This window comes from Urocitellus parryii, chromosome 5, assembly GCF_045843805.1.
Source record: "Urocitellus parryii isolate mUroPar1 chromosome 5, mUroPar1.hap1, whole genome shotgun sequence".
NCBI classification, from domain to species: domain Eukaryota; kingdom Metazoa; phylum Chordata; class Mammalia; order Rodentia; family Sciuridae; genus Urocitellus; species Urocitellus parryii.
Window position 1 is genome coordinate 162359479 of NC_135535.1, and position 71327 is coordinate 162430805.

At 47.1% G+C, this 71327-nt stretch overlaps 2 protein-coding genes across 2 annotated transcripts in view; one reads left to right on the forward strand and one right to left on the reverse strand.

Moving 5' to 3' along the window:
• Positions 1-23718: 23718 nt before the first annotated feature.
• Positions 23719-27576, reverse strand: Znf503 (zinc finger protein 503). The gene is made up of 2 exons (XM_026390215.2): positions 26543-27576; positions 23719-25840 (listed from the first exon to the last, which is right to left on the reverse strand). The coding sequence occupies exons 1-2, from the start codon at positions 26843-26845 to the stop codon at positions 24212-24214; spliced, it is 1932 nt and encodes a 643-aa protein (XP_026246000.1). The 5' UTR covers positions 26846-27576; the 3' UTR covers positions 23719-24211.
• Positions 27577-56481: 28905 nt separating this feature from the next.
• Positions 56482-71327, forward strand: part of Lrmda (leucine rich melanocyte differentiation associated) — a 1000424-nt gene continuing 985578 nt past the window's right edge. The window contains exons 1-2 of the mRNA XM_026390217.1: positions 56482-56555; positions 62850-62950. Coding sequence (XP_026246002.1) covers positions 56526-56555; positions 62850-62950 — 131 coding nt within the window. The 5' untranslated portion in view covers positions 56482-56525. The remainder of the gene's footprint in view (positions 56556-62849; positions 62951-71327) is intronic.

Sequence of the window (71327 nt, forward strand, 5' to 3'; positions counted from 1 at the left end):
CACTGCCCCTTTGTGGGATATCTCTGAGAGGTATGTTCTCTCTTGGCTCCCTCCCAGGTTCCCCAGTAAGAGTGAGTTCCAGGTACCCACAGTGTTGACTTACCCCCAAACACTCCTTGTTGTGTGTGGTGGCATGCTCCTGTAATCCCACCTACCTGGGGAGGCTGAGGCAGCAGAATCTCAAGTTCAAGGCCCAGCCTCAGTTACTCATGAGACTCTGTATCAAAAAAAGAAAAATACAGAGAACTGGGATGTAGCTCAGTGGGCTCAATCTCTAGTACTCAAAACAAAACAAAACACAACACCATTCACTCACAACTTTCCCATGTTCATATATAAATGTATGACCAATCCACATCATGTACAACCACAGAAAATAGGAAGTTATACTTCACGTATATAGGATATATCAAAATATGTTCTACTGTCATGCAAAACTAAAAAGAACAAGTAAAAAAAAAATAACAACAACAACAACATCAAACACTGTTTACTGTTTTCCCTCTCTTTCCCGATCACTTCCTCTCTCCTGGGGTCGCCTTGAGAGGCCTACCTGCCCAGATCCTTATTTCGGGGTCTGCTTCTGCCTACCTAAGGCAGAGGTTAGGTGGCCCAACCACTTTGTGTTACCGAACTGAGATAATTGCCAACCTGCTGCCACCCAAAGAGCAAATGGACAGGATGTAATAAGCATCCACTTAGCAAAGCCCACACACAGCCCAGAAAGAATCAGAACATTTGCAACACTAGGAAGAAGTTCTCTCCCCCCAGCTCAGGAAATGATCCTCTCTCTAACCCCCACCCGGAAAATCTTGTAGGTAAGGGCCTCATGATGCGACCTCCCTCTGGCTTCTCTCTCACCAGCCGTCTGTTCCTAATAACCCCACCCACGCACCAGAGCCTCTCTGACTTGATATTGCAGGACGCTGTCACTTGAAATTAATTGCAACTAATTAAAAATGATCCGGTTAGGACAATTGCACAATGGCGCTCCGGAGACCGCTTCATTCCCAGAGGTTTGGTGGCGTTTGCGGCTGCTGCAGCCCCGGTCTGCTGGACGGGGCCATACATCATCGTGTCATTTTACATTGTTATTTCTCTGAAAGCAGCAATTTAAAAGAGTCTCAGATGAACCTTGAGCAACTTCGTGCTAAAAAGAAAAATGTTACTGTCCAAGATCTGAAAAATATAACATATAGGCTCCAAGAAGCCTCTTGACATGAAAAGCAGCCTTAACTTCGTGCCACGATTTGCATATAATATATAATGTTGTAGTAAAAGGGCCCACAAAGCGGGCAGCGGCTGCGGAGCATCGATCCTCAGCCCCTTTGTTCAAACTGGGTCACCTAGTGTTCCTGGTTATTATTTTATCACAGCCATTTCTCATGTGAGGTGACGGGACAGCATCTAACCCTCTGGGTTCTAGAGACTGCCCACCCTTTCCCCTTAGTGGAGACCCAGGGTCCTTCCCGACTCTGATTTGGAAGACATTGCCAGTGCCTCTTGGTCCTGCTAGTTTCCAAACTGATCCCAGTAGCAGGTCTCTGCAAAAATAGATATTTTTTTCAAAAATAATAAAAAAAGTCAAATCTTTAAAATTCAAGGTCCAGGAGAAATAGAAAAGCCTAGATGGATGAGATGAAAGGTGGAAGGGGAAACCCAGAAAGCATATATACAGACCAATCTTATGTAATTACTAAAATTTGGCTCTGGGCTTCCTAGTGGTCAAAGCAAAAAAAAAAAAAGGAAAATAAGAAACATCCTGAATTACCAATGTCACATGATCCTTAAAGTGAAAGCAGACAAACTTTAGATGAAATAAGGCTTTTTTTTTTTCTTCTTGTGGTGTGGCCTTCATGTGGGTCATGCCACAGCCTGTGTCCTCCATGGCAACCATATAGTGATCTAACCTTGAGGGGGGGGTAAAGCTGATTGCATTGGGTACAGTGGCACAGGCCCGTAATCCCAGTGGCTCAGAGGCTGAGGCAGGAGGATTGCAACTTCCAAGCTGACCCAGCAAGTTGGTAAGATCCTGTTTCAGAACAAAAGATGAAAAGGGCTGGGAGGATAGCTCAGTGGTGAAGCACCCCTGAGTTCAATCCCCAAGTAAATAATAAAATAAATAAAAATTTTGCTGTCTCACAGTGAGATATTCAAACTATTTACTAATTTTTAACAGGTCTAGCAATTGCCTTGGCTTTGTCTCTTCCCAACCCTTCAAGTAGGGCAGTTCTGTGCTGAATGTTTCAGGGAGAAGACGGGGCTGAGGGAAGAGGGTAACACGGCAGGTCCTGCAGCAGGTCAGGGGCTGAGGCTAGAATCCAGCCATCTCTGGCCTCTAGGACACAAACTACTTTTGGATTTGACCTCTGGGGTTCTGGACTTTGGCTTATTTTAGTCCTGCTTTGCTCACTCACATGTAGAGACCAAAATCTTGGAAGAGGAAAGGCCACATAGATGTGGAAGTCCACGCCTGACCTCACTTCTTCTGGCCTTAGCTTCCTGCCATGACCCAACTGAGCTTTTTTTTTTTTTTAAAGTTTTTAAAACTTTGTTCTAATTAGTTATACGTGACAGTAGAACGCATTTTGATACATACATAAATGAAGTATGACTTCTCATTCTTCTGGTTGTGCATGATGTAGAATCATACTGGTCCTGCAATCATATATGTACATAGGGTAATAATGTCCAATTCATTCTACTGTCTTTCCTATCCCCCTCTCCCCTCCCCACAGCACCTCTTCACATTCAAAACACTAGAAAAACTAGGGATTGTAGGAATATACCTCAACATTGTAAAAGCTATCTATGCCAAACCCAAGGCCAACAGCATTCTAAGTGGAGAAAAATCGAAAGCATTCCCTCTAAAAACTGGAACAAGACAAGAATGCCTTCTATCACTACTCCTATTCAGCATAGTCCTGGAAACTCTATCCAAAGCAATTAGACAGATGAAAGAAATTAAAGGGATATGAATAGGAAAAGAAGAACTCAAACTATCACTATTTGCCCTCAACATGATTCTATATTTAGAAGATCCAAAAAATTCCACCAGAAAACTTCTAGAACTAATAAAGGAATTCAGGAAAGTAGCAGGACATAACACCAACACACATAAATCGAATGCATTCCTATACATCAGTGATGAATCCACTGAAAGAGAAATTAGGAAAACTATCCCATTCACAATAGCCTCAAAAAAAAAAAAACCCCACAAAAAGAAAAAAAAAACTTGGGAATCAATCTAACAAAAGAGAGAAAGATCTCTACAATGAAAACTACAGAACACTAAAGAAGAAATTGAAGAAGACCTTAGAAGATGGAAAGATCTCCTATGATCTTGGATAGACAGAATTAATATTGTCAAAATGGCCATACTACCAAATGCATTATACAGATTTAATATAATTTTTATTAAAATCACAATGAAGTTCTTCATAGAACTAGAAAAAGCAATTATGAAATTCATGTGGAAAAATAAGACACTCAGAATACACAAAGCAATCCTTAGCAGGAAGAGTGAAGCAGGTGGCATCACTATCCCAGACCTTAAACTATACTACAGAGCCACAGTAACAAAAAAATGGCATGGTACTGGCAGCAAAACAGACATGTAGACCGATGGTACAGAATAGAAGACACAAAGACAAAATAAATACAGTTATCTCACATTAGATAAAGACACTAAAACATTCATTGGAGAAAAGACAGCCACTTCAACAAATGGTGCTGGGAAAACTGGAAATCCATATGTTACAAAATGAAATTAAACCCCTATCTTTCACCATGCACAAAACTCAACTGAAAGTGGATCAAACTTAGGCATTAGAACAGAGACCTGTGCCTAACAAAAGAAAAAGTAAGTAGGCCCAAATCTTCATCATGTCAGCCTAGGATCTGACTTCCTTAACAAGACTCCTAAAGTACAAGAAGTAAAATCAAGACTTAATAAATGGGATGGATTCAAACAGCAAAGGAAACAATCAATAATGTGACAAGAGAGCCTACAGAATGGGAGAAAATCTTTATCACATATAGAGTATTAATCTCCAGGATATATAAAGAACTCAAAAAATTCAACACCAAAAAACCCCAAATAACCCAATCAATAAATGGGCTAAGGAACTGAACAGACATTTCACAGAAGAAATAGAACTGATCAACAAATATATAAAAAAATGTTCAACATCTGCAGCAATTAGAGAAATGTGAGTCAAAACTACTCTAGCCAGGTGCAGTGGCACACCCCTGTAATCCCAGTGGCTCAGGAGGCTGAGGCAGGAGGATCGTGAATTCAAAGCCAGCCTCAGCAAAAGCGAGGTGATAAGCAATTCAGTGAGACCCTGTCTCTAAATAAAATACAAAATAGGGCCGGGAATGTAGCTCAGTTGTCGAGTGTACCTGAGTTCAATCCCTGGTATCAAAAACAACAACAACAAAAATACCCCCAAAACCAAAAGACCCTAAGATTTCATCTCACTTCAGTCAGAATGTCAATTATAAAGAGAAAAGTAACAATAACTGTTGGTGAGGATGTGGGAAAAAATTTACACTCAGACATTGCTGGTGGTGCTGCAAATTGTTACAACTATTATGGAAAGCAGTATGGAGATGCCTCAACAAACTTGCAATGGCACCACCATTTGACCCAGCTATCCCACTCCTTGGCATAAACCCAAAGGACTTAAATCAGCATACTACATTGATGCAGCGACATCAATGTTCATAGCAGCTCAATTCACAATAGCGAAGCTATGGAACCAAGCTAGGTGCCCTTCAACAGATGAATGGATAGAGAAAATGTTTCATATATACACAATGGAACATTACTCAGCCTTAGAGAAGAATAAAATTATGGCATTTGCCTGTAAATGGATGGAGCTGGAGAAAATATTATGCTAAACAAAATAAGCCAGTGCCTCAAAAACTGAAGGCTGAATGTTTTCTCTGAAATGTGGAGGCCGATCCAACTGAGCTTTTTACCCCTGCCTTTCCACTCTCTCCCCTACCCCTCCCTGGCTTAGCTGTTATTATCCTCAAAAACCTGGTTTTCCAAGTGTGGTTCTGAGACCAGCAGCATCAGCATCACTTAGGAACTTGCTAGAAACTCTCAGTCCTCACCCCATACCTACTGAATAAGAAACTCTGGGACGTGGGAGTTGGGCCTAGCAATATGTGTGTGGGTTTTTTTTTTTTTTTTTTGATATTGGAGATTGGATCCAGGGACACTGTGCCACTGAGCTATGTTGCTACATCCCTAGATCTTTTTTTCTTTTCCTTTTTCTATTTTGAGACAGGGTCTCACTAAGTTGCTTAGGACCTCAGTAATTTGGCCTCAAACTTGAAACCCTCCTGCCTTAGCCTCCCAAGTCACTGGGATTAGTTGTACAACACCCCATCTGACAGCAATCTTGTCCTAACAAACACCCAGAAAATTCTGATTCATGCTCAGGTGTGGGAACCACTCCTAAGCCATACTAATTCAGACCAAGCAAAAATCCAGAAAAAGGACTTATTGACTGCCCAGGGTCCCCAACACAGAGGCCACCCCCAGGGTCCTTAGTAAGGATCAAAGAAAAAGCAGGTCAAAACCTTTATAGAGATCTTTATAGCTCAGTGGGTTCCAACTGCTTGAACTTGGTGCCACCTAAACCCTGAAGTTAATTTGCTCTCTGCATCATTTCATTAGTTGGCCTAATCCATAGATGGAATTTTACAAAATGTAGACCTGGACTGGGAAGGTTTTTGGGCTCTGTTGTATCTGTCAATCTGAACTACATAGCAGCAGCAGGAGAGCTGTGTGATGTATCCATGCGGGGTTGGAAGTGTCTGCCCCTTGACCTCAGTCCATTCATTCCTGCCGAGGTGGGTCTTTTCATCCAGGGAAGGTGCCTCAGGTGAGTTCAAGAGCTTGATTCGGGTACACTTTCCCCCAAAATCCATCTGCTTCCTGGATTTCTATCCAGGTTGATGTGGACATGAGTCATGAAGAAATGGTGATCTCAGGGTTACTGCACTGAGCAATTCCAGAAGATGCTATTGTGCAATGCGAGTTCTGCATGGTCACTCCTGGTGGTCCTGGGACTCCCTTCCTCTCTGCTGTCACTTAGAAGGAGGATAGCTGCCTCCTTTCTGCCCTCCTCTGGCTCCACAGATGGATAGGAAGCCCCTCAAATGTGCCCCATCAGAAAAGTACCTAGGATAAGGTGGGTCATGTCTGCCTGCTACCGAGCAACACAGCCCCTGAAGTCTCCAGATTGCATTCCTTGTCACTGTCCTGGCTCACAACTGCTTCTGTGATTCTGGGGGAGGGTGCAGATAATTTGGGCACCTATGCAGTTCCTCTCTCCTTCCCTCCCTCCTTCTGTCCCTCAGCCCAGGCAGCAGTGCCTGCCCTGGCGGAACCTCCATCCACCCTCGTCATTCAGAGGCCTGTCAATATAATGCACGGCCTGTTGAGGGGAAGTGACATTTTGAATAGTGGACACTTTTCCGGGAGCATTCATCCTAGGTCAGCCTCATGATAAATAAATACATTTGGCATTTGAAGTCAGCAGGCAGGACACAGCGACCAGAACCCAAGCGCAGATGCACACTCAGTAGGCCAAGCTGACGAGGTGGAGCTAGGGGGTGTGGGGTGGGGGACCCTGTGTCAGGCTTAGAGGAGACTTTGCTCCCATTCTTCCTGGCAACTCTCAAAAAAACAGGAAGCGGAGAAAGCCTTTATCCCTGATCCACAAGAGGGTCCCTTCTTTCTGTCACCCCTTCTTTTCCTCACCTGTCCCTGTCTCCCCTCCCAAACCCCAGTCCTGATCTTAATTACCCCTAACAGTGCCCTAAACAAAGTATTTATAAGGTTTACTGCGTTTGTCTTCCCGTTCCTATTAATAAAGTCTGGGAATGTAGGGAAGAAATATGGGTGGGTGACAGGATTTTTAATGGTGCCTCACCTTAAATGCATTTTAAAATATGTAAATCAATAAAAAAATTATTTGTAATAGCAGCCTAAGAGTGCTGGTTAGCCTGGCGCGGAGTGAAATGCATGCACAAGCCCTATTACCATACATCCTGGGAGCTGTAGTTAGGATTAATCTGTCAAAGGGGATGGTTTAGTGTTGATGAATATGACATGTGACCATTAACGATGTTGATTTTATCTCCCGAGATTAGCATGATTTACTTCGGATGGATAATAATGTCATTTGCTTGATGCAGTAGATCTGTTTACGAGCTGATTAAATTGTAAGGCCTTGCCTCATTTCATGCTATTTGGTTTACAGCTTCATTACCACAATCACAAAAGCTGGGGAAATGTCCCACATTCCATGTCACAATAAATCACTGCTTCACGTTGCGGGGATGGATTTTAGCAGTTCTGCCCAGCACGGACCATTCTTGGCTCCCCACTAATCTGTGATCCAGAATACATTAGGGGGATCTTCAGGAACACTGGAATGAGAGGGGGGCAGGAATCCTCTTGGATCTTTTAATTGAGATTAAGGAAGTCCTTGAGTAATTAGCTGTAACAAATTACCTTATTATTTAGACAGTGAAGTCACTGTTTTTGTTGCAGGGATGATTATCATAAATACGCAGAAAAGTGGCACTCAAGGAACCAGAGGGAAGGAGAGAAGCAAATTTCATTTTCGCCCGTTATCCTTTGTTCGGGGAGAGGGGCTATGTGAAGGCAAGGGGTGTGGATGTGTGGGGCTCCTCGTGGAGTGGGAAGTGTGTGCCTCATGGCCACAGCACAGCCCCCTTGGCTCTTCTGGGTGGGAAGTGGCTGCTTTGGAGGGAGAAGAGGAGCACCTGGCAAGGGCTGGAGAAGTACCCGAACCACAGACCCACTCCCTCCATGCCAACCTGTGCCCAGACCCACCCAGGTGTGGGCATGCTCCACTGTGCATGGGGGCGAGAGAGGGACCCTATGAGATGGAAAATGTAGGGCCCTTTGCCCTTGGAAGGCTGTGGTGGCAGGTAACACAGACTGTCGATGTTTCCAGAGCACTATGAGGGTTTGAGCCCTTGCCACCTGCCAGGTCCTATTCTCACCACTTACATAACCCTGTGAGGTCGGACCACTGCTCTCATCCCATGTTATGGATGAGAGAATTATGCTGTGTGCAGGGGTGGGGTGGGTGGGGTGGGGAGCCATGAGGTTCCATGCTGGAACATGAATCCTGAGGCCCCAGAGTTCTACACAACACCCACCTGCTGCTGCTGTGGAACCTGCCCTTTGACTCGGGCATAGGAAGGCAGATCTTCAGGATTTGTGCTTCTTGCTCTGGAATCGAAGTTGTGACTCTGGATGGGCCCTGTCTAGGAAGGATTTAGGACCCACAGTGAAGAGGAGCACAGGGACCAGGTCTTAGTGGGAACTTCAGTAAGATTCTGCCATGAGCAGAATCAAGGAGGACACAAGACTTTACTTCCTCAAGGCTGGGCCTTTGGAAATAGAAAGCAACCACTTCAAAGGGTTCTGCTTCTCAGCTCAGTACCTCCTTAGGACACTGAGCGGTCGAAGCGGGGAAAGATGGGAAACATGGCCCTCAGAAAATTCTGCAGGCGGGATATTATTCCAAAGCTCTGTGCGGTTTCACCTCTGCACTTGAGGCTTGGTTTTCAGTGCATATGTCACTCAACTAGAACACAAAACCAAACATTGTCCCCTTACAGCAGAGGCCACTAATACCCTCCAATCTGTTATTTCTCTCTCTTTTTCTTGTCACAGAACCCTGATTTGTAATTGATCTAAATGAAATAAAGACTGTATTTCCCTCTTCTTTAGCTAGGTCAGTTGTATAACCACTTATATCAACTACTTATATCAATAAGATGTAAGTAGATGTATCATGGGTTCTCTTCTTCCTATTGGCTGGAATCTAGATGTGATAGCTGGCACTCAAGCATGCATCATGGGCTACGTGAAAAGTATAGTAGAATAACAAACCAGAAGGACCAGAAGTCTCTGATAACAGGTTCCCCATGCCAGTCCTGGACTGTCTGCCTCTAGATTTCAATTGGGCGGCAGGGGAGGGAGAGAGTTAGCTTTTTAGTTGAGTCTGCCACTTGCCACAGAACCCAATCCTAACAGACAAACTCATCATTCAGCCATAGGTCAAAATGTTGACAGGTGGATCCTCCCTGAAAATATGAAGGAGTCCTGTACCACCCAGGATACCCCTTCCTCTGACCCTGTGTTCTAGGGTTTCATGACATCTCTCCCATGGCAGTGCAGGACAAGTACTCCTCCACCTGACTCCTTGCTGGATCTGTCTTCCCCTGGGCTTCTGAATGCACTGTTCTGCAGTAGAAAGGTCAGCGGTGACTTGCTCAACTTGCTCCTGATGTCAGGATAGTGGGTTGGAAGATTCAGGGCCCACGGTTCTTGTCCTGTGTCCCAGGAGAAAGCTGGGTTTTTACACTTGGGTCCCTGTGATCTTTCTGCAAAAGATTCCTCCACAGCCCAGTGCAGACCTTGCAGCCCCCTGATGCAGCCCACCTGTCTCGGGCTGGGTGAGACCAGAACTCTGTGAGCAGACTCTGCAGGAATCTCTTCTCTAGAGTGCTCAGCTCCATCCCTCTTCCCAGTGTTGGCCACAGGCTCGTCTCCTTCCCCTCTGACCCCAGTTTCTCCCTGCCCCAGTTGCCCGACTTCTGCTGTTTCTGGAATTGTCAGGTCTCCAGGGTCTTCCAGGGCAAAGGTCAGCCCATTCAGATCTGGGCAGGAGCTGCTGACTCTGCAACCCAGACCCCAACATTTTCTGAACTCTGAAAACCACTTAGTCATGTCCTCTCCCAGGCAATCTAGGACACACTTAGCCCCTCATTCAGTTTCCCAATCACTTGGTCACTCAGTCAGCTCCTTGGTCATTAAATCAGCCTCTCATATGCTTGGGTCCTTGGCCAGATGCTCAGCTACATCATCACCCTGCCATTTCATGGGCTCTTCTGCTCATCTGTCAGCTGTTTGTTGAGTATTTACTCTGAACCAGCCCTATGCACAGTGTTGGTGGCAGTAAGGACAAGGAACATGCCAGCTCTGTCCTCTGCCACATGGGCTGCTGGTGTGTCCGTCAGTTATTGACCTGTCAATCTATTGATCTATCACTGGATCCGCATGCCAGCTATTTGATTGATGGCCAGTCCTTTGCCATGGCAGGTACAATGGCTGAACTCTAGGGTGCCTGGTTGTCAGTCCAGGGGAGCTGCCTATGAGCTATAATGGAAACTGGCAGTTCAGGATCACCCTGGTTCCTGTGGGGGCTAGAGAACCCACGGGGCTTCTCCAGAGAGGCCTCAGCTCAGGCCCTCGGAGGCGTGGGGTGGAGGATATGGTCTGCTCCTTATGGTGGGCCTCGTGTCTGAGGACACTGAAGATCTTGTTTCCCAGGCCCCCTTTCTATCACCTCCTGGTGATGGTACAGAAGGATGCACTTACACAGATAATTTCACAAGTGTGAACACAAACTCACAAAGACTCAAAAACTCACAATGAATTCACACACATAGAAATACACACTTGTGGGCTGGGGATGTGTCTCAAGCAGTAGCACGCTTGCTTTGCATGCACGGGGTGCTGGGATTGATCCTCAGCACCACATAAAAAAATAAAAATAAAGATGTTGTGTCCACCAAATACTAAAAAATAAATATTAAAAAAATTTTCTCTCTCTCCCCCTCCCTCCCTCTCTCTCTTAAAAAAAAAAAAGAAATACACACTTGTATACACTCACATGCCAATTCACATAGGCACAAGCACACACCCACCCACACATACACATTGTTATCCAGGCTTGTTCAAAGGTAGGTCTGCCCTCCCATCACAGCCAGGCCCCGAAGGATGCCCCCCTGCCACACTCAAACAAGTGTCTGAGTAATGCTATTACACAAAGTCTCAGTGCTATATGGACATAGCTCCCTGTCACATCCTCACTCCTACCCTCCACCCAGGTAACTACCTGGCCATGCCCCAGATGGGACACAGCCCTTGTAACCCAGCATCCCAATAACACACTGGCTGTGCAGCGTGTGCCCCTTGCCAGAGCCCCACCTTGTTGGTGGCATGCTCAGAGCTTGAAGAACCCCAAGTCCCAGCCCCAGAGCCACATCATCTGAGCCAGTTTCCCTCCGAGGCCTCTTGTTCGCACAGGCTATGGTACCTCTGGCCACCTCCCCATCCCAGTTCTTCTAGGCCTTCACCCCTTTCTCTCCAGTTTGACATATGTCCCTCACACAGATCCTCAAAGGGGACACAAATGTATCTGAGGGAATGTGGAGACCGTCCCATTCCTTGGTGCTGAGACTCTGGCTCTCCTCTCACCTCTCTGCCACCAGCCTGGCTCTCTGGGGATGGAGATAGGCAGGTTGGAGTCTGGAAACATCCTTCAGGCCATGTGGACTCAGGGACCAAGCCAAGGCAGGAGCCCATCCTGGGGACCCAGAGGCTGGTTCAAGCAGAGACCTAGGGGATAGGAACCCAGCTAAAGTGTCATGCCACAGCTGGATGACGGACAAGCAGGAGAGAAACAGGAAGAGAGGTGTAGGGAATACAAAATTAACCCTGGTCACCCTTTTTCTATGTGTTTGGACGAGAAAAGGGATTCTGGCCCAGATCACTAATATATTGCTGTAAGAAAAAGAATCCCAAATTTTGTGGCTTAAAAGCAACATCAACATTTTTTTGAATCAGCTGTTGGGGCAGAACTTGGTAGGGAGGGCTCAGCTGGGGCAGCCTCAATGCAGGGGAGAAATCTACTGAGCCTCATTCACTCACGTGGCTGGCAGTTGAGGCTGCTGTTGGCCAGGACCTCAGCTGGGGCTTTCTGCTGGAACACCCCCACATGGCCTGTTCATGTGGCCTTGGCTTCATCACAGCGTGGCAACGGGGTCCCACGGGTTGGCTTCCCCAGAGGAGGCTGTATCACCTATTATGACTTAGATTTGAAAGTCATATGACATCATTTCTGCTCATCCCAGTCCTGTCCAGATTCCAGGGGAGGGAACATAGATCCCACCTGTCTAGGAAGGAGTGTCAAATTCACAGGATGAGGAGAGTACATGGGATGGGATATATTGGCCCCACCAGAGGATTAGCAAATGCAACCAGCAAAATGACTGTTCTTCATTAGACTTCTCATGAATTTCAGGCTCCAACCTTAGTCCAAATTTCTTCTGTCTTGCTCCACTTGGGGGACATATCATTTATACCCAAGGTTTCTGCTCTTTCTTCTCTGCTTACAATTCACCAATTCACATCCCTGACTCTGACCCAAGGCAGCCATTGGAAACTCAACCTGTTCACAACTCCATCCCCTGCCAAGGCCTGCTCTGCTTCCCTCTGGAGTTTCTTCCACGAACCCAGATGCAGCAGATTCTACTCCACCCCCAAATCCATTCTCCCTTCTCTCTGGCACATGGCCACCCAGCCAGGAGCCACATTTCACTGCCTCCCTTGCAGCTAGGCATGGTCATGCAACTTTGAGCAACTCCTCCTCACTTGTTTGAAAGGGTGCTTCTCATCCTGGGATTGCTTCCTCACCACCCATGGGCTGGGTTCTGTCCATAACTCACCACATGAATGGGTGTGATATACTAGGACAACATCAAGATGGGAACATCAAGATGGGAGGTGCTTGAGTCCCTGAGTGACATCTTGGAGCAGAACAGTCTCACCAGCATGGCAATTACCTGAGAGAGACGCTTACCTGATGTCACTGTGTCTGGGGGCATCTTTGTTAAGTAGTGTAGCCCAGTACCCGAGGCCAAAGACCTTAAAATTCTCTTTGCCTTCCATCTCTCTGCATGGGCTCTCTCTCGTCCAGTGAGGAGGTCCACGGAACAGGGTAGAGGAGAGTGTGGCTGCAGAGTCATGAATCAAGACCTGTGAAGACCAAGCTGGCAGCAGGTCTGGTTTTATTGCAGAGTTACCACCTATATAAACTCAGGCAGTAGCTAAGCAGATGATAGGCAGCCACCAAATCAATTTTTTTTTTTTGCCAACTGTTCTTGTGGCAACCAATCAAGGAGCAGGCCACGGAGCAAGCGCTGTGACTGCAACACAATCTTACGCCCAGGGCTGTGCCTACCCGGTAAGCGATTTGCTGCTCACATGCTTAGCAGGAGGGGAGTGATTTGCCACTCAGGCGCCCTTAGCATATGCCATGAATACAGTACTCCATGTACTTTTCCCCACATCTCTCCACTCCACTCCTGCCCTTCTCCTAGTATACCCTATCCTTTGTTTGTCTTTCCTGCAGGCTCTCCTCTGTCCTGTTCCTCTCTGAACCACCAGACCTCCAAACTGGTCTTTATTTCAAGTCTCTCATTGTCCCACCCTATTGCTCAAAGATCTCTGATGGCTCCCTATTGCTTAACAAAGAACAGGACACCATCTATCCTGCCTCTACACCTTTGTTCTTGCTGGTTTCTCCTCCTGAACCCCCAAACTCCCCATTTTATACACATCAAATGCCAACTCATCCTCCAAGCCCATGCCAAGTGCTGCTTCCTCCCTGCCGACTCCCGCATCTTCTTGTTGGAATGAGTCCTGGGCCCCCATGGATTCTATTTGCCACCGCAGTCTGCCTTAACATAGCAGTTGTTTCCACCAGACTGGAAAGTTATTTGAGGACAGAGACCATGACCTGGTCATCTCCCCACTGCCTCCATGCCTAAGATAGTGCTGTGTATGCAGCAGGTGCCCAATACATGCTGGCAAGTGCACACTCACTTTCCAGGGTAGAAAGCTTTTAATTCCACCTGGGCACCTGTCTTGCCACAGGTGAACAAGTTGTCTTCCTTCTTGACTTGGTGGCTTCCTAAGGGAGGCTACTCTTCACACAACTTCCCTGAGGTCTGGGATGGCAGCAACTGTAACCACGCTATTGACTTTGAGTGCAGAATCTGTGAGTGGAAGTACACCAGTTTTATAGGCAAGGTGTTTGGAATGAAACAGACCCGGCTTTGCATTTCAGCTCTATTAATTATAGGCTGTGTAACTTCAGTCATGTCACTTAACCTTTCTGAGCCTCAGTTTCTCTTTTAAAACATAAGATTAATATAATGCTTATTTTCTAGAGATCTTGCAGAGATTAAAAAATGATGTATAAAAGCATTTTGTATAGTACTTGGTACGAAAAAGTGCTCACTAAACAGTAATAATAATCATAATCCAAATTCTTTTCTGTGGCCCGAGACTAGTGAGAGGACACAGGAAAGCTCCCTCTGGGCCTAGTCCCCTGGAATCCTTACTGTTGGATGGGGGTTTCCCTGTGGACAAAGGTCAGAGAATGTGCAAGGTCACTACTGATTGACCTAAGCATTTTTCTGGGTACTCTCCGGAAGGTGAGGATAGGGGAGTAGGACTTGTTTCTGGAGGGGTGGATGGGAGGGGTGGTTACCTGCTAAACTTTATCTGGCTGACTGGCATCAATAAATAGCTAAGGGCCCAAGGTCAGGAGCACAGAACTGGGCAGGCTACAGAGGCTTCTGGGAAGCCAAGGACTGTCCACAATCAGGTAGGCTGCCAGAATCATCCCACAGTGGTCAGTTTGCTCTAGTGTGAGGAGTCTATGTGGGAGAAGGGGTCCAGGCTTCCAGATGACCAAGCTTGGGTCGAAGGAGATGGCAGGTACTGAGAGCAGTCAGAAGATGATTCCACACAGTGGCTCAAATGAGGACGTTATACTGTCCTTCAATACCCCACAAACCTGGGGGCGCAGCAGACAACAACCAGGTCTTCCTTACTCGCAAGGAGGAGGATCCTGCCAATGCAGGGCCTGTATAGGAGCTGCAGGTTGCTGCTGTCCCAATTAGAAGAGGTGAGCCAGGAAGAGTTGAGCAAATCCCTCTTTGGGAGAAGGGGAACCTTCATTTTGTAGCGTTTGCCAATTGCCATAGTGTAAATACTCCTGGCTTGGTCTCAAGCTACCTCCATAATGTAGCTTGGATGATGAACTTGGAAGAGGTGTGCACAGTGGCTCTTGTGAGCTGATTCCAGCACACTGCTGGATGGCGGATGACACCTGTGTTTGGAGAGAAAGGCAGATGTGTGTGGCCTCAGTATACAGAGAAGTAAAGGCTGGAAATAATTGGCTATGGAGTCTAATATCCTCTAGGAAAAAAAAATAGCACTGCCAGTTATTGACCTTGAACAAGTCATTTCACCTCTTCTATGCCTCATCTATAAAGCTGGGCCAGTGACAATGCACACTTCATGGAGTCCAGTGATGGTGGCGAGAGTTATTTATTACAGTTGATCACATCACGTCTCTGATGCTCAGAATATCCGGAAAGGAAAGCCTGGCATTCCCCAGGGTGTTTCCCTAGGGCATGTTCATATTTACATCACAGGTTTCCCCTCAGGATTGAAGGTCTGAAATCTGAAGGCCCATGAATGATCTGAAATAATTCATCCTATATCTATCTGTGTCCTCATTGTTAGGAAGCGGGGAGGTCCTACCTTTTAAGGTAGAAGTCTCTAAAAAAAGCCTGCAATTTCTGCACCCTTCCCTCAAACTTTCCCCTGCCCCAAGGCCTACGAGCTATTGATGTGGCAGGCATAGAATCCTGACCATGGGAACTGCCCCCAAAGGACTCTGGAGGACAGGGGATGTTTGTAAAGTGTGTGAAAGAAAAATGGCAGAGACCTAGGGAGGCAGAAGCCAACTGAGGGCTCAGGAGATGTCTCTTCCTTATTGAAACCCCAGGCTAGCTGATTCTTCAAGCAACAGGGCAACCAAAAAGTCCATATTCATCAGTGTCCTCTCAAGGGACGGTGGCATCCCTGTCCCTGCTTTCTCCTCAGCCCTTGCAGTTTCCAGGAGTCTCCTCTGTTCTTCTCCACAGGTCTCCCTGCACCTCTCTCTACAGGTGGGATTAGAACTCGCTCACTTGTTGCTGTGATCGATGGTATCATTAGTCTTCTCCTGAGTTGGGTTTTGTTTCTTTTAGGTTTCCGTGGCTATACTACAGTTTTTTAAGGTGAGCTCAGTCCAAGGTTGACTGAACATGGGTCTGCCTCTGTTTCCACTTGGAGGCTGTGTTCAATTTTTTAGTGATAACAGGGAAGGGCTGGCAGGTGGGTTCACCATGCTACTCCCTTTTTACCCAGCCTTTGTTTCTTCTTTTTTTTAAAAAGAAGATCCCTCCTCCCTGGCTTGGTGTTGTGTGTGGGCCAAAATGAACAGGTCTCTACAAAGTTTCTTATGAGAGTAAAAACTACTTTTAATAAATCTCACTCTGCAGCATTGCATTATAAAACAACAGGCTCCTAAAGTTACAGGTGAGCTGCACCAGTCCTGAATGACAACTCCTGAGGGCCTGCCAGTCACCCTGCCTGCTTTATCAGGAAACTACGGTTTAGAGGTAGAAGTGGTTGTGCAGGGTCCCTGTGGGAGGCCAACGCCTGTCCTCACTGTGGTTCTGGGTGACCTCACCCAGAATCCCTGTGTCAGTTTAGGATTGCAGGGGAGTTGGCCAGTGTTCTTTCCAGCTCCCCCTTCTCACCCCTTTAGTTACAGCACTGTCCCTATTAGTGTGCTTGGGCCACCATACAAAATAGCACAGACTGGGCAGCTTAAACAACAAATTTCTCCCATGGTTCTGGGGGTTGGAAATCCAAGATCAAGGAACTGGCTGATTTGGATTCTTCCTCTTCTCAGGAGGCCACATATCCTCTCAAATTAGAGTTCCACCCTCATGGACTCGTTGAACCTTATTTACCTCCCTAAAGCCCCCATCTCCAAATAGTGTCAGACTGGGGAATGGAACTTCAAAAGAGTTGTTGCAGGGAGGTGGGGACACCTCAGGAGTTGTCATTCAGGACTGGTGCAGCTCACCTGTAACTTTAGGAGCCTGTTGTTTTATAATGCAATGCTGCAGAGTGGGATTTATTAAAAGTAGTTTTTACTCTCACAAGAAGCCTTGAATTTATTTGAGATAGCAGTGTGCCCAACTAAACATTATATATCCCAGCTTCTCTTATAACAAAATGTGGCCATGTGACAAATTTCTTTCCAATGAGGGGCAAACGGAAGAGTTGTGTGGATTCTGGAAGGACCCATAGAATGGGAAGGGGTCCATTCACCCCCTTTTGCTCCTCCTCCCTGTCTGGCATTGGGTGATAGTAGCTGAGCTTGAGCAGCCATCTTGACTCAGATGATGTGAACATGAAGCTTCTGGGTTGAGTTGGAAGAGCCAAAGACAGAAGGACCCTGGGTATCTGGTGCCAAAGGGCTTACCCAACCTGGAATGCCCACCTCCAGACTAGGAGAACATTTATTTTCCTTAAGCCAGTGTTTAGGGGTCTTTGTTATCGTCAGCAGATGCAACATGTAACTAATGCATTGAAGCTCAACATTCCAAGTTTCTCTAAGGTCCCTACTATTCTTCTTTTCCTCCTTTCTGTAGAAGCATAATCTCCCCCAAGAGGACTACATTCATTTGCATCTGTCCTCCTTTTGGTTGGTTTTTATTTTATTTCCACTGTTTTCTCCTCTCTCCCTCCCTCCCTCTAACAGTTATTGAACATCTACTGTGTTCCAGGCGCCATGCTAACTGTCAGGACTAGACATAGGTGCAGGAAATGGTCCCTTTACCCCAGTAACTCATCCAGACTTTCTGGGCAATATAAAGTGAGTATGGTGGTGGAAGGGACAGAAACTATGGGAGCAAAGGGAAGGGCATTAAATCCAAGGAAAAGTCGCTGGGGGGCATCCAGAGGGAGCTGACACTTGGCCCAAGATCTAAATTAGGAACTGTGAGTTGAAAAAGAAGATGAAAGGCAAAATCTCAGGCACAGGGTCCAGCATAGTGTTATACTGACATATTACTTCTCTGTGGCCCTCTAATTCCTCACTTGTGAAATGGGGATAGTAATAGTGATATGAGTAAATGGAGTGCACAGAATAGAATGTGTGCAACACATGCTGCTTACTGTTTTAGTGGTGTTGGTGTTGTGTGGTTTGCCCATGTAGTCACAGGCCTGTGTCAGTTTGGGGTTGGAGACAAGCTCAACAGAAGATATAAGTGACTTGTTCCTGGCCACACAACTATGAAGAAGCACCACTCAAAACCAAGTGTCCTTATCCCTCGCCCGTGGCCTTTACACCACTACTTCTGCCTTTGCTTTAAGTGCTGAGGGAGTACAAAGTGAGGGAAAGAGTAGTGTGTGGAGGAGAAAGATCTGGAGGGCTTCCTGGAAGAGGTGAATATTGAGGGATTTTTGTTGTGCAGGGAGAGGAGAGATATTTCAGGGAAGGAGTGTATGATGGGCATGATTGGGCAGGGTGTTGAGGGGTGGGTTGCAGGGCTAGCTGGCTGGCAGATGGCTTGAACTGTGAGGTGAGGCACAAGGTAAAACAGGCAAAGATGGATCAGATCAGAAGATGAACCACGATTACAGGCACCCTAATGGGCCCCAGAGAGTCACAGAAAATTCTTGAGCAAGGGGATTGGTCATAATGAAATGAGACATTGGGGAGAAAAGAAAGAAAATACCTATATTTAAAAGATAGTACGAGATAGGCAGTAGGTTGGGCATTTCAATTTATTATTATTATTTCCAGTGTCAAGGACAACTGGATGCTAGGCAATTGCTCTACCACTGAGATACACAGCCAGCCCTCAAATTTATTATTTCACTGGAGCCTCACAACAACCCCAGTTGGTTGATATCAGTGTTTCCCATTTTATTGAAGAGAAAACTGAGGATTGAACTCAGGGGCACTCAGCCACTGAACCACATTCCCAGCCCTTTTAAATATTTTATTTAGAGACAGGGCATCACTAAGTTTCTGAAGCTGGCTTTGAACTCAGGATCCTCCTGCCTGAGCCTCCGTAGCCACTGGGATTACAGGCGTGCACCACCATGTGCGGCCTCATATGCTTTTAAACTGTTCTCACTCTTGGAATGTCCCTCGCACTTTGAGTGCCCCCCCCCCCCGCCCAGGCACTGCTCTGTGAAATCTTTTCACAGGGCAGATGTCCTTAGGACACATTCTGGTGTCACACTGGGCAGAGAGGGCTCAGTCCCCCTGGGCCTTTTATGTACCCCTGGCACTGGACAGCTGTGTTTGGTCTCTGGTCTAATAGAAATGAGCTCCAATTCCAGTTTTGCTGGAGACTTTGATCAAAATCCTCAACCACACCTAGCCTCAACTTAGATGGGGCAGTGGGTATAAGCCTTAGGCTGGTAACCAGACCAGGCTGGAAGTGACAAATATCTGAAGTAAAAGGATAAGATGCCTGTTTTCATTTCAAAATAATGGGAATGGTGGCAAATTGGAAGGTTAGAGAGGAAATAAGATTACCCATGAGTTGATAATGGTTGAGGTTGGGTGATGGACTTAATGAGGGTCCATTACACTATTCCTTCTACCTCTGTGTGTTTGAAAATCTTCATAACAAAAAATAATAACAGACTACTTAAGAAAAACAACCACCACCACCAACTATGTCCACCACTCCCTTCCCCAGCGGAACCAGATCTCTGATTCCCAGGCAATGTTCTACTTTCACAGAATATTGCCTGGGAATCTGATTCCCAGGCAATGTTCTGTGAAACGGGTCCACAGTCTAGGTGAGAATCCAGCTTATATACTCTACCATACTAGCTATGGGATCTCATGCTGGTGTGTTTCCCCTGTCAAGTCTCAGTTTCTTCTTCTAAAAAATGGGATGAAGACTAATGACGTTATGGAATTATTGTGAAGTTTGTTATTTTATTTATTGATGTGTCTACTGTGCAGTAGTGAAGTTTAAATGGGGTAACACAGGATAATATGGGCTGGAAGTAGTCCATAACCAGTGAGCAGGCCATCAGGGCTTGGCAGTCATTCCAAGCATCATGAGACTGCTAGCCTCAGGGGTGAGCAACCCTAAGCCAATGTGTGTAGCAGAGGCCAGTGCAGAGCCTAGCAGGGGACAGGTCCACCTCCTAGGTGACTTTTATGAGTTTTCCAAAGCACAGGTTTATCACCTAGAAAGGGCATTTTCATCCGCCTTTCTTCATAGATCAAACACAATGCCTGCTTTCTTTCCCCTCCCATTTGTTTGGGACCCTAAGTGTATGCCACACAGACCCAGGTGTGCCTCTGTCTGAGCAGATAGACCACTGCTGTGAATGTGGGTGAATTCGTAACACACTGGCAGCCAGGAGTGAACAGTGTGTTAAAGGCTCTCTGTTTGTGTTGGTAGTGCTTACCTGGGGGTGGGGGGCCCAGCCTTAACAGATTTCAGCAGCTGATCTTTCCCTATCTTTGAGGCACATTTTCCTCATCCATATTTATTCTGAGTCATCCAGCACCAGAACACCCGGGTCACTTGGTGTCGCCACTAGAGAGACAAGCAGGGATAGGGCTGAATGGAGAAAAAAGGCCTGAGCTTGCCATTGGCTTCCAGGACTTAGCCTCAGTTTCTCCGTCAGTGTGGAGTAAAGGAATGTGCCATCCTGCTATGAAATAATCCGTGAATGAAGGACCGAATAGATGCACAGGTGTGTGGAGACCTTTTCAGTATGGCAGACAGTGTAACCTGTGGGAGCCCTGAGGGTGGGGGTGGGCGCTCCACTAGGTGAGGAGGAACCCATTCTCCTGGGCCAACCCTTTAGGGATAGGGACAGAGCAAGAGAAAGCAATGGCAGAGCTGGAGCAGGTGAAGAGGGACGGGGCAGAATGGTTCGCAGTAGTCAAGAAGGAGCGAGGAGCGACAGGGAGAGGACACCACCCGAAAGCCACGCGAAGGTGGAGGCAGCGCGGGGTCCTGGGATGACTACCTAGTAGCAGGCGGGGGTTCCACGTCTCCTTCCCCCTCGGCCTGCTCCGCAGCGCCGCCTGGCGGACGCGCGGCTCTCCGCTCGGGCTCCAGGCGCTGGTTTGCCACGCAGGGGCTCCTGTGGCTTGCAGGAGAAAGGAGCACAGGTCCGCCGGAGGGGGCGACTGGAGGGGAGGACAGTGGGGAAGGGCGTTGATTCCCCCGAGGAGGAGGCTCGAACCTTTACTGGGACACGCAGTACATACTGGCACTCTCCCTTCACTAACTGGCAACAGGGGTGACTTGGCTACGTCCAACACGTCGGGGGAATCCTTTTTGTCCTCAGTCCCCGCTCCTGCAACACTGGGATTTTGCTGCCGTTGCGTAACTTCTCCGGGAAGAAGGTCTCATTAAAAAAAAAAAAAAAAATTTAAGGGTTTTGGTTTTTGTTAATAAAATGCCAGGAGGGGGCACGAAGGCACGAACGTCCCATTCGTCTCCCTGCCGGTCCCAGGCCTGGATCTCAAGGCGGTGGAATTTCTAGGTACTTCCCTGCCCGAGCAGGTCCTGGCGAGCCAGGCGTCTGTGGCCCAGAGATCCCGCCAAAGGCAAAGGACAAAGCTGGCGGGTCACAGTGGCCAGAGTCGCCTGGCTGGTGCTGGTGAGAGGATGAGCAGCGGCTCTCAGGTCCCTAGCCGCAGGCGATGGAGTGTGGAGACTCTGGTCGCACCGTTCGGTGAACATCCCCCTCGCCCCCCTGGTGGTGATAATGGTGGGATGTGTGTGTGGGTGGGAGGGGGGGTGCGGGGCTATCTGTCGGAGGGCTGGGGACGACGACCCGGCCAGTCGGCCAGGACTCTCGAGAGCCAGGCCCAGCCTAGCCTCTCTAGGCCGGACCACAGTGGGAGCCGGGCAGCAGCGTCCCCGGACGCTCAGGGCCAGGGTCCTTCTCAGGCGCCACTTCTCGTTGCCGGGTCTCCAGGCGTCCCTCCGTCAGTTTCTCAGAGGCGCCCGAGACTATCCCCAGAGAAGGGGCGGCGAGGCCTGAGTTTCCACCAACTCGGCTCGGGCAGCGGCCTGGGAGCTCCCGGCGGAGTCCCAGAGGTCGCCTGGGGCTGCTCTGCGTGCAACCCGGGAAAAGGCCTGCAGCCGCGAGGCAGGCGATGGGAGGAGGGTGGAAAATCTCAAAGTCACTAACCCCCGTGCAAATGGCTGCCGGGCCCGGCGGCTGTCGCACCCAGGCTCGAGGTTGAAGGCGCGCTCTCCGCAACCCCCGGAGGCACCGGCGGGAGCTGGGCACCCCGGGAAGCTGAGACTCGAGAAAACTCAAGAACTAGAGGTGCTCGCTCAGCGCCGAAACTTTGGTCCAGGATCCCAAGAAAGGGCTCCTCGGGCCCAGCGCTCCCAAACCGCAGAAGACCAGAGCTTGAGCCCAGGCCTGGGGTGTAGGGAGCGGGCACAGAAGTCGGAACCCCTCCCCCGCCCAGAAGCGATTGGGACAATACGCGGTTCCATCTGCAATTCTGGCAGCTCTGTCCCGGGGTCCAAGTTGGGGAGAAGGGAGCGGCCGCACAGCGGGGATCCGCGCGGGGACCCAGGCTCCCGCCGCGCTTTAGCCCAGAGGAACTCGCCGTCCAGAACCGCACTCGGTGCCCACCCAGTCGCCTGAGAGAGGCGGAGCAGAGACACTCAGGCCCTCACAGGGCCGAATTTAAAGGGACTTCCGGGTCCCTTGCCCCAGCGCGCTCTCCTGCGGCGCGGACCGGGATGGAGTGAGGGCTGTGGAGCAATGCACACGGGAAAAGCAGCGGCGGCGCCGGCCTGCAGCGGGCCGGTACTCCCGCGGCTGGAAGGAGCCCGGGGATGGGCATCGGGATCGGGATCTGGTTGACCCTAGGCCGCCAGAAGAAAAGCAGAGCGGACTCACGTTACTCCCGAGGGACAAGAGGGTTCCGCGCGCTCTTTCTAGGCCCAGGCAACTGGTTCCCCAAGAGCCCCTCGGTCTCCCAGTTTATCCGGGCTGCTTGCCCCGGGCAGGGGATGCTTAGAAAGTGAAGCGAGGGACAGCCGGTGGCCGCAGGTCCTCGAAGCCCTGGCCCGGACGGCGTGTCCTAGCCTGCTCCGCTCTCTGGAAAAAAAAAAAAAAAAAAAAAAAAAAAAAAAAAAACCGAAACCCAAATGCCCAAAAATCTCAAGAGGAGAACTTAACAAAAACAAAAAGGCCTCCCCCCACTCCACCCTTTCACTTTTAACAAGCCAGCTGCTCAGAGAAGATTTAAATAAAAACGAAATGAGCAATAGCGAAGGTCACCAAACTTCCCCCTTTAAGAACATTTTCCTGAAGGCCAACCCCGCGGCTGTCTGGCCCTTCCGAAGCCGGTGCTTCTTGCAGAAAATCACAACAAAGCAATAGGAAATTCGGCCCGGATCCTGGGAAGAGTAGCGGTGAGGCCCCGGGAACCCACAGCAGCCGAAACTGCCCGGCTCTGCTCTTCAACCAAAAAATTAAAAAATGATAAGAAGTAAAACCTTTTAATACATCAAATATACGGAATTTAATCTTTAAAGCGATACATTGTCTATTATTTTAGTACATGACGTAAACCTTGTCCCCTTCTCAGGGGGTGGACTTAAAAATTAAAAATAGTTAAGTGTTCCTTTTAAAGAACAAAATAAGGCAAATGAGGTTTTGGAATAGAATTGTTTTTCCTTTTTTTTTTTTTTTGTTTTCTTCCAGAATACATACAAAAAAATACCCATTCTCTTTTGATGGTATACACCTTAAAAATAATTGCAATTTGAAATTAGAACTGACAAATTGTGACTTGTTTCGTCTTTTTCATTTTTGTAACAAACATGCATGTAAATTTGTGTTTCAGTCAGACATTAAATAAGAACGTACGATACAATCATAGCAATTTTAAAGTAACATTAAAGAGAAGACCTCTAGTTCTGTGGCGGTTTTGTTTTTATTTATAATCTACAAGGGATGGGAGGGTTTGTTTTCCACATTTTTACCCTCAAGTTAAAAAAAAAAAAAGTTTCCCTCCTCCTTTTTACCTACGGAGCTCAAACTAAATAATGCACTTTTGAACCACGGGTCCGCTTGGAGCTAACATAAATAAATACCAGTGTCCACCGATGAAGTCCTCAGATGAACACCTTCTCAATTATTTTTTCCTTCCTTTTTTTTTATAAAAAGTCAAATGATATTTTTTTCAACTTTTATAAAGTTTGGGTGGGGGAGGTGAGAAGTAGGGGAAAGGGGAGTTTCCCACAGGGTCTCGTTCGCTGTTGATGGGTAGATAGGTACATACGGTATATATATATTTTTCCTTCGGTAGCGTGGGTCTTCCCCACTCGCGGGTGTCAACAGCCTCCGCCGGGATCTCGCCCCTCCCTGGGCTCCTCCCCTCCCCCAGTTCCTTTCGCTCGGTAACCCTCCCGGCAGCCCTCACTGATACCCCAGTGCGGAGGCGGTAGTCAGTCTCTGTCCGTAGAGGGCGTAGGGAGAGTAGTAGGGTCCGGTGGCGGCGGGCACCGGCACCGGGGCGCCGGGTGTGGGGAGCGGGCTCTTGGAGTAGGGGTGGTAGCGGCTGCTGAGTCCCAGCGCGTGATGGGGGCTGCGCAGCGCCAGCGTCCCTGGGCTGCCTGGGGCGCCAGACGTGGGGATGTGCATGTGGCAAGCCATGGCTGCCGCCGCGGCGCTGGCCAGAGAGGACGAGCTGGGGTAGCCCGACAGCAGTTTGTCTGTCCCAGGGAAGGCCGTATGGGTCCGCAAGTGGCTCAGCAGCTCTTCGGACGTGGCAAAGCGCTTGTCGCACGGCCCGTTGGCCGACACCCAGTTGCAGATGTGGGGGAGAGGGTCGTTAGGGAGCATGAAGCCATAAGGGTAGAGGGGGTGGCCAGCCAGGGAAGGCGGTGTGGCGCCCGCAGCGGCAGCGGCCGTTAGCGAGGAATGCACGCCGTGCAGTGGGTGCGTGGGGTACACCAGTGGGTATCCGGATTTGAGCGCTGCGGCCGCAGCGGCGGGATCGTGAGCGCAAGAGGCGCTGGCGGCTGCTGCCCCTGCCAGGTGACTGGCGCAGTGGTAACTGAGGCAGTACGGGTCCCGGCACAAACTGGCTGTCATCACAGACGGTGGCGACGCCCCGGCCAAAGGGCTGGAGCCGGCCGGTTTACTGCAGCCCAGAGAGCCGGCCGCTGCCGCAGCCAGCTGTGCCCCCACCAGGCTGCCGGGCTTGGTGGGGTCCAGTGCCACGCCGTGTGGCAGGAACTGGGGAGGGTAGCCGGCGTAGGCCCCGGCCAGGCTGCCTGGGTAGGTCATGCCCGCGGGAGGCAAAGGGAACACTGTCTGGCCTGGCTTGTAGGGAGACACCGGAGCCACCAGCCCAGAGCCCAGCACCGAGGAGGAGGTGGGTGCGCTGGGGCCCGAGCCAGAGCTGGAGCCCGAGGAGCCGCCGCAGTCAGAGCCTAGGGGCTTGCCTCCGGGACCCCCATCCGGGTGTTGGTTGACGTCCACATTAATTCCGCCGCTGCAGCTAATCCGGCCGTGCGCCAGCCCGGTGGGCCCCCCTTCCGCCGAGGCGCCCCCGGCACCCTTGCTGCTGCCGCCACCGCCCGCGTCAGCGTCTTTCTTGTCGTCCTTGCCCTCCGGGCCGCCCCCGGCCGAGGGCAGCATGCCGCCGGGCGAACAGGCCGAGGCGCTGGAGCTGGGGCTGCCTGTCCTGGGCGTGAATGGCTGGCAGGTGGCGCTCGGTACCCGGAATCCAGACTTCTCCGCCGAAACACCCCCGCCGCCGCCCCCGCCGCCGCCGCCTCCGCCGCCACCTCCTGGCTCCTTCTTATCCGAGCCAGGTTTGGAGTACGGCTTGAAGCTCGATTTGTCCTCCACGCCGATGTCGCTCAGCTTCAGGGGGCCAGACTTGGTATCCTTGTCTCCCCCGGCGCCGCCGCCTGCACCACCCGCGCCGCCCCCATTGGAGGCAACCGAAGAGAGTTTGGAAGAGGGCGAGGGGTCCGGCTTCCCGATCTGTGAACATGTTTGCGCCAACAGTGCCAGCGGGCTCTTCTTGGCATCAAGCTGCGGGGTCAGACGGGGGAGGTGGAAGAGGGGTCATAGAAAAAAAGGGGGAAACCCTTTAGATTCCTGGTTTATAATGCCCCTCCGAAACAGCCCGCTAAGAGCATTTCAGACCGGAGACACTCCCTCCACAGACACTGCAAGGATTCTCGCCCTTGGGAAAGGCGGAAGAACCCACTCCAAAACCTCTGTCAAGATCTTTCCCGCAGTCTCTTAGTGCTAACTGATTTGGGGGGGGGGGGGCACCTTACAAAATGTTTTGGTTTTCGGCTTCTAGACCCAGAACTGTAACCACTCCCCACACACATCTCTTAATTCTTCAAAGGGCTTGGGCAGTCGGCGCCTCAGACACTGCATACATACACTAGTTTATGGGCAGCAAGAGGACCAGACTTTCGAACGGTATTCAGGTCCCCGCCCGACTTCGGGGCCGAGTAGGAAGGTGTGTGGGTTGGGATAGAGGTTTTAACTAAAAGGAGAGAAACAAGTTTGGGCCTCCTTGCTCCCTGGTAATCACACCCCGTTCCGCCTCTTTCCTCCTTTGCGCCCTAGTTTTGAGGTGCTGAAGCGCTGTCCTCTCCCTCATCCCAGAGCTGAATCACTCCGACACCCCACCCCCACTCTCAGATCCCCAGAGAAAGAAATCCTGTAGGGAGCAGCGAAGGTAGTGGTCCTAGGTCAACCCTGGGAGAGAGTCCTTACCTCGATGGGGCTGACGGGAGTGGAAGGCAAGGGCTGCAGGTACTCGGGGTGCAAAATGTGGCCAGTCCGTGCCGTCAGCATCTTCAGCACCTTGATGGGCAGGCGGTTGGCCTGGCGCAGGGGGTCAGAGGGGGGCACGGCGTGCACAAAAGGCTTGGTGCTGCCGGCCGGGGACGAGCCTGGGCCGGGGCCGGAGCTATTTCCAGAGAGAGCGCTGGTCCAGGCAGGGTCCGCACTGCCGCCTCCGCCGCCGCCGCTGTGCTTACTGCTTCTTAGGGCAGAAAGCGAGGGCGCTGTGCTCATGACCCACCCGCACGCATGGGAGCAGCGGGGGGAGGGCTCCCGGAGGCGCGGGGCGGGCTCGGGGCTGCGCGCTCGCCCGGGGAGCAGGAGCAGCAGCAGCAGGAGGAGGAGGAGCTGGCGCGGCGGCCTCAGGCGCCCAGTACGCCTTCTTGGCGCCTGGAGCCAGGGGCGAATAATCCTGGGTGGCCCGCAGTGGAACGGTGGCCCGGCCGGAGCAGCCGGCGGGACTGCGGGAGCGCGGAGCTGTTAGCCGCGTCCGCCTCGGGCTGCGCCCTTGGGCTGCGCTCTCGCGGCCCCGAGCCGGCGCTGCGCTCTACGATGTGAGCTGCTGCTTGTCCAGCCGGGGCTCTGGCGAGGAAACTCACTTCAAAAGCAGCTGCACCGAGGGGGAGATTAAAGCCTTTGCCGCCTTCCAATCAAATGGGAGCCCGAGGTGATTGGAGGGTCAAGGGGATGTGACGCGTCCCGCGCCGCCACCGCCGCCGCCGCCAGGACTCTCAAAGCTGGTTTTAATGGGCAGCTCCTTCTTTGCCACCCCCCAGCGAGTCCCCTCCCTCGATTTCGCTCGGAGGACGAGATGGACATTTATTCTACGTTTGCCATCTGCCGCCTCCCTCTTTTTTTTTTTAATCTTGGTCGTTCTTTTCCCAGCTCAAAAAATAAACTGAAACCTTTTGGAGTGTGTGTGTGTAGGTGCGTGTGCTGGCAAACCGCGGGGGCGTCCAGAAGCAGCTCCGCGGCGAGAGTGTGGATCAGCCGGACCGTCAACTCCAGGGGCGTGCAGAGGGCCGGAACACAAATGTTCTTTTTAGTAATTGATATCCCGCGCGGCGCGGCCACCAGGGTAAGGAAAGGTGGAGAGCGGGTTCTGGAGGAAGTCCGCCCGCCCGCTTTGATTTCCTGAGATTCCGCAGCAGAGAAACCAGAAGCTAGAGGGGCAGCGGAGGCGGTGGTGGCTCATCCCGGCGACGTGCGTTGGGCTCTCCGCCCTTCTTGGCCACGTGACACCTGAGGACGCTCAGATTGGGGCAGGAACGGGGGTCACATGTTTCCTCTGTTTCAGTGCCCCCCCCCACATTCTTACTCTCCCCAGCCACCCTCTCTTTTCCTCTTCCCCCCACCCCCGTTCTTTGGGCTTCTCCACCCCTCCATCAATTGTCAATGTGCCTCGACCGCAATCAATCAGTTATTTGTCAGCTCTTGTCAATCCGCCCGTGATTTATGTCAGCTTTTGTTGCTGATTACAAGGCGGGTGCGACTTGAAGGGAAAAAGAGAGAGGGAGAGAGAGACAGAGGAAGGAAGAGACCGAAGGAACCGGAGGAGGGGAAAAGAGGAGCGGCCTCCTGGGATGCGCGGGGGAGGTGGGAGTAAGAAAAAGAATGCAAAGGGGGGGCGGCAGGCGCTCAGTGTCAGGAAAATGCATTGTGAGAGTAAAGTGCGCAGGTGCGCCTAGGGCGCTGAGGGGCGCACAGGCCCGGGATGCGCGCCTTCCCCTATGTGTTGGAGAGACACGTATAGCCTCCACCCTTGGGGTCTTCCGCCCGTTGGGGTCGCGGAGTTAGGGACCGCTCTGGGTATACGGACCCGTAGCGGCGACGTCTAACACGGGAGATTTCCCGCTTCCCCGGATACTCCCTCGGGGGTGTGTAGCGTGCTGTCAGGCTGCCATCCTTGTTCTATGGTGCCCTACCCTAAACTCGGAGACTTCTTTCCAAGAGCTACCCCACCAACGTAACCTTGAGTTCTGGAAGTCAATAGTGGGGCAACACATCCTCAATTCTTTGCCCATCTTGATCGCTGCTAGGATTAAAGGCTGCAGAAAAGAGACCATAACGTGGGTGTTTGGGGAAACAGGTTTCAAGGTTCACTCTTTCCCAGTCCCTAAACCCTCCCCCATTATCCGTCCCGCGCCATCCCCGCAGCCTTGGGAGCTAGGGTTACGGTCGGGCCACTTGCCCGAATTTAATGGAACGCCGAGCCGGGACTGACTTGCGCTTGGAGAGCAGAGGGAAGGAGCGAGAGAGGGAGGGGGCGGCTGCCTGTGGGAACACGGGTTCTTCCAGGGAAGCGGAGCGGGACTGCGGCGTTCCCCTCGATTTACACTGTCAGTCGGGCTGTTTGGAAAGAAGAGGGGAGGCGCTGTGCGTGCCGCTGTGTACCTGGCTCTGGGTGCACTGTGTATATGTAAGCCTGCACCGCTGAGTTCTCAGGGCTTTGGGAGCGTGTGGAGCGAGTTCGAGGGTCACCTCCAGAAACTCGCGGAAACTAGAAGGGGGTGAAAGGAAGACACACCCCTTCCTCGGAAGGACTTGGAAGACTTTGAATCTCCCCTCCCCCACTTTTCCGCCTGACTCTTCTTTTGTTGTCAAGTCCTTTTGATAAATGGTCGGGCTGGGAGCGCTGGGAGCTTGGAGCCCGTCTGTGCCCGCACAAGGGGCGGGGGCCGAGGCTGGAGACCCGGTTTAGACCTGCGCAGCACCCGGAGCTGAACTGGGTACGCGTGGGGGTCAGATCTGGGACCTGCCCTCGGCGTGCTTGCCCTTTCCTCTCTCACCACCCTACCCCCTTTCCTCCTATCTCTGTCTCCCACTCCGCACGGGTACCGAGAACTTTCTGGGGTGAGTTTTAGAATTTCCTCTCAGGGTTTATTTTTCTGCATTTTAATTTTATCCCTTGATCCTTTTGATTGGTCAACTTTATGAGATGGTAACTTGACTAAAGCTAGATTGGAGAGGACAGAAGAGAATGCGGTCTTGTGCGTTTGGGACTGGGTTTGTGTGCATGTAAGAACACACCTGCACTCAAGGGGCTTTGTAGTGTCTCTGTTCTAAAACTGAGGAAGGTAAGTCGGTGAGACCGTGGGGAGATCACATGTGAGGTTGTGAAGGTTGTTTGATCATTGGAGTACGAGTCCCAGGTGCTGGTTTCTAAGGACCAATGATTCTAAGCTGGCTCTGCGTGTCTGTAAAGCCTCTCTTATTCTGCGGGTGTGTCTGCCCGCGGTACTGCGCGGCAGTCTAGGTATCAGCTGGGGCCAACTGCAGTGCTCCCAAAGTCTCGAGCTCGGCCTCGGGCTGCTTGTCGCCCAGGCCTCCCAAACAGGCCTGGATACAGAATGTGGCTGCGGCCAGAGCTAGGAGTGACCGCAGGCCCGGGGGCGTCCTTCCCCACCCTCCTATCCATCTCCAGGCGCATTTTTTTCTCCTCTTCTCTGATTCCAGCAGCTTTCTGATTACACAGTGAATCTCGGGGAGCCACCCCAACACTCAAAGCCCGGGGAAGCCTTGAGTGGCTCCTACGCCCTCGGCTGTAGCTTCAGACCCTCATAGGTATGCGCTGTGCTTTGTGGGCGCGGGTCCTGGGCCTTGAGCGTTTATTCTGCTCAAAACTCAGCTCCCAAGGTCCGAGCGCACGGGGGCGCCTGGGGTCCTGCGCTCCCGGGTCTTTTGGTAGGCGTCAACGTCGACAGAGCCTGCGCACCTACGCCGGAGGCCAAATCCCCAAAGGCCCAGAAGGCCGGAGCTTGGGGGTGGTTATTAATTACTCCGCGCTGAGCCTAAAGCCTTCAACCACTAGCAGCGGTTGGCGTGGATGTCCTGTAGGTTTTATTTGCACACAATGGAAATGATTTGTTTTTCTCAAAAAAAAAAAGTGGGCATGGCAGATATTTAAGGACGGGGTGGGAGGAGGAAAAGGAAGGGGAGAGAGCTGAGGAAAAAAGTTTGAAAATGCCTTGAACTGTTCACTGTCGAGATGGCTAATCAGTATTGAGGCCGGAGGGCAGGCGGGCCGCCTTTCACCGCCGCTTCCCTTTCATCTCGGGCTCGGCGGAGGCGCTCAATTAAAAGCCTATCAGTTTGTAAGTAAATCAACGCCTATCAGAGTTGTCACATCAAACAAAACGATTATTATTGCAGCCCGCCTCCCCTATTAATCTCCCTCGAAGATAATCCGCCTGACAGGTCAGGCCCGGCGAGCTGCAAAGCCTGGCCCAGAGCGCCCAAACAGTCCCGGACTGGCGTGCGCCCCCAGGGGCCTCCCCACCCTCGTCCTCTTCCGCCTCGCAGTCCTTGGGGAGGGGCAAGAGAAAGAGCACACCGAGGCCGCAGGATCCAGGCCAGCCCCACCCCACCGGGAGAGGGGCTCAAATTCACCTGACCGGTGGAGGGGGTCCCTGGCGACCCTGACAGCTTCTCGGGGCGGGAAGGCGCCAGACTTGCCGGAGCGGCGACGGGTCTTGGTCCTGGGGCCTTCGCCTTGGCCTGCCGTCTTCTAAGCTCGCCTCTACTTGCTCTCCGTTTCTCCCCCCAGCCCTTCTTCTTTTTGTTTTCACTGCAGCTTCTTTCTTGATCCTTTCTTTTCTCTTCATTTCCTCTTCCTTTTCCCCTTTTCTACTTGCCAGGAATATTTTCCTATTATCTCTCTCCTCTCTTAGCGTCCCGTAGAAACCACTTAATGTACAGTCACACTTTCTGGAGCAGGGCATTCTCAGGGCCCGGGTTATTTCTTCCGCGGCAGGGTTGCCTCAAGAGTGTGTGCTATTTCCCGGATTTCATGACAAAGTCCTCCCTTCTTTCTTACCAAACAGGGACTCTTAGAAGCTGTGTGCTAGTTTAGAGGCTGAGTGCATTCGAAGGGGGAGAGCGAACTCGACCACAGGGCAAATTGGATGGGTGGATGGTTGCAAGTGCCCTGTTCTGGAATTAGTATTTGGTCTTGAAATTTCACAGTTGCAACTTACTATTTGTGTTGTCTGGGCTTCGCTAATAGATGGCGGAGCCCTACGGGGGCCCGGGAACAGCACTGAATATGTGAAGGGTGCCTAGTATTTCATAAGTAAATTCATACAGGTAACAGCTTCTATGGCTTCAAATTGGCGTCCTAGGGCTGGGTGGGGTCTGGCTTTAATCGTGGCCTTCTTGGTGGCTTTTGGCTCCCCGCTTTGGGACGTCTGGGCGTCAAGTGCGACTCACTCTTTTCTGCACTTTTGCTCCAAATGCCAATCGTCCAAGCCAGAGCCTGATGGAGCCAGGATGGAGGACTGGCTGAAGTGTCTGAGGAAGAAAGGTTGCCCACACGACCCCAGACCCTGCAACCTTAAATGCCAGGTCCAGTACTCCTCGAAAGCCTTTCTTTCTGGGCCTGCATTTGGGAGAACAGAAACCCCAAGGCTCTACAATGCTGAGCGTCCAGGCCGAGCCTCTCCCGACCGGGTTCGAGGTCGCCTTTATCCATTAGAGCCCATCTCAGCCTGCTTGGTGCGCTGGGCTGCAAGAGGGTGACCCCCACACAGGGTTCCCAAAAGTCCCTCTATGTCTTGACTCTTCACAGCTGACTTTGTAGAACTGTTTATTTTATTTCCATACCCAGAAATATTCTGTTGATGCAGTGGCTCAGTTATCTGTCCGCCTGCTTTTCTTAAATATATATATTTCACATCTGCCACACTGCAGATATTTAAAAAGCTGTAGATAACGGCACCCCTCCACTCTGGCTATGGGAAATATTTACTGGGCGGTTATTTGGACATAAGTTCTATTTCGGACCCAAATGACACCCAAGCAGTTGTAAAAAGACACTTACTCTAGATTTTTCCAACTTAATATATGTGCATACACTGAGAATTTAAGACTATTTTGTATCCTTCTGTGGATCTAAGTATTCAGATGTGATTTGTTACATGCCCTTGAAGCCAGAAGCTACCAGTGGTGTCCATACTGGACATGGAGCTGTTTGTACAATTTTTTTTTCTCTCTCTGCACTTATACATGATTCTCGATCTAATAAATTCAACCTTGTCATTTTTAGAATCGACGGGATTTCTCTGGCTGTCGTTTGTGCTGCGTTTATCCGAATAAATCCGACTCGCAGACATCCAGCAGGAAACGGCTTCCCGCTGGCGTGAACGCGTATGCTTTGGCCCAGCCGGGGACTCGAGGTGACTCCTGGTATCTGGGCTGCTATGGGTTTACTCTCCGAAGTAGGCTGGACAAACGGCCCCCACAGGTCGAGCTGCCTCTTGCTGACCAACTGTGCCTGACAGACCCCACTTCTGCCCAGGCTTCAGAAACCTGTCCTGCCGTGGCGAAAACTGAAAGCAAACCCCTGCAGAAGTAGTTCGAACTTCCCTCGAGGCACGTTTGCAACAGATTCAGTGGCAGTTTTGAGAGGACTGTGGGCCAGTGCGAGTGAGTGTGGGATGGGGCGGGGACGAGGAGGCCACCTGGTGTCTGAACTTGGCTGGAGGCAAAACGTCAGGGAAGTCCCATCCTTCACACTACTCTTCGGCTCCTGTTGGTAAAGAATTTTCTAGCCGCAGAGGACGAACAGCTTGATTTTGAGATCGCACTAGGGAGGTTAAGGGGACCGCATTGTAAAAGTTGCAGAAATCTTTGCTCCGAAGCGTCAATCCCGTGGGGTTCAAGAAACTTTAGAACAGCTTTCCTTCCTTGGGGCAAATCAGCCTGGACAGCCCCTTGCCCAACTCTCTGCCCTCACCTGGAATCAGCGGTTAAATAATCTTCCAACGCCGAAGCCGCAAAAGTTCTCAGCTCCGCCCAACGGTCACGGACTAGGCCCGGACGCACAGGGTGCCGGGACGCACGGGGTATCCACAAGGCCACTTCTGGGAGGGCTCGGCCCCAGCGGGGAGAGAGGCTTGCGCGGAGGTGGGAGCATGAATGTGGTTCCCACTCCCACTTGTCTCCTCAGACGCTCATGGTGATCCCCCAACTCCCGGCAGTGGGCGCTTCCCCCTGGGTGTTGCATTTTCGGGGCGCGAGAGCGCAAAGTGCGCGCGCGGATTGGCGCGGGGGCGGCCTCTCGTCTCTCGGCGGGGCCTGTCGCCGGGCCGGCCCCGGCGGGTGAGTGATGAGGGCAGAGAAGGGCGCCCATAAATCGCGGGTGTCAGGGCGAAAAACTCTCTTTATTGTCTGCGTGATGGATGGGCCCGGGGACGAGACACCAAATACTTCGTATCGCCTTTAAATGGGAACACATTTTCCGCGGCCATAATTCATGTTTTTTAAATAGAAAGTTTGAAATGTTGCCTATATTTCACCGGCCCTGACATATTTATGAATCGCTCCCTGCATGCAAATATCATTATTTAAAGCGCTAGGGAGAGCGCGGGGGAGGGGAGGAGGCGCGGCCCCCAGGGTGTGGGGGTGGTGAACTGGGGAAATGTCGGTGGAGGAGGCCATCTCCCTAAAGGGCAGACGAAGAGGTGCGGGGGGGGGGGAAGCCGTGACTGGAACCCGAGAGCGCCCCGGGGCTTCCCTCCTGCTGCCAGACCACGCACAGCCGCAAGTTCGCGAGGCTTGGGGCGGAGGACAAGCCACCGTCTCTTGCCCGGAGGCCAGGAGATATTTTGCGCCCTTCTCCGAGGCCCTGGTCCAACCTGAAGCCACCTTTTCCAAGAATGAAGTTTAAAAAAAAAACATAAAAAGAATTTAGCAAACGCAAATAATAATAACCCAACATGTTTCGTGTTCTTTGCTATTGCATCGATTTTATTGATTTTCATTCTGCAAACCTTGGACTGTGAGCACCCCGGGTGGGGCAGCCGTCAGAACCCAGTCATCGCGGGGGGTGGGTGGAAGTACAATCCTGGGTAACTCGGTGTCTACTCACACCTAACTAGCTCACCATCTCCCAGGCACAACGGAGACTGCACAAGACCCGGGGACACACATGACTCGGACCCAAGCTCTAGGGCTCAGGCCCGCCCCTTATTTCTCCCCAATGCACTGCAGCGTTCCCAGGGTTCACATCCGCCCTCCCCAATCCCAGACGGTCAGTATGATCGCCTCGGGGGGAAAAAAAGCCGGCCACGTGCTGTCGATCTCTCCCTAGTGGGTCCGGCCTGGGAGGCGTCCACACCTGCGCCCTTACTTGCCGAGACTTTACCTGTGCGGTCCCCAGCGCCGTCTGTGGCCGCGCAGATAACAGAGAAACGGTAGAGAGGGCAGGATAGTGGAAGGGACCGAGAGCACCGCCCGAGACAGCCAGTGCACAGACCCAGGACCCGCTTTCTGGATCGGGTGCTGGGGCCCTGGCCCGACTAGCTCCGGGAGCGGAATTGCGCTGGGGAGATCAGGCAAGGGGGCGGGGCGAGGGGAACCGGTCTCCAGGGAGGGGCGGGCCCATAAGCACTTCCGCTGGGGGTGGGGCTGCGAGCTGACGCGCAGACCCCGCCTCTCCGCCGCGCCAGCCAGCCCTCCACTCCGGGTGCTCCGCCCCTGCTGCCCAAACAGGGAGCTCTCTCCGGCCCTGGCTGGAGACTGGACCCGGGACTCGGGTTTCGAGGGAGTGCTACAGATAGCTCCCTTTTCCCCCGCCTGGGGTTCTTTTAAATCCTAACAACAGAAACAACCACACATTAGCAACCTAGGCTCAAACTCATACCTAAGATGTGTCCAAACTTGGATCATTTGGTGATCCTGCGATGAGGGCCCAAGGGGTTCTCAAACTTTCAGATGTCCTCTCAGACCTGTGGGAATAAAGTCCATGTCTACAGGGTTCCACTTATCTTCCAGGAAGAATAAAGCCTAACACTTTGTGACTATCCATTTTGCCAGGTAATATCTGAGGACTTTGTTATGAATTGAGCCCTTAAAGCAACTCTTTTAGGTAGGTACCCTGAATGTCCTGTTTTCTAGATTAAAAAGTTGGGGCACGGGGAGAAGAAATTGGCCTAGTGTTACTGGCTTCCTATCCATACCCCAGTCTCTTTTCTTCAGATCCCCAGCAGCCCTCCTGTTACTCTTCATGAGTCTTCTGGTCTTTTACTTCTCTGATGAGGGAAAGATTGACCTGTTAACCACAAGCACTTACAGCTGAGGTCAGAGCTGTGCAGAAGAGGATCCAAGTAGAGGAAAAGAGACTAGGCAGTTATAAATGGGATGAGCACAATTCAGCTCCTGGCTAGCTCTTAGCCTACTGGGAAGAGCAGAGCATTTAGCTTCTCTTAGTTTCCCTACAGTCCCAGCCAAAGCCAGAGCATGCTTTCTTTCTTTCTCCATCCTCCCCTCCTTTTTTTATTGGTACCAGGGATTGAATCTAGGAATGCTTAACCACTGAGCTATACCCCCAGCCCTTTTTATTTTTTAATTTGAGACAGGGCCTGGCTAATTTGCTGAGGTTGGCTTTGAACTTGGGATCCTCCTGCCTCAGCCTCCAGAGCTGCTGGATTACAGGCATGTGCCACCATGACCGGCTTCAGAGCATTCTTTCTTAAAGGGGGGAAAAAAGTGAACCACAGAAGGCTGTGGCAGGAGGATCTCAAGTTCAAGTCCAGCCTCAGCAACTTACCTTGTCTCAAACATCAGCAACAACAACAACAACAACAACAACAACAACAAACTGCTCTTAGGATCAAGTTGAGCCTGCAACATCTTTTGGCTGGCGGATCTTTTCTTTCTGCCTTTGTCTGTCTTCTACTCCCCCTACCCCTCAGCTCCTGCTATCCATGGCTTTCTTTTGGTTAACTCAAATGTGCTATTCTGCTTCCCATCTCAGGGGCTTTGCTGATGTTTTCCATTTTATCAGGAATGATCTTTAGTCTTTTTCTTCACCTGGCTCACTCCTCCTCTTCCTTCAGGTCTTAGCTTAGGCACAACCTCTCTGTCCCCCTCCCACCTCCTGTAATCCTTGGCCCAAACAGAATTTCCTGTTGAGAATCTGCCCCTTTCACTTCTGGATGGTAAAGTCCAAGGAGCAGGACTGGGCTGGTCCTTCAAGGAATGAATGAAGAAAGTGTGTATTTAAAAAAAAAAATATATATATATATATATATTCCTCAAAGGAATAAATTAAGAACACACACATGTGTATATACATCAACTATGCTGAATGAGTGACTACATATGGGGGTGCACTGTACTTTGTGAGACCATTATTTATGGTCTCATATCCCAAGATGTTTTCAATTTAAAAGGGGGAGATAACAGAAATCTTGTAAAAAGGTAATGGTTATTTTGAATCTTTATATTGTAAATGTCAAATAAGTAGATGTTGGAGGAGGTAGAAGAGAACTATCTATAGTTTTACGGTCACTTATTCAGGCTTTGAAAGTTCAAAGAGGTGCTGGTTGACACAATTTAATAGAAAATACATACCTCTCCCCATTACCAGTCCTCCTAACATTCAGGCATGTATCCTACCCCACCCCCCACCCCCTGCCAAGACTCTAGCCTGGGCCCCTGTTCCTCTGCCTGTCTTCACATGTTATTGCAATCACAGTTCAGTTATTAGCTTCTAAATGAGATGCTGCTACAAGAACCTTCTAATTGTTCTGCCCATCTTCAGCCTCTCTCTCTTCTAATTCATCAGACATACTCCTTCCTGGTTAATTTTCTTGACCACATAATTCCCTTATTCAAAAATCTTCAGAGGTTCCCTACTGTCTGTGTATAACACTTGACTCCAAAATCTAGTTCCAGCCTACTCTTCAAGTTGCATTCCAGAATTATAAAACAAACACATGTTCCCCACAATCAGGAAAATACTCAAAGATATTCGAAGAAAAGTGTTAATGATCTCCCCCAACCCCTCTCCATTTCTCTCCCAGTCTCCTGAGGCATCCAATGTAAGTTTCCATTCCTTTTGCCATAGTCATCATTTTCCTATAAGCTACACACAGATACTATGGGGCTATTATGTTACTGCTGGTTTATACAAAAAAGGGTATTGTGAAAAAAAGAGTACTACGGGTCTCTGCACCTTGCTCCTTCCTTCTTTTTTTTAGTTGTAGTTGGACACAACCTTTATTCCATTCATTTATTTTGATGTGGTGCGGAGGATCCAATCCAGGGCCCCGAGCATGCTAGGCGAGAGCTCTACTGCTGAGCCACAATCCCAGCCCTCCTTCCTTCTTGATAACATAATGGGTTGTAGACATAGAGATAATTCATTCACTTGTTAACTGCATAGTATTCCACAGAATGTCTGTACTACACTTATTCAACCATTCCCCTATTAATGGGCATATAGATTGTTAGCAGTTTGCTTTTCCTTATAAAATCCCTTGTGTCCATATCCTTGCAATCAGTGATTTTATCTCCATAGAATAGGTTCCCCTGAAGTGCAGCTGTCTACACACCTACCAAATAGAATTTCTTTGTTTCCCCCATATTCCTGTGTCTTTCTGCTCCTTATGTTTCCTCTTCCTGAAAAGCTCTTGTCCCCCATGCTTGTGTGTTCAACTTCCAATCCTGCAATGACCAAATCTGATATTAGAATTTAGATATACTGTCTAATGTCCACCTCCCTCCTTTTCCTCATCTTCACATTGTAATAATGTACCCAGTCCAGTATGTGATTTGTGATTGGCATAGACCTATCATAACAATCCTGTTTTCTTCTTTCCAACCATCCTGGCAGCTAGTGTTGACCTTGTAACCCACTTTAGGCAAACGAGGAACAAGAAGAAATAAAGGAGTGATAAAGCAGGTGGGAAGTATTGAGAAACATGTTTTCATGATCAAAGGGGATTATGCAGATAGTTTAACCCTCCTTCCTCCCCTTTTTTTTAACCTTCTTCCTTCACTGAACTTGGATCTAATATCTAGAGCTGTAGCAGCCATCTTGTGACCATGAGGAAAAGTTCAAGAGAATAAAAGAAAGACTTAATACTTGATGTTATTGGGACATTGTGCAATCACCAGCAATCACCCTCCTCCAAAACCTTTATTATGTTAGAAAAATTAATTTCCTATTTGTATATTTGCAGCCAAACATACTTTAGCAAGTGTTATTTCCAATGGCATTACACCATGAAAACACCATCACAGTGGTCCAGAAAGGTCTTAGAAATTTATTTGAAAGATTTTCATTCAAGTATTATTTTAGAAAATAGCCTTAGGAGCAGGCAAATATTCTTTGGGGGATGGCTTTGGCATTTTAGAACAGCCAAAAGTTACTGGGAGTCTAGCCTGGTGATACCTTGAACCCTCAGTGCAACAGTAAACTTATATAATGCACATTTAAGGTATATATATATATATATATATATAGTCACCTTGGGCTGCCTTGCATCTGAATCCCCTTCCCATTGGTTGGAAAGCAGGGCCTGCTTCCACCTACAGAAGCTACTCCAGGCCTGGCCGTTGAGGCTCTGCCAACACGATGCCCTTTCCAGCTCTCTAACTCTCCAGGGATGAACAGAGAGTTGGGAGTAGTACAGAAACCTTGTCATTTGTAACAGAGATTCTGAGAGCCCAGCAGCAGCACTGAGCCTAAGGCAGTGGCATTGACTATCTCAGGGAGGCAGAGAGGAAATTACAGTCACCACCATGTCTGGTTTTGTAATCATGGCAGCCACGAAGGCAGCGACCTAACTAGACTATTCCAGTAGCATTATCAACTGTATCTCCATTTCTCAGCCACTGTCAGATCCTGTCCATTTCCCAAGTTGTGGAGCTCCGGCCTTCTCCCTGATCCTGTGAACTTCTTGATATCCTTCTGCTAAGATGCCTGAGCTAGTTTCTGTCACTCACAAACAACTGACAATATCAACTGATTTTGCCATAGCCTGGTTCACAGGGTGGCTTCTAAACACTTGATGGTGATTGCTGTTCAGTAGTGCCTGGGACTCCGCTGATGGGTAAAGTGTGGGGCTCCAACTTCAGTCTGGCTGAAGGCCTCCAACACCACCAGATAATGATTTCAAAGCAAAAAATTGTGAAGTTCAGCAAAGAGAATCGGTCATGCTAGAATTGAAAGAGACAATCATATTAATGGTTTTATTGAATGCCTACTGGGTCCTGAACACTATTTCAGGTAGCCTCCCAATGTTACCTTATTCAGCTCTTACCAAAGCCCAGTGGGAAAGGACTGATTATCCCCATCTGGTTCAAGAATGTACAGAGTTTCTCCCCTTGACTTCTAGCCCCTCTTCCCACAGGCTGGATGGCGCTCAATATGCCTGATTAAGGTTTCTAAGGCATCAAAGGACACTGTCAAGATCGACCACCTTAGGTGACAATCAACTCTGATTCTTCCCAGCAGAGCTTAAGAGCTTAAGTGCCTGGTACCTTGGAGTGCTCAGAAAATGTTTGTGGAAAGCAATCAATGGCACGGGAACACACCTAGGCTACAGTTCCTTGGGAAGGTGATGGGCTGATGCTTTTGAGGTCTTGAGCATCAGGGAGGGGAGGGGGTGGTTTTCTTTCACACTGCTCTGCCCTTTTCCCAACCTCTGACCTTGGCCAAGATGCGTCCTGTCTCTGGGATCAGAGTTGATTCTTTTGTTTTCTTTTCAATCTCTATCCTTACTTCCCTTCTTCTCCCACCTCCCACATTTTGGAAAGCATTCAGGGCACCAATGATGTCCATTCTTACTTTTACTCCCCATTCTACCATGAAAATCAACAATACTCAGTAAATATCACTTATATGAATACATTTTTCAAATATTTTTCTCAGGTCTCCCTTTTGCTTCTGAATATTCTGTCCTTCAGGGACTACTTGTACCACATAGTTCTTTGGTCAGATTCACCAAGTTTCACTGGGAGAGTCAAAAGACTTACCTGCCAACTTGTTCAGAAGGAAAGGGTCTTGGCCTTTCACTGGTGGAGAACCAACTTCTTCAATAGGGAAGAGGGGCTGTGCAGGCCAGGGGTGGCAGCTGAAGCTCAAGGCCTGAGGAGCTGGCTGAGGTGGGGAGGGCGGGTCTGCCAGGCTTGAGAGGGCAGGGTTTGGAGGGGTGTCTGCTGGGGGTTAACTCTCAAGACAAGAATCATCTTCCATCTCTGTCTCCCTTAATGATGATCAGTCCCCAGATGGTGTCAACTGATTCCCCTTTGGTTCCGGGGTTTGAACCCATGGGTGCTTTACCACTGAGCCATGTCCCCAGACCTTTTAATTTTTTTTTTTTTTTTTGAGATAGGACATTACTAAATTGCTAAGGGTCTCACTGAGTTGCCTGGACTGGGACTCAAACTTTTTTTTTTAATATTTATTTTTTAGTTGTAGTTGGACACAATAGCTTTATTCTGTTTATTTATGTGGTGCTGAGGAGCAAACCCAGGGCCTCTCACGTGCTAGGCGAGCACTCTACCTCTGAGCCACAACCCCAGCCTGGCCTCAAACTTTTGATCCACCTCCCTCAGCTTCCTGAGTCACTGGAATTATAGGCATGTGACACTGTGCCTGGCCCCCCTTTAAAGGAGGCTATATAAGCACTTACTGAATGAACAGAATGAATGAACAAGCTACTTCCTGTAGAAGCCCAGTGTGAAAGGAGTTAGTAAATATGCTTAAATGAGGCTGGAAGTCATGGGAACAAAATGTAGATTAGCCCCAAATGTCACAAAGATAAAAGTAAGGAAAGAAGGGGTTTCTAAGAAGGATGGCCTTGTTCCACCTTCCCAGGACACTCTGTCCCAGCCTGAGCTCTCAGCTCTTACCTTCCACCCAAAATCCTCTGAAGGTTTCTCTTCCCAGCCCCCCCTTCCCGACTGCTCTGGTTGGACCCCACATTGCCCCAAACCCTCAGGGACAACTCATTTTCTACCCCAAAGTTTGCATTGTCTTTGATGTTCTCATGGAATCTTCTTACCTCAAAGCTTGCTGTCTCCCAAGACCAGTCATCCAGCCAGCCTGGGATTTTTGCCTTAATACCAACCGACTGGCCTCAGCCTGCCTTTGATCAGGGGGCTCCCTCCTGTGCCATCCACCTCAGGACTCAGGACCCCCACCCCTGCCTCCATCAGAGCAGGACATGGGCCCTTCAGCCTGTGTGGGCTCCAGGGCCCAGCTGCTGGTTCTAAAGAACAGCACTCTTCTGTTTACTAGGTGTGTGACCTGGGGCAAAGTTCTTAACCTCTCTGAAGTTTCCATTTCCTCCTCTGCAAAATGAATATAATAACGGACTCTACCTCATATGGTCAATGGGGAAATGAAACAAGATAATACATGTGCCTGGCACTAGGAAGTGCTCAAAGTGGTTGTTATTATTGTCCCTCTGTGTTCATTCTTACCTTTGAACCCCAGGAGTGCTGTCTGTGCCATTTGTCTGGCACTTAATTATCTACTAATTGATGACATCTTTTATTAGCCATTTAAATTCTTATGTTTAACTTCGTGTTTGTGTGCGTGTTCAACTTTCCAATTAGATCTTAAACTCCTCCAGGCCTGAACCAGATGCTTTCTTTATATTCTCAGCACAGACTAGCAGCAGGCTAAGTAAAAAGAGGGCACTAATTAATGAACACTTATTAAAGTGAGTAATAAAACATCCAATGTCTGGATAGTTCTCTCACAGCCAGGATCTCCCTTAATCTTCACAATAATCCTTTTTGAAAAAATTTGTTCTTTTTAGTTGTACATGACAATAGAGTGTATTTTGACGTATCGTACACATATGGAGTATAGCTTCCCATTCTTGTGGTTGTACATGATGTGGAGTTTCACTGGTCGTGTATTCATATATGAACATAGGAATTCATTCTCCTGTCTCCCCGCCATCCAATCTGGTGAACCTCCACCCCTCTCATTGTGAGTCAGCATTCCCATATCAGAAAGAATATTCGGCCTTTGTTTTTTTGGGATTGGCTTATTTCACTTAATATGATAGTCTCCAGTTCCACCCATTTACCAGCAAATACATAATTTCATTCTTATTTAAGTCTGAGCAATATTCCATTGTGTATATGTGCCACATTTTCTTTATCTATTCATCTGTTAAAGGACACCTAGGTTGGTTCCACAGCTTAGCTATTATGAATTGAGCTGCTATGAACATTGTTGTGGCTGTATCACTATAGTGTTGATTTTAAGTCCTTTGGGTATATGTTGAGGAGTGGGAGAACTGGGTCAAATGGTGGTTCCATTCCAAGTTTTTTGAGGAATCTCCATACTGCTTTCCAGAGTGGTTGCACCAATTTGCAGTCCCACCAGAAATGTATGGGTGTGCCTTTTTACCTAAACCCTCACCAACAATTATTGTTACTTGTAATCTAGATAATTGCCATTCTGACTGGAGTGAGAGGAAATCTCAGTGTAGTTTTAAAATTTTTCATGTATTTGTTGACTATACCTATTTCTTCTTCTGTGAAGTGTCTTTTCAGTTCCTTTGCCCATCTATTGAATGGGTTATTGTTTTTTTTTTGGTGTTGAGTTTTTTTGAGTTCTTTATGTATCCTGGAGATTAACGCTCTATCTGAGGTGCAGGTGGCAAAGATTTTCTCCCATTCTGTAGGGTCTGTCTTCACGTTCTTGATTGCTTCCTTTGCTGTGAAGAAGCTTTTTAATTTGATTCACCCCATATATAGATTCTTGATTCTATTTCTTGCTCTTTAGGAGTCTTGTTGAGGAATTTGGTTCCTAAGCCAACATGATGGAGATTTGGGCCTATTTTTTCTTTTATTAGGTGCAGGGTCTCTGGTCTAATGCCCAGGTACTTAATCCACTTTGAGCTGAGTTTTGTGCGAGATGAGAGAGAGGGGTCTGATTTCATTTTATTACATATGGATTTCCAGTTTTACCAGCACCATTTGCTGAAGAGGCTATTTTTTTTCTCCAATGTATGTTTGTGATGCCTTTGTCAAGCATGAGATTTACTGTATTTATGCCTCATAATAATCCTTAAGGCATATACTGTGATGGCCATTTCACAGATAAGGGAACTGAGGTTCCCAAAGAGGAAATCACTTGATTTAGTTCTAAAGATCAGGGCTCTTAACAGCCTCAAAACAGCCTCCTTCAGCTTTCAGATGTTCTCATAATACCTCCTTCTCCTGCTCCAGTGCCCAACATGAGCCTTGTCTGCTAGTTTTGCTTCCCTGCCGGCTCTCACATTCTTTCCATGTCCTCATAGGGGGTGATATTGGAGACAGATCATTACATTTAAAAAGCCAGTTATGAAAGATCAGAAACATGCCCACACCCACAGTAAGTACCTGTCACTAAGAAATCAGGCTGTAGGAATGTCTGTGGGACCAGTGATCATCTCAGGACTTTCCTCTTTCTTACCTGCAGTTTCCACTATGAACATTGCTTCCTTTTATAAGTGGAGAACAACAACAACAACAAAAAAAAATACAAATTTCGTTGGCTTACTTGTTGAACAGATGATGCGATCTCCCGGTTGTGTATTGCTAAAAAATACTCCTGAGTTGAAGCTTCCTCTTTTCCCTCCCCACTCTCCTCCAGGTGGGAAGGGAACCATCCCTGGCACTTATTAGTCACAGGTTTGAAATGCAGGGGTGGGCTGGAGGGAGAGAAGTGATTGGTGCGGGTGGGAATTTGGGGATTCTTTTATCCCCTGCATCTCAAAGGCTGACAGGCTCTTGAGGGGTGGAAATGACTGGTAATTAGTGAACCTTCTCTGCCACACACACTAAAGACACACTTCACAGTCTCTGTGACCTCTGCGGCCCGGTGAGGCTTTGTTATGTAGATGCTCTTAATTGGGTGAGTCACTGCAAACAGCTTTGGAAAGAGCGGTGTGGGCTGTGCTTAGGGAGGCTTCCTACCAGGGGGTCTAACGCAGGCATTAGGGGGGTGCTGGTGGCCAGGGCCTTTGCAACTCCACCCCACCCATAGGATTGAGAAGTGTTCCCCGTGGCTCAGAAACCCACAGTTGGCTTTTAGGGCATCTGTAGGGTTAAGCTATGGCTTCCCCCTCCTCTTCCTCTCTCCCCTTCTCCTTTCTTGTTTATTGATCATCTATTCTGGACAAGGCTGGGAATACTTTGAGATACAAACTGGTTCCCTGTATTCAAGGAGGTGACCACCTTGTTGGTAAATTGGAAACAGATATAAATGTACATGACCCCACTACAGCAGGCATCAAGGCCAGGCACGTGAAAAAAGCATTGATGTGGCATTTCACATGCTGGAGCAGTCATTGAAAGCTGGGCCACGGGGGCGGGGGGGGGGACTTGTCCACAGGGTGAACAGGACTTGGAGGAGTTCTGGGCAGAGGGATTCCCAGGACATGGGGACCTGCACCTTGAGCTTGGCTCAGATGTCAGAGGAGTGGTGTGAGGGGTGGGGAAGATTCAGTGTCCCACCTGCTTCTCCCCCCCAGAGGTGGGCACGATGTGTGAATGCATCATGTCCTAAGCAGGACTCGCCAACCCCCAGCCAGTATTTTAGCGAATGTCACCACCTAGGCCCCTCCATCCACTTCTCTCAGGCGAGTATTAAGTCAAAGATATTGGGCTGTTACACCTTTGCTTAGCCCCAAATCTTTTTATCCCCATTGCTACTCTCTCCCTTCAGGTCTCCATCACAGGGGAATGGGGCTAGGATGCATTTCAGGGCCAACTTTCCTCTTCTAAATATCCTCCCCAACCTGTCTGACCAATTACTCTGAAACACAAATGTGATCATTTTACCCCCATAGTCCTCCTGGCAAGGCCCACAGAGCTGTTCCGAGGTGGCTCCTGTGTACCTCTTGTGCTGCCCCTTTGTCCAGGTCACCAGTGATCTGGTGTCGTTAAAGCTGATGTTGATTCTTAGCCTTCCCTTTATTTGGCTTTAAGCAGTACCAGATACAGTTGATCAATCCCTTTTTCTTTTAGTTCTTGACCTTTTATTCCAAAAATTTTTAAACTTGTGGAAAAAATTTAAATAGGACAATGAACACCCAATACCCTTCTCCCAGATTCACTAGCTCTTAACATTCTGCCATGTTGCTGTCTCTCTCTGTTTCTCTTTTGTCCATTTTTTTCTCTCTGAATTATTTTAAAATCATGTGCATCTTGATGTCTACTCCTAATTTCTTCAGCTTGTATCTCCCAAAGAAAAGGATATTTCTTTTCTTTTCTTTTCTTTCTTTCTTTTTTTTGTAGTACTGGAGATTGAACCCAGAGGTGCTTTATCACTGAGCTACCTCCTCAACCCTTTTTATTTATTTATTTATTTATTTATTTATTTATTTATTTATTTATTTATTTATTTAAGATAGAGGAGAGAGAGAGAGAGTGAGAGAGAGAGAGAGAGAATTTTTAATATTTATTTTTTAGTTCTCGGTGGACACAACATCTTTGTTTGTATGTGGTGCTGAGGATGGAACCTGGGCCGCACGCATGCCAGGCGAACGCGCTACTGCTTGAGCCACATCCCCAGCCCCCCCTTTATTTATTTATTTATTTTGAGACAGGGTTTTGCTAAGTTGTGGAAGCTGGCTTTGAACTGTGATCTTCCTGCCTCAGCCTCCAGAGTTGCTGGGATTACAGGTGTGTGCCACTGTACCTGGCTGGAAAATGATATTTTCTTATGAAACTACAATACCATTAGCATAACTAAGCAGAGTAATGTGAATTCAATAACTTTATAATAATATCATCAAACAGTTCATGTTTAGATGTTCCCAGTGGCTCCTAAAATGTCCTCTGAGCTGTTTTCAGTTCCAGTCTCCAATATAGGATTATGCATTGTGCTGTCTCTTTAGGTCATTTTATCCAGAACCCTCATGACATTGACATTTTGGACAGTCTAGCCTAGTTGTCTTGTAAAATTTTCCACCTTCTGGATTTGTCTATTTCCTCCCAAGTGGATTCAGGTTAAGCATATTTGGCAAGAATAACATGCAAGAGGTGTGTACTTCTCAATGAATCACATCAGAAGACCAAAATGTCAGGTTGTATCACCTTGAAGATGTGGCATCTGAGCTCTTGGTTGGGAAGTGGGACCTTTAGGCCTCTCCACTGTATAGGTGTGTTCCCCCTTTGCAATTTGTAGGTTATCTGTGGGGTGATACTTTGAGACCATGTGCATATCCTCTTCACTCAACACTTTCAACATCCTCTGATGATCCTTGGCTGAATTGGCTGTTATGTTGGGAACCCCATCTTTTTTGATATCTTTCTTGGCTTCTGGGTCTTAACTTGCCTTTGGTTCTGCATTAACTTCTCCAGCTGCCCCTTCACATGTCACATGGTGATTCTTTTGACCTCTGCCAGAGTGCACTAAGGCTCAACCTTCAGATTTTTTTTTCTTTCTTAGGGTTTTATATGTCATCTAAGAAATCAGATTTCTAATTGTGGTCCAAATCTGCCTTGTGAACTCCATATACTTGCATCTATTTGTCTGTTTCACATCTGCACTCAAAGTCTCAAAGTCTTCTCAAAGTATCAAGTCCAAAAAAGACCCCTGGACCCTTCTATTCCCTAATTTTCTCATCCATTTTATATGACAACTCCATTTTTCCAGTTTCTCAACCCAAAATCTTGGGGTTACCTTTGACCCTGTTTTTCATACTTTTCATGTCCAAGCCATCATAAAATTTTGTTGATGTCATCTTTAAAATATATTCAGGTGGGCAGGGCATGGTGATGCACACCTGTAATCCCAGCAACTTGGGAGGTTGAGGCAGGAGGATCAAAAGTTCAAAGCCAGCCTTAGCAATTTAGCAAGTCATTTAGCAATTCAGAAAGACCCTGTCTCTAAATAAAACATAAAAAAGGACTGGGGATGTGGCCCAGTGGTTAAGCACCCTTGGGTTCAATCCCTGGCACTGTGTGTGTGTGTGTGTGTGTGTGTATTTACTTATTTCCAGGATTCCCCTGATGACCTGCCTGTAGCCTACTCTTCCTGCCTCCCTCTCCATGGCCCATAGCATAGCAGCATAGCAGTCAAAGCAATCTTTACAAATGGGAGTCACATCATGCCCCATCCTCTGCTCAAGGTTCTTTCTCTCACTGAAAATTTAAACTGAAGTGTTAACTTCAGCCTATCTGTCCCTCCATGAGCTGTGCCCCCATGTCCTCCCATGTGACTTCATTTGCTATTGTTCTCCCCTTCACTCACTCCAGCTACTCAGATATAACCCAAATTTTCCAGCAGACTCTTGCCTCAGTGCCTTTGCACTTATTCTTCCTGTTGTTGGGAATAATCTCCCCCTAGCTGTCCACTTGGCTTTCCTCTACTTCCTACAAAGTGTTGAGCTTCAATATCACTCTCTCAGTGGGGCCTTTCCTGATCACTCCATGTGTCCTGGCACTTTTCTTTTCCTTTCCTGTTGTACAGATCTCATTACCACCTGATGCTGCATTTGCTTATTATCCATCCCCCTCCCCGCCCCCCAACTGCAAAGGGTAAGAAGAAACTGTTTTTCTGTTCCATCCTTCAAGGTTAGAACAGTATCAGGCAAATAGTAGGCACTCAATAAATAAATATATGTTTCAAATATTCAATTTCACATTAAATTTTATTTATTATTATTATTATTTATTATTCTTTGAGATGGGATCTTGCTATGCTTCCCAGGCTTGCCTCCAAGTCCTTGGTTTAAGGGATCTTCAGCCTCTCAAGTTGCTGGGACTGCAGGTGCATTCTAGTGAGCCTGGCTAATAAATATTTTTTGAATGAATGAATTGAATGAATTGGATGATTGAATTTTTAGTACTTGAGTATAAGCTATAAACCCTTTCAGATCTAAGGAACTACTGACCATCTACAATGTCTGCATACTTTATTGGCCACTAGTAGCTATTGCAATGAGATGGGAGATTGGGATGTGCCTAGGGATAGGGTTCAGGGTTCAGATTGTAGCCACCAGATGGAATGCTGGATCCAAGGCTGTCATGTGTCTTGTGGGTCTGTGCATTTACATGTGTGTCCATGTGCTATTTTGCTGTGAGTGTTTGGATGCAGTCATTGATAAGGGCTACCGATCCTTCCATGTTCTTTCTCCAAGTAAACCACAGTTGCTTCAAAGGACTCTAGAACTTCTGTGTGTTCATGCATGACTCTGTTTCCAGATGCTGTGTCTCGAAGCCATAGTCCATCTATTTGCAGTCACATTGAGATACTCTTCTTTTTGTCTTGGGTGGCACTTTGCCATTGGACGCATTTGAGTTCAAATTTACCACTCAGGCCAAGCAGAGTGACGACATGAGAACAGGCATAGCTCTTGTGTTTGCAGTTCCCTCTGCTTGGAAAACCCTTCACTCAGGTTTTCCCAGGGCTGAGTCCATCTCATGATTTGGATTTCAGCTCAAACATCCCTCCCCTGAGAGCAACCTTCCCAGGACACACCACAGCTGTCTGAAATCAGGCAGTGTGTGCATCACAAGAGCACTGTGCAGAGGGGGTGAGTGGGGCTCAAGTCCCGCCCATGTTGTGCTCCTCAAGGATTTGACAGGAGGGATGCCAGCAGAGACCTGGACACTGTAGCTAAGTCAGCATTCCCCACCTCCCCCACTCTTACTCCCTTGTCAGCTTTTGTCTTCTTAGCATGTATCAGTGCCTTCTGAAATGGTGTATTTCACATACTTGATTTCATATTATTTATCTACTTGTTACCTGTCTCCTCCCACCATAATGTAAACCTTGCAGGAGAAGGACCATATCTACTCTGTTCCTGCTTGTCCCTCCAGTGCCTGAAATATAGCAGGTGCTCAATAAATAACCACTAGTGAGTGTTTTTTTTTTTTTTTGGGTAGGGGGGAATGTGCATATTCATTTGCATTTTTATTTGTGTCAGTCAATTTTCCATTACTGTAACAAGTCCCTAAGTTAAATGGCTTATAAAGAGTTTTATTTTGCTTCATAGTGATTTTATTTTTATTTTTATTTTTTTGGTATTAAGGATTGAACCCAGGGCCTCACACATGCTAGGCAAACACTTTCCCACTCAACTACATCCCCAGCCCTGGTTCATAGTTACGGGGGTTTCAGTCCATGATCTGTTGGCCCTGTTGCCTTGGGGCCCAGGGTGAAATAGCACATCATGGTAGGGAAGCATGGTGGAGGAAAACTCCCCCTTCATGGTCAAGAAGCTAGAGAGGGAGAGAGAGAGAAAGGAAGGCCCCACTTTCCCCTCAAGGGTCTTCTCCAGTGACCTGAGGACCTCCCGCAGGTTCTACCACCTTCCAATAGTGCCAGACTGGTGACCAAGCCTTTAACATATGGGCCCTTGGGGACAATCTAGATCCAAACTATTGCATTATTACAGTAATCAAAACTCCTTAGATCAGCTAGTTTGCACCTGAGAAAAGCTTAGTTGAAAATGGATGGGCACCATCTCGTTAGTGGCATAATCAGGTATTGAACCAAGGATTCCTGGACCAGGACCACTACAAGGCCGAGCAGCCCTGCATCCGGCCTTCAGCCTCCGGCCCTGGTGGTACCAGGTGCACTTGATGCTTGCTTTGTCTTTGGCTCATAGTTGCAAACAGCATTCTTTCAGAAAAGTAGGAAGAGACTTGGAATTAATGTTGGTAAATCATGGTAGAACTCTCATGTGCTCATTATTATTATTGCCCCCCATATATTCTAAAATAATCCCTGTAAATAATTATAAAAATAAATCTCAGTGACAAATTTTGTATTTTACTTTATTTCCAGGAACACATTTATTCATCATCATCTCTTCAGGGGTAGGATAAATTGGAACACTGGGTAGTGAATACAATTTGCAAATAGGCAATATAAGTAGGGAGAAAATTAATATGTATTCCTCGGCACTCTAAAAGGAGAGGAAGAACATTAATAGCTATTTCCTTGCAGATATAACTTTGAAAATGTTATTTCTGATCCATCAGCATGGGGCTCCATATGAGGAAAATGGTTACAACGTGACAAGAAGTGATTAGATGTGAAATGGTATCTTTCAGGGGATCCTGTAGCTGCCTCATCCTGTTTTTAGTGGGACTTAGGAAGAGTCTTACTTTCTTGCCTGGCCTGGGGTCAGCTGCTTGTTTGCTGGTGACACTGGGCAAGTCTCTTCTACTCTCCAGGCCTCAGTTTTCCCATTTGGTAGTAGGAGGAGATGATATAAAAGCAGCTGGTTTGGGATAATCACAAATCCAAATTATTATTTGGGGGGTACTTGGGCAAAACACAGATGCTAGGGAACCACCTCCCTGAAATTATGTCAAGTTCCATGTATTTTAACTGAGGGTTTGACAGGGGTGGGGGAGTCCTTCCCCAACTTCCAAGTGGCAGAACTTCCCAAGTCAAGCTGGAATTCTGGAAAAATGCCCCCACTGGAAATACACTGTTTTAGTCAGGTTCTTCTTCTTCTTCTTCTTCTTTTTTTTTTTTTTTTTGGTGTGTGTGTGTGTGTGTGTGTGTGTGTGGCCAAAACACCTGACAAGAACAATTTAGAGGAGGAAAAGTTTATTTGGGGAATCAGGTTTTCACAAAACATCAAGATGAAAGGGTGTGACAGAGGAAAACAGCTCAGGACATGGCACCAGAAAGGAGAGGGAGAGAGAACTCCTAGGCACCAAGTATACATACCCCAAAGGACCGCCCCCAGGCCACCTTCTCTGGCCACCCCCTACCTGCCTACAGTTACCAACTGGTTTTAAACCTGTCAGGAAATTAATGCACTGATTAAGCTAAAAATTTCATGACCAATCATTTCACCTCAGAACTTAGTTGCATTGTCTCACACATGAGCTTTTGGGGGACACCTCATATCTACACTATAACGTAGATAGTTGGAAACATGCTTTTCTGGTCCATGTTCTCTTTCCTCTCTGAAGTCCAGGATGAACCCTTCTCTAAGTCAGAGCTCACCTGCCTCCTATGGTCAGTCAAGGACCTGGAGTATTTGACAAGTTCAGGTAAATTGGGGAATATGATTTGTTTCTTGTTGCCGTTCTCACGATTTGTTAAAATAATGTTAAGAGATGAGCATATTGTAATTTCAGTGGTCAATTCTCCTTTTTCTCCCTTCCATTCTTTATTTTTAATTGCAAAATTCTTAGATGCATGATGCAAAAACCACAGAAGAAATGGAATGAAAAGCAGAAGCCTCATTCCTACTCCCAGTTTCCCTGAACCTACTTCCTTCCTGCTCCTTGCTATTTGCATTTTAATAGGGGGACAACACAACCTTTTAAGACCTAAATAGAAGGGAAACTAGAAGCACTGAGCATTAATAATAGTAATAATTACAATAGTAAATAATAATAAACTAACATTCATGAAATGAATACTCATGCCTGATATTATAAAAGTATCCAATATACATTTTTCAAAATTCAATTTGTTCCAAGTGGGAGATACTGGAAGTGTTTTGAAGCACAGAGAATCCAGGATCCTCTCTCTTATACACAAATACTTGGGAAAGGGCTTTGCAAACCTCTTCTTTTTCTTGCACCTCCCTCCTAGAGGCTCAAAGGAGGTTGTGACAGCAACAAAGAACACTTCATAGACACACATCCAGCCTCTTTATAAAATTGAAATCGAAATGTGCTGAGTCTGAAACAGGGGCTGGGGCATGATTAATTACAGTAACCATCCTAACCTGAACAGGCGCTGGGACTAAAAGAAGCGAGGCTGTGCTGAAGAGAGACTCAGCTAAGGACAGGTAGGAATGCTAAGAAAACTTGGTCAGCTGGTCCTGTCCTCCCAGCTGCTAATGCATAGAGTTGGAAGATTTCAGGAATCAGTTTCTGCTTTGCTGATTCTGGCTGACCCTGACATCAACTCCCTTGATTGGAAATAAACAGGATCTTCCTTTTTGTCCTCAGGAATGTGATGGAGGAAGGACTCTAAGGGAAAGGGCCTCTTCTGCCAGAGAAAAATAACACCAACAACAATGACAGTAGGAATAGGATCCTGCCCTCTTCATCAAGGGCGATAAGGAAGTGTCCCCTTGTGTTGTCTAACCATCTCACTCTCCAGGTGCCCTGCTACAGCTCCAGAAACCACAGGCCCTGGAGGTCCAGCCCAGGTCTGGTTTGAACTTCCTGTATGGTGGGTCTCAGGAGAGCACTTGCACAAATTGAGAGGCACACCTCTTTTGGGGGTTCAGAAAATAGGATCACAATTGCAGCATTTCTTGTTGATGCAGGATTGTGGATGTCTGAAGGCAAATTTGACCATCTCTCCCTAAGGCCATATGTTAGTTGTAAATGTGTCTAGTGTCTAGCACAGGGCCTGGTCCTTGGAAGCTGGGGCAGAGAGGCTGTGGAATAAAATGAGGCAGGATAGGGGAAACTTGCGGCTCATAATCAGTCATAGAATGGGGTGAGGGGACCTGGGAGAAACCGGGGTGACTACATGAGGTTTCCATGTGTCTCAGTGCTCCTGGGGTAGGGGCTGAAATAATCTAACCTGTTCACCCAGAAGCCCCAGGGGACCTCAGTCTGCTCTTGTAAATCCCTGAATTCCAAAGGAATCATTTGTTCCCCTCCAGGGTCGGCGCTACTGCAGCATTCCTTTGCTGTCTGGGTCTCCCGGAGAACTTGACCTTTATTATTTCTATTTAATTGAAGAAAATGATGAGGAAGTAGAATGATGGCCCCCCTCTTCTCTTCCAATCTTCCTTGGTCCAGGGACACAGATTCTTCTTCTCCTTCTCATTTCTGCTCTCCCTCTACCCCCTTCTTCTTCCTCCTTTTCTTCGTTCTGTTCTGAAGAGTAACCTCCAGAAGTTGAGGGGAGTGAGCAGAGGAATCCTCCTTCAGCTACTTCCAGGAAACTATTGCTATAGTCCTCCCCATTAATAATGTTAAAACCCTAACCCTGAAGGCAGCGATATTAGGAAATGGTATCTTTGGGAGGAGTTAGGTCATGAGAGTGGAGTCTCATGAATGGATTGATGCCCTTATGAAACAGACCCCAGAGAGCTAGCTCACCCTTCCATGGTGTGAGGACGCCCATGATGTGAGGCCACTTCGACACTGCCAAGCTATGAATCAGAAAGTGGACTCACCACACACTGAATCTGCTGGCACCCTGATCTTGGACTTCCCAGCATCCAGAATTGTGAGAAAGAAAACTTCTGTTGCTTACGAGCAATCCAGTTTATGGTATTTTGTTATAGCAGCTGGAACAGTCAAAGACAAGTACTCCCCTCAAGAACTTTGAATAGTTCCCTATTGTTATCAGTTTACATTGCAAAAACTAAAGGTCACCTCAGGCTGAGCTATCTTGAACTTTATTTTTGTGTGATTTCCCCATACAGTTAACTGACCTGAGTTGAAAGAAAGGGACAAGCAGATAATGGGGAAAGTGGAAGAAGTGAGAGACGAGGCTGCAGAGTTAAGGTTTAATGGGATTATAAGAGATCTGAGGAACACACTAGAATTTCTGAACTGAATGAATAGTCGGTGGGAACTGTTGCAAGATTTTAGGTAGGGCTAGATTGGGCTTTCAGCATGGTCACTTGGGCTATGTGAGAGGGGAATAGCAGTGAGGGGGTCAAGAAAAGGGGACAAGATCCCTGTCCACTTGGTGTCATTGCTACATAGTGTCTGCATAACAGTCTATGCTCAGAAGCATCATACATGAAGGCAGGGGCAGGAGAGGGGGCCTCCAGCAACTCCTCCAGATGAGACTGGTAGGGCACTTCTTTGAGCTCATCTTTGCATAGCTTTGGCCCTGCTTCCTTGCTTCCTGAGTCTATTGGGCACAGTCCTTCTAGGAAGACGGGGTGAAAGGTGACAGGGCAGGGCAGAGTATCATAACTGTCAGGGCCCAGGGCCACTTCCTCCTTTTCATGTAGGAAAGGCAGACGAAAGTGGACAATGGACCAGCAGAGAAGGGGAGGGGCAGCTGGCCCTTGGGGCAGCAGGCCTTGGGAGGCTCCCTTTGATCCCCTTATCTCTGGAGGGTAAGCTCTCTTCTTTGGCTTGCAGGACCTTTAGTTGCAGCATTTCCTGGAACCCCCATAATAAACGCAGCCAAGAGAGAAAGCAAGTCTGCAATCTCACAGCTCTACTTGGCTGTCCACTCCTTCCAGCAGAGAGAGGGGCAGGGAGCCCATCAGCTCTTGGAGACCAAAGCTGCTCATCAGAATGCTGCCACCGAGGGCTATGTAGCCCTGCATGAGGACCAGGGCGGTCTGAGAAAACACCTAATGCTTCACCATAATCATAACTGTTATCATCAGCTGTGTGACCAGGAGCTTCTCAGTGCTATTTAGACAAAGGGAACAAAATAAAAGCCCTGTTATCATCCCCTCATTGGAGATGGGGAGCCACAGTAATCAAAGGCTGGGTTGGGGTGCTTGCAACATGTGTGAGACCAGGTCTTCACATCTGGACTCAGTGCTCCCGTCTCAGCTGAATGATGCCTACACCCATCTGTTCTAAGGGAACAGGGTGGGGGATTTGAAAATGATACTCCAAAGTCTGGTGCTTTGGCGTACTGAGTATTTTGAACTGAAGGAGACCAGAAGGCCTTAGAAGCATCTCAAAAGCAAAATCTCTTTCTCCTGCCCTCCTGTCTTCTACTCCATCTTCTCCCCTGAATTGAGGCATGGAAACTAGAATTATTCTTCCCCAAGGTAGGTTATAGAAACTAGAACTCCTTTCCCCAAAGCCAGCCATAAAACTTAGAAATATTACTTTAACCCACCTTTCTGGGTAGGAACTGACAATAATGAAATCCTCTGACCTGCCTTGTCTGATAGCAGATCCTAAGATCTTCATTCCAGAGGATTCCTACCCCATACCTGGGAGGATAGAACACAACACAGAGATCAAGAAGAATGTGGATAGGCCTTACTGGGTTTCTCCCTTCAGTCTATCACATCACATTTTGTCCAATCACATTTCCACACAGCTGTCCATTTTTTGTCTAGCCTAAGCATAAAGAATTTCCCTTAGATCTTCCATCTTCACTTCTGAAGTCTCCCATATTCTCTAAAACTTTGATTAAGCAAATTTGTTTTCTTTGTTAACTTATCTTTTGCTAGGAATGTGGGGGATGACCCTCATGATGTCCCCTACACCATTTGGCGCTGGGCTGGCTTTTAGCACAATAAGGAGTGGGTGTAGATGAATAGGTATCCAGAATCGCTTTGTGCACTCTGAGGGTGAAGGTGGATAGGCAAACATAGGTAGGGAGAAAATTCGGATCCTTCCAGGGAGGGGCAGGCATGAACTTATGAGTTACCTGAGGCTGGATTTCATCCAAACAAGGGGCAGAAATAGCGACCTCTCACCTCCAGATGCGGAGGTGGGGTGGGAGAAGTGTGTGTGTTGAGGGGGTGAGTGATCTCACTGCTGACAGTGCCTCTCTTGAGGGGGTGAATAAGAGAAGTCTGATATTTGGAGACATCATTCAATTCTCATTCCCTAAGGTTTATTATTGACAAGCGCTGGAGGCTGTGTGTGGGAGGGGCTGGGGCGGGGTCTGAGCCCAGCTAAGACTTCATAGGGAAATTCAACTCCCCCTCTCCTCTCTCTCTACAAATGGAAACCCCATCCCATCAGGAGTCCTTTCAACCTACTGATTCCCCTACTCTATATCAAAGCAGGCGAGAGAGGGATAAGAAGCCCCTCCTCCAGAGACAGTTGAGGGCAGTTATGCAACCTACATTGTGAAATTTAGGAAAGGCCCGACTTTGCGCTCCAGACTAATGGCTCAACTGGGGCGCCCCTGTTTGGGACCCCCACCCTCAAACTGGGTCCTGATTATTGAAATAAAGTTTTGGGCATGGAATTTTGGAGGACACCTCTTGGGGCGAAGGGGCCCTGGGCGGGGGCGGGACAGGGAAGTCAAGGAGTCCTGTCTCGTTGGGGGCTCGGGGGTCGGCTTGCAGCGGGCCACCTGTCGCAGCGCACCGGGGGCTGCGGAGGCTCACCTGCTGGGGGCCCGTCTGAGCGGAGCGCGGCGGCGCTAGGCTGAGCAGAGTTCCCCGCGCCCGGCCCGCGCCTCGGGCTTCCGCCGGGTCAGCTGACCGCCCAGTGCGGAACTGCGCTCCGGCCGCCCGCCGCCTGCCCGAGCTCAGTGCTGCGCGCGCTCCGGGTCTTGGCTGTCATGGCTGGGCTCGTGGTCAGTGGAACTCAAGTAAGTCCGCCCGAGCGAGCCCCGCCCCTGCCCGGGACATGGGCCGTGTGGGGAGGGACCGCGGGGCCGGGGTACCCCAAGGCTTCACAGCGCCCCCGCCCGAGATGGCCGCGCGTGCAAGTGATGCGTGTCAAGTGCCCAAGCCTGCCCTAGTCTGCTGAGGACAGGCCGCTCTTTCGGCCCTGGCACGCTCCCGGGCACTGCGGGAAGGGGCCCCGAGCCTCCCACCTCCCCCTGTTCCTAGCGTCCCACTGAGCAGCCCCCCAGGACTAACTTCTCCTTTCCACACAGTGCTGCGGCTCACGGTACTTTTGGGGGGCCCACTGAAAGTGTTTAACTTTCTTCTTTATAATCCGAATTTAAAGAGAACTTTTGGTCAAAGAAAATGTTTTAACATATCACAGTGTATTCATCTTTATACCAATGCAGAAGTTAACTGATATATTTTAAATGGAGGAAAGAGGGGGCATGGAGTCAAAATATCTAGGGCCACCAAAGTCACAATGAAAATCATAATGTATCTGGAGGGGGGGGGCGCTGACTAGGTTCTGTTATTAAGGTAGGCTCCTTATCCAAGTCTGGCGGAAGCTCAGGGTTCGCTACAGTTTTATTGGCACCCCTGATTTCTTAACAGGTGTTCCTGGGGTACAAGAACACTCCCAATTTCAACCCTGAATGATAGACACCTGGGCTCACGTGTTTTCAGCCCTGTAGTAAAGCCTCAGGTGTTTTTAATTCATTGCTGGAGGGAGGAACTCAGCCTGGCTGCGACCAGGTGTTTTGTATCTGGTGGTAAAGCCAGGTCTCTGTCTTTAACCTCTTCTCTACTTTCTGATTAAGCCAGCCCTCCCACTTCCCGCCTTTCTCCGCACAACCTGAAGAAGCAGTTCTGAGTTTTTGAAGCACTCCCCTTGGGTTGCCTAAGGCAGCCAGTGTCAGGCACATTTTGGATTTTGAGATTACTTTGGGCTAAAAGGAGCGATTTCTCTTTAGAGGTCTAAGGGGTTTTACAGCTCTAACAGGCTGGTTGTGCATTTCACCAAACTGGTTGCTACCTGTATTTTTTTCTTCTTTATTTTTAGAATCCTGTCATTTCTTCAATTTCTGCACATTATTTATTCAGTGCCTACTATGCACCCTGCACCACCAGGTGTTGTTGGAAATTAGCCCCTCCATGGTCTCTTTGCATTGCCCCTACCCCTTGTTGTTGCCTGGGATTGCTGCCTCTGTCCTTAGTTAGGCTCATAGTCTGTTAGGGAGCTGGAGAAAAGTCCAGAGTTCAGAAATGAGAGGTCTCTGTCCCCAAACCCTAGGTTTCTCTACATTTTGAAACCCGGAATCTCTGCTTGAAGCTCCTTCCAAGTTTATGGAGGACTTGTCAGTGGGGCTGTGATCTTTCCCGTCCCTCTGTTTCCTTTTTCTACCCCCATTTGCCAAACTTGATGTTTCCTGCACCCCCTGTTTTTAGCCTACTCCAGACAGCTCAATGGGTATCCAATGAAGTGTGCTTGAGACATTTTGGGGTTTTGGAGACTGCTTTAAGAAAATGGAGCTGTCTGGGGAGGACTGGAAAATACCCCTGGGGTTTAGTACCCTATTTCTTAAACTGCCCAGGTCAGTGGATTTAGTATTTGGTAATAGTCTGCTCCTGCCAGTTTATAACTAGAGGTAGCAACTTTAATGTGTAGCATATTACTTTTCAAACTTTGGTAGAGACTTCTTTTAAAAAAATTTTTGACACATATCTGTGGTATTTCAATACATGTATATAATGCATAATGACCAAAAGAGGGTAATTGGTATATTCATCACCTTAAAACAAATCATTTATTTAAGAGTTTTCAGAAGAGCTAGCTGTTTTGAAACACACAACCAACTGTTATCAATTATAGTACCCTACTGTGCTACAGAACATTAGAAGTTATTTTTCTTATCCACAGCACCTCTGTACCTGTTAACCCCTCCCCCCTCACCTGTCCAGTCTCAATAAACCACTATTCTATTCTCAGGTAGATCCTTCTTAAAGGGTGAACAAAACAAAATAACAATGAAACCATAAAACTTCCCATGAGCCCATAGTATCTGTATCATGTATATTGCAATGTTCTCGAAATATACAAACATAAAGCCAGATGTAACTTTCTCAACATTTAGAGACCCATGAATCCCAAATAAAATAAAGCAATGGTTTAAGTATAAAGAAAATAAAGAAAAACTCAATAACAAACCATTTAATGTGATGGATGATGACGTGTGGTTGAAGTTAGATCATGGCTCTCAATGCCACTGTGGGCTGACTGTGGCTCAGCTGCTTTTATAGAGCTCCTGTCACTTTTATACAGGCCTGTCACCGCATGTGCTTGAGGATGTCCTCATCCTCCATCACATTTTTTTTTTTGTAAAATCTTTCTCTTCAACATGGGTCTGACTTCATTTGGCTTCTCTTGACTCGAAGTCATCATTTATATTCAGAAAGTCCTATATTTTCACTAATGCATGACAATTAAAATTGTAGTATTGATGCAATTTTGGACACAAATGTAAACTTGGTATTTGGGCACTGAAATCATGTGCTCAAGAGACATTGGAAATAACCAATCTCTCCTATAGGGACAGTGGTCTGATTCTGCTGTATTTACTTAGTGATTGCTAGGTCCCAATGAAAATGCTGTGTGTCTTAAATTGGGTATTATATGTGATTCATGGGACTGTTTCTTCTTAAGTTGATTTTCATTTCATTTTTTAAAAAAAATTATTAGTTTCCACATTTCATGAGGGAGGGTGTTTCTTGAGGACTGAAGAGACGCTGGGCACATAGTTGGTATTTAATAAAGGTGAGTTATTATGTTATCCTTACTACTTTTAGGGCAGTTAGTGTTAGGATGATTTACAAAAGAGGAAATAGACTTCACAAGGTTGTGACTCATGCAAGATAACACAGCTAATAAGTAGCAGCTCAGGGACTTATACATTTTGTACCTAGGGATGTTTTTACTGTGACAGTGACTCTGGTAATTAAAATATAATATGGAAAATCCTCCACCCTTGCCTAGGGATAGGCATCATAAAATACCATCCCTCGCCCCCCACCTGACTACTCACAAACCTATCATGTCCGGAAAGGCCTTGGGAGTGACTGTCCTAAAGGCCAAGAGAAACTTGCAGTCTTTGCAGTTTGGTTTTCTGCAGCTTCCACGAAGGGGCTGAGTTTGTGCATGGGTGGGAATCCCGCCCAGACACTCTCATTTCCCTCTGATGTTCCTTTCTGCAGGGATCTTTAACTTGACATATTTTCATTTGCCTGCAAATGATGTTAATGCCGGTTAATGATCTGTCCTCTTATTCCACACAAGGTAGAAGGGGTACAAATTATATAAAGTAGGAAAGTTAAAAGTTCAAAACTTTGTTCTAGTTCAGTCTGAGTCAAGGTAATTGACTAAATGCAGTGACTTTTTGTCCTGAATATACTCTTGCTTCTATGCCATTTAAGAGCTATTAATTTCTGCTGGGCGTGGTGGCACATGCCTATGGTCCCAGCAACTCAGGAGGCTGAGGCAGGAGGATCACAAGTTTAAGGTCAGCCTCAGCAACTTAGGCCCTAAGTGACTTAGTGAGACCCTGTCTCAAAATAAACTATAAAATTAAATAGGGCTGGGGATGAAGCTTCAGTGGTAAAGCAACCCTGGGTTCAATCCCTAGTACCTACAAACAAACAAAAACAATATAAACAAAAAGACCTTGCTAATTTCTACATCCCTGCTTGCTGAAAAAGAAAATTATTTTTGGTCTGGCTCTTCAGGCCTTGTATCTTACATTAGGTGGTCCTGTGCACTAGGAAGTTTCCCTATGTCCTGAGAGGTCTTCCACTCAGAAGCACATCTTAAACAAGTCTCTCTTCTAGCCATTGGTTGCAATGCTCGGCAATGACTGCTTGCTGCTTTTAAGCCTTTTTCCAGCTGATTTGAGCCCTTCAGCCTGGTTGGCTTAGCTGACATCTCTAAAAGCTGCCAGCTAACTACCAGGGCAGTCCAAGCATGGCTTATCAAGTTGGTTCTCATGCTAAATTTTAGAGACTTGGTTTTCGTCTTTATGGATTGGGAGCAAGTTGTGTTTTGTTTTCCGAGAATGTTGTGCTGTTAAGACCATATACTAAAACAAGTTGTTAGACTTGTGATCCAAGTGCTTCTTGGTGACAGCTGGCCTTGGTACTACTGTTTCTTCTGAAGGGGAAGGAAAAAGGGAGCAAACATCCCTGTCTTTTCCCAGGCTCTGGCATTCTCCTTGGGCCTTCCAGATGGTCCTGTCAGCTAGGAAGATTCATTTTGAAGCCAAACATCATGGTAGAGGCAACATTGGTATTTGTTGATCAAGAACACTTACATCCATATTGTAGGGATTCCCCAAGTTCGAAGTCCTTATTCATGGTGCAGAACTTGTTCTAGGCTTTGTCACTAAGAAGCTGTCTCAGGTTGATCAGGGCTTTGGAGTCTTAATTTTCTGGTATAAAAGACAAAAGTTTTGATAAGCTGGATCCCTACTGGATTTAGTCCTTGGCTAATCTATAAGGAAAGAGTTAGTGTCTCTATTCAAGTCTCAGCTTCCCTGACTCAGAGTTCTTGAGTGATGATGACATATACATGCTGTGGTGCAGGCCAGGGTGAGTGGGATTGGTTTTTGGATGAGCCCCATAGGTCTGGGGGTAAACGCAAACTTATAATGCACAAGAATCTGCTGACTAAGTCAATCTTTTGAGGGAGTCCCTAGATTGATTTGGGCCTTATATCTCTGATATCTCCTTGGTATATGATTTCTCAGAACTTAATGTATTATACAAGGATCTATACTTAATGTATTATACAAGGGCCCCATGTAGTAAGGGGAGAGATTGCTAGATTGAACCTAGAGCCCTTTATTTTTCAGCTTATACCTTTCTGAGTCAAATTATTTCATTTCAGTCAGCTATTTTTCTATGCATTCTCCCCATTTTCTTTCCTCCTGGAGTGAAGTTACTGGAAGAGAATGAATAGAAAAAGAGTGACTACAGGCTATTGTATTGTCAGTGGTTCACCCCCATTAGTTAGGAGAGGGATGAGTGATAACTTGAAAAATGGAAGGTGCTAGGGTGTCCTGTGGTTTGTATTAGGTCGAACCGTGTGAAGTTTCTATTTTATAGTGCTAATAGTTGGATGTTGGTAATGAATGTGGTTTAATCTAGTATCTGAAGATGTAAATGGCCACTATATTTTTGTACCCCCCCCCCAACTCATTCTGAGACATGTTCGTCCATAAGCACAGAATGTAGTTTTGTAGGGAGAAAGGATCAAGGCTATAGCTACAAGACAGGCCTGAATTTCTACCTGGAAGTTGAAGGTGGTGTACTTTGGCCATCTCTGATGCATGGGCTCATTTTTCCAATTTTGGAATTGCCAGTCCTATCTCCAGAATGTTATTTATAAGATAACTTTAAAATGGGTTTTCCAAAGTGGGCATTTAGGGTAATGAGAAAGCCAATAGACCTTCTCACAGTTGTAAGTTCTGGGATTGAATTTCAGTTCAGTCTTGTAATATGTGAGCACTTTCCAGGCATTTAAAATAAATAAAATAAAATAAAATAAATGACTAAGGAGGCAGCTCTGTCAGCTGAATGGGGTTGATTGCAAGAGGCTCCCTGGAAGAGGGAGACTTGGAGACTTGGCCATCTGTCATTACCCTGTCACCTTTTAAGTATCATTTGGAGATTGGAGGGCATTTTATACTCATGGTAATGGGATGGAATAGGCAGTCTGGGGAGGTTTGCTTAACTAACTCTATTGTTCTAGCATCCTGAGGGTTGAAGGCCAGTGAGTGTATCGGCTGCGTCCTTTTCTGAGGCCATGTGCATTACAGGGTGACTGGGAGGGGAAAGTGTAGGAGAGACAAAAGGAGAGCCATAGGGCCAGTTGTTGGAAAGACCCCGGAGTGAGAGGCTGATTGTTAGGATTCTATTAGTGTGCTCTGACATTGGGGTTTCTTTGGACACCTGAATCTGGCCAATTTTAGTCTAATTTCCATTGTGCCAGGATTAGTCTCCATCACACTAGCTGTTTCAGGAAAGGGGAGCTGTTGGCAGAATCCCTGAAGCCCCTGAAGCTTATTTGATCAGGAAAACAGTCACAGTGTAGCTCTTTTGTGTGTGAGGAGCATGCGTTTAAAGGTTTAAAGTTGCGGAAGCAATCATCAGATCAATGACTCAGGGCTGTGAGTAGCTGGGTAATTTCCGTTTGCCACATTGTTTCTGTTCCATTTGATTTCCAGGTGTCCTACATAGGCCAGGACTGCAGAGAAATTCCAGAACACCTTGGCAGGGACTGTGGACATTTTGCAAAGAGGCTGGATCTGAGCTTCAACCTTCTGAGGTATGTAACCTTCACAGGATGCAGGCCCAGCCTTGGGAGGCCCAGTTCCCCTGGGAACTCATGGGCCAGCAGATGGAAGTCAAAGGTTCCAGCTCTGTACAGAGTGTTCTTTTATTTAGTGCAGGGTCCTGAGCCACATGGAATCAAAACCCAAAAGTTTGACTCCACTTCAAATGATTTGTTGGCTTGTCTTTTTGTGTCGCTGGAGGAGCATCAAGTGTTGGAGCATCATCTATGTCACCTGAATTTCCACGGGAGGCCGTCACGTTGTCACTTTGTTCTTTCCCTTTCTCACTGCCGCCTATGTAGATGAGTCAGAATACTCTTAGGGAAGGAATGAGATGGAGCCAGCAAGAGTTTTGGGGGCATTTAGGTGTGCTGTCTTGGATAACTCTGCCTTCTTAGGCATTTGCCAAATCATAGGTAGGGCCTGTGCATGTGTATGTTTTCTTTCTTTTACTTTTTATGAATTAGAGCTTTAAATATTTGTGATTATGATTTCTCCCAGATGGTGTTTCAAAGGAATCAGACACTGTTGGTATGGGGTGGGTGGGAGGGAAGGAAATCCTCTAACAACTGTTCCAATCTTGGCAAAAGGTAAGTGTGATCTTGTATGTTATTTTAATGGAGAACACAGTTATTTCATTTTGTCCTAAAAGGTTATGGTTTATGACTGGGACCTGGGGGGCTGGGGGAGTCGGCGGTACTTGAAAGGCACGTATCAGTGGGATAAATGAGCAGGGTCAGGATGGTGGCTTTTCCCGGCTGGTTCCACTCAGGGCTTTTCCTCTAAATGCCATCATTGAGTTCAGTGTTGTCCTCTGTCTAGGACAAACTCTTGGGGTAGAAGGAGGCGTGAGGAGCCTGAATCCCACTCTGGAGCTCAGGCACTATCCTGCTTTCAGCCTTGGATTCTTTTCACTCCCAAACTTGGAGTCCAGATACTTGTGACTTAAGAATTTGGGGGAAATGGACAAAAAATTGAGCATTAAGGCAGCAGTGGGTAGAGGAGAATGTGAGCTTCATCAGCAGAGTTCTAGCTGGTGCCCTGGAGCACTGAGACCCACTGAGCGTCGTCTCTAAGAAGGTTGGTGGTGGGAAGAGCATGGCTGCCATGTGTTCTTTCCCTGACTCCCAGGGTTTGCATGTCTGTGGGGAGATGTGGAAAGTGGTGACCATAGGGAGCCAAACTAAGGCAGATCCTAGAGAAACGTAGGATATTTTCTGGTCCCAGTACCCAGAGAAGGGACAGTGTGCACATCCCAGAGTGGGATATGTCTGACACTTGTGTGAATCTTGGCATGTGTGCACTCTGAATAGCTCCCCTGACCTGGGTTCAGACAAAAGGTTCCTTTGCTGGTGCAGGAGTGCCTTTTCTGGGACTGGCCTCCAGGGCCTCAGGACATCAGGACTTGGGGCTGTGGTTGTCTTGGGGAGTGACTGGTGGAAGCCTGGTTGTGCTTCTGGGGAGGCTGGGCCCTGTGAGGGAGTGTCAGTGGAAACAGGCCATGGGACTGGGCTATCAGATCTGAGGAGATAGATATCTTTGTCGTGCCTGGGGCCCTGCCTGCCTTTGGCAGAGAAGAGGCTGAAACCTTGAAAAGTGTGTGCATTTGGGGAGAAGGGACTCTTAACTCTGCAGAGCTGGATCTGTCCTTATCGTAGGAAAAGATGGATCCTGTATGCAGGAAAATTTACCAGGGGGAGGTCTGTATAGTGGATTCAGTGGAAGAATAGTAAACACATATTCTCCTTTGATGAGGGGAGAGAATTTTCTGTAGTGCTGAATTTGAGGCTGCTCAGGAGCTGTTCTTGGGGTGTCTTCTCTGCACTGGGCTGTAGCTGGGTTTGGGCAGGGTTGCACAATGGAGGGGTGAGGCCCAAGGTTCAGGAAGAGTTTCTTTAGGAGGGAGTTACAGACCAGAGTGGAGAGAAGCACACTGACTTGATTCCGGTATGCTTGGTTGGGATCATCTTTACCCTTCTTTATTTACCTAACTACGGGGCAAGGGCGATGGCACTATTCTTCATGGTGTCAGAGGAAGATGTGAATGTACTCTGGTTACAGTCCATCTTTGCCTTCATCTAGATCAGAATTTAAGATGTTTTAGATGCTTAACTGCTCCCCTTAAAAAGGAAGAGGGGAGAATGGAGAGTAGGGAAGAGATAGGAGATCATCAAGCTTTCCAAGTAAGTGGGTGTGTAATAAATGACCCAAGCCTGGTAGGCTTCAGGGATCATCATATCAAAATGAAATACTGGAAATCTGCACCCCATATTCTGTAGAAAGTTTCCTCCTAGACCCGCCCCCTGCCATGATCATGGGATTAAAGAGGAGCATATTTCCCAGTCAATCTAAACTGCACCCAGATTTACCATATCATCAGTTCTGATTATCTCTTCACTTCTTGTCTATGGTTCTCCTTTGGCAGCCTGCTTGGCTCCACTAGGGACACCCGCTCTTCTCTGAAGCCAGACATAATGTTATTATGTATTATGCCAGCTCACGGTGTAGTGCGTATGTGAAAGGGTTGGTGGTGGACATTGTAGCATACAGCAGGAGACACATTGGGATAGCACTGTTCCTGGGAATCTTTTGGGTACTCCTTGCCGGCCCTGCTCATTTAGGGTTAGGCCTTCTGCAAATGACCAAGTGCTTTTCTCTCCCATGTTATTTACTGTATTTCCAGAGCTGCCCTGAGAAACACAAAACTCTTTTCACTTTTGTATATACAGAAAAATTAACTCTCTCCTCTCCTTTTAAGAAAGTCTCTGCAGTTTTCCTTTTGACATCCCAAATCATGTCAGAGTATGACCTAAAACAGAGCAATAAAATTCTTCCTTGGATTGCAAGATTAGTTGCAGTCTGTTTGTGTATTAGGTCACAATTTTTTTAGGCAAAGGGTTCTATTTATTCATTTTTTGAATAATTCAAACCTACACATGGCAGTGCCTTTACAAAGATCAAACATACAAAGAGAGAGACAAGAGTCTCCTCCACATCTGTGTCCTTTAGCCTCACACTTTTGCTCTGAACTTTTCACTATTGTTACTTAATTTTTGTGTAGTATTCCAGAGATGGTCCAAACAGATATTAACATGTGAATTTCTTTTTTCCAACTTTATTGAGGCATAATTGACAATTAAAAAATGTACATATTTGTGGTTAGATGTTTTCATAGTCGTATACTTAGGTGATTACCACAATAAAGCTAATTTACATACATGTCACTTCACCTAGCTACCTTTTTATAATGGTGAAACAGAAGATCCACTGTCTTAGCAAATTTCAAGTGTACACTACAGCAACATTAAGCATAGTCAGCCTGCCGTCTGTTGTATGAAAGTGTTTAATCCATTTTGAGTGTATTTTTTTGTATCATTTTTTATGAGTGTATTTTTATATATGGCTTGAGATAAAGAGTCAAATTTCATTCTTCTCTAGAACTTATTCATCTTGCATAACTGAATATTTTTCTTTTTGACCAACATCTCTTCATTTCCCCCACCTACCAGCCCTTTGCCAACCACCATTCTATTCTTTGTTTCTGTGAGTCTGACTTTTTAGATTCTATATGTAAATGAGATGATGCAGTGTCTCTCTGTGCCTGTTTTGTTTCACTTAGAATAATGTCCTCCAGGCTCATCCATATTGTTGAAAATGACAGGATTTCCTTATTTTTTATGGTGAGTAATATTCCATTGTGTTTGTCAGTTTCACTTTTTTTTTTTCTTAAATCCATTCACTTGTCAGTGGACACTTAGGTTGATTCCACATCTTGGCTACTGTCAATAGTGCTGCAACGACGATCATGGGAATGCAGATGGCTCTTTGGCATGCTGCTTTAATTTCATTTGATTTATTCTCAGGTGTGGGCTTTCTGGGTCATATGATTGTTTTATTTTTTGAAGAACCTCCAAACTGTTTTCCACAGTGACTATCTCAATTTGCATTCCACCCCTAGTGTGTGAAGGTTCCCTTTTCTCCACATCTTGGTCAGCACTGTTGTCTTTTGATAATAGCCATTTAACAGGTGAGAGATGATATCTCATTGTTGTTTAGACTGGTATTTCCCTGATGAATAGTGATTTTTTTCATCATATGTCTACTGGCCATTTATCCTTCTTCTTTTGGTACTGGGGATTGAACCCAGGGGTACTTTTCCACTGAGTCACCTCCCCAGCTTTTTTTATTTTTTATTTTGAGACAGAATCTTGCTAAGTTGCTGTGGATCTCACTAAATTGCTGAGGCTGGCCTTGAACTTGTGATCTTCCTGCCTCAGCGTCCTCAGTTGCTGGGATTACCAGTGTTCACTATCACATCTGGTTATACATTTTCTTTTGAGAAGTGTCCATTGAGGATCTTTGTTCATTTTAAAATGAGGTTATTTCTTTTCTTGCCATTGAGTTGAGTTCCTTATATATTTTGGATATTAACCTCTTAGATGTATGATGATATGGTTTGTAGAAGTGTCCTCCAAAGGCCTAGGTGTTAGAGGCTTGGTCACTAGTTCTATGGTGCTATTGGGAGGTGGTGAAACCCTTAGAGCTGGGACCTAGTGGGAGGTCTTAGGTCATTGGAGGTGTACCTTTGAAGGGGATTATGAGGTTGCCGCAGTCTTGGCTGGGCACAAGATCACGAGCCACTCACACCTTGTAGATTCAAACAGCAATACTTTATTCCCGAACTCACACCGGCCCTGTACAAACATGTTCTCTGGAAATCCATGTTCTGCCGCCCAATTCACGTCTCAAATTACTTTCTGAATTCCACGAGAACTCAACGGGAACTCAGGCAGCAGGAATGCCCCATTCCCAGCAGGAATAACCTTCAACCTGGAACTTTCCTAAAACCCAGATTTTCTTAAACCGGGAACGCCTTAAACCCAAATTATCCTAAACCGGGATACTTCCTAAAACCTGCAGGATACACCTTAAACCTGGATCCACCCTGGTCCTTGAGCAGGGTACCTTTCTCAAAGACATATGCAATGTCACAGCAAATTTTCAAGGCAAGTCCATTTAACATGGGGTATGCTGGCAAGGAAATTTCGATGCGTCATTCCTACTTGGCAATGGCCCTCAGCATGAGGTATTAGTCTCTCTCTTTTTTGAGGTGAATAGGCCTTTTTGGTCATATGCTCCTGCCATGAGGTACTGCCTCCCCACAGGCCCAAAAGCAACAGGGCCAAATGACCATGGACTGAAACCTCCGAAACTGTGAGCCAGGGTAAAACTTTCCTCTTTTTAAGTTGATCATCTCAGGTTTTTTGTTATAGTAATGCAAAACTGACTAACATATATGGTTTGCAAATATTTTTCCCATTTCATAGGTTGTCTGATCATTATTTCCTTTGCTGTGAAGAAGCTATTTAGCTTCTGTAATCCCCTTTATTTATTTTTGCTTTTGTTCCCAGTGCTATTGGTGCCATATCGAAAAAAATAATTGCCCAAACCAATATCAAGGCACTATTTCTCTTCTAGTGATTTTATAGTTTTAAGTCTTACATTTAAGTCTTTAATTCACTTTGACTTGTTTTTTCTTTATATAATAAAAGATAAGGATCTAATTTCATTCTTGTACATGTGGATGTCCTGTACATGTGTCTGTTTTGTGCCAGTACTATATTGTTTTTCTTTGTAGTATGTTTTGAAATTAGGTAGTATGATGTCTTCAGCTGTGTTCTTTTTGCTTAAGATTGCTTTGGCTATATGAGTCTTTTGTGGTCAAACCAGTTTTTGTGAAAAAAAAATGCCATTGGAATTTTGATAGGGATGGCTCATTGAGTCTGTTGATCACATGAGGTAGTGAGGACCTTTTAACAATATTAAGTCTTTCAATCCATAAACACAGGATCGCTTTTCATTTATTTGTGCCTTTTAAAATTTCTTTCCTCAATGTTTCATAATTTTCAATACATATATTTCATTTCCTTGGTTAAATTTATTTCTAAGTATTTTATTGTTGATTCTGTTGTAAATGGGATTGTTTTCTCAATCTCTCTTTTGGATATTTATTTATTTATTGTTAGAAGGAATGTAACTGGGTTTTTATATCTTGATTTGTTATCCTGTAATTTTACTCAATTTTTTTAGTTTTAATTTTTTTGGTAGAATCTCTATGGTTTTCTATATGTATCATCATGAGATCTGCAAACAGAGACAATTTTACTTTTTCTTTTCTGATTTGGATGCTTTTTATTTCTTACCTATTGCTCTGGTTGGGATTTCTAGTACTATACTGAAAGAAAATAATAAGAGTGGGCATCCTTGTGTTATTCCTGGTCTTAGAGGAAAAACTTTCAGTTTATCACCATTGAGTGTGTGATGTTTGCTGTGGCCTTTATTCTGTTGAAGTACATTCCTCTGTACCTAATTTGTTGAGAGTTTTTTTTTTTTTTATCATGAAAGCATGTTGGATTTTGTTGAATGCTTTTCCTGCCTCTATCGAGATGATCATATGATTTTTATCTTTATTCTGTTTATGTGGTGTGCCACATTTATTGATTTGTGTATATTGAACTTATCCTTGTGTCCCATGGTATAGTATCCTTTTAGTGTGTTGGGTTTTTAAAATTTTTATCTATTTATTTTTTGTGGTGCTGGGGATTGAATCCAGGAGTACTCTGCTCTGAGCTATATCCATGACCCTTTTTAAATTTTCTACTTTTGATATAGGGTCTCCCTTAGTTTTCCAGTCTGGATTTGAACTTGTGATCCTCCTGCTTCAGCCTCCCAAGTATCTGAGATTATAGGCACGAGCTTCTGGGCCCAGCTTTAATGTGATGTTGAATTTGGTTTGCTAGAATTGTTGAAAATTTTGCATCTGTGTGCATCAGGGATATTGGCCTTTAATTTTATTTTCTTATTGGTCCTTGTCTGGCTTTGGTGTCAGGGTAATTAATGCTCACTTTGTAAAATGAGTTTGGAAGTGTTCCCTCCTCTACTATTATTTTGAAGAAGTCCAAGAAGAGTTGATGTTAATTCTTTCAATGTTTGGTAGTATTCACTAGTGAAGAATTAGGTCTAGGGCTCTTCTTTGTTGGGTGGTTTTTAATGACTTACTTAATGGCCCTGATTATTATTACTCTGTTCAGGTGAATTTCTTCTCATAAGCTCACATTTGTATTTACTTTACCACCAGGCCCCAAAACCATCCTTCTTTATTGTCTTGTCATTCATTCTTAGCCATACACCATCCTTAATGTTGATCTCATCTGTAATAGTGTTGGTTCTGCTGATTCTTCTGTGACTATCTGCTCATTCTGACAGGAAGGGTAGTTATGGATTTATAAGCTCAGAACTTTTGTTTGAAATTACCATCTGATTTTTTTCTTCCTTCCTATTACGTCTCAGAGTCTTCTGCATTAACATTGATGAATCCACCTCTGTCTCAGTTGGATTGTCCAGTAATAAACTGTTTACCTCCCCATGCAGAAGGTCAGAACTTTCAAGTTGTATTGTTTAGATGACTCTCTCGGGGGGATTAAAGTCCCTGGAATTAATGTCAGGTTGGAAGTTGGAAAGGGAAGTAAAAAAACAGGCCCAGATAAAAACTCAGTCTCCCTTTGGAGGTCTGAACATCCCTCTCCTCTGATGTTTCAGCCTGGATCTGATTCTTCCTGTTGTGATTAAGTGGGAACAAGGTTAGCTACATTGACTGGGACAAGCTTTTTGTACAAAATTTTGTACAAAAATTCCCAGAATTGGGATCCTGCCATCCATCCTGAAATGAGGATAGAGGATTTAGGAAGTTAATCAGGTTACATCCAGAAGGAGTGACCTTTTGCCCCTTGAATCTGAGTGCATGAATGTCCATGATCTAATGTCTATATCTTCATGAAATTATATTTAAGATCTTTATGTTGGAAGATAATTTTTCTTATGTAAAAGCAGCAATAATAAATATAGAAATATTTGAAAATATAGAAAGTTATAAAGGAAACAGTTGTGTTTTGAAATCACTGATAATTTTACCAGCCAGAAATCACCATTGTTAAAATTGTGACGCCTTCTTAGTCTTTTTTACTGCCTTTAAAAAAAAATCAATGCTCTTGTTCACACTGTTGGAAGCATTTTTCCATCTTCATAAATACTGCTCATACTGCTCACAATTTTTAATGGTGTCTAAGTTATTTCTTAGTATTGGACATGTGGTTGTTTCTAGATTTTTACTGTTATAAATGACTCTGTTGTAAATATCTTTGGAGTACTCATTGATGAGTATGTCTTGGTTGCTTTGGATAAATTCCTAGAGACAAAATTGTCAGGGGGGCTTTCCTACATGTGTCAAATTTCCCTTTAGAAAGATTATGTCTGTTTCTGCTACCAAGAGTACATGAAGTCCATTGGTTGAATTCTTGCTTGAGCTTCTTC

Excerpts from the sequence above, each read along its gene's own strand:
- Znf503 (XM_026390215.2), bottom strand. The coding sequence starts at position 26,845 with ATGAGCACAGCGCCCTCGCTTTCTGCCCTAAGAAGCAGTAAGCACAGC. Across the intron at positions 25,841-26,542 it reads CTCCCGTCAGCCCCATCGAG|CTTGATGCCAAGAAGAGCCC; the intron begins GTAAGGACTCTC and ends CTGACCCCGCAG.